General features: G+C 41.4%; 1 protein-coding gene and 1 non-coding gene across 3 annotated transcripts; both read left to right on the forward strand.

The window, feature by feature from the left end:
- The first annotated feature begins 9499 nt into the window (after positions 1 to 9499).
- On the forward strand, positions 9500 to 43985 carry pthlha (parathyroid hormone-like hormone a). Of its 2 annotated transcripts, none has more exons than XM_039791127.1 (4): positions 9500 to 9620; positions 32718 to 32828; positions 42277 to 42820; positions 43808 to 43985. In XM_039791127.1, the coding sequence occupies exons 2-3, from the start codon at positions 32722 to 32724 to the stop codon at positions 42797 to 42799; spliced, it is 630 nt and encodes a 209-aa protein (XP_039647061.1). In that variant the 5' UTR covers positions 9500 to 9620; positions 32718 to 32721; the 3' UTR covers positions 42800 to 42820; positions 43808 to 43985. The 2 variants fall into 2 exon arrangements, with proteins under 2 accessions (XP_039647061.1, XP_039647060.1); XM_039791126.1 differs by lacking the exon at positions 9500 to 9620 and adding an exon at positions 31560 to 31962.
- On the forward strand, positions 40394 to 40466 carry trnat-ugu. The gene has a single exon. It is a non-coding gene; the product is annotated as a tRNA-Thr (tRNA).
- Positions 43986 to 72089: the final 28104 nt, after the last annotated feature.

Consider the following 72089-nt stretch of genomic DNA (forward strand, 5'->3'; position numbering starts at 1 on the left):
GTGGAAGTGAGTGTATGGAAGAGACAACAGTGAGGGAGATGAGTATGGAGGGTGACAAAGTGAGAAGTGAAGGTATGGAGAAGATAAGTGAGAGGTAGTGGAGACAACGGTAGAAGTGAGTATGGAGAGGGACAGTAGAAGTGAGTATGGAGAGAAACAGTGGGTAGTGGAGTGAGGAATATGGTAGAAGTGAAGTATGGAGAAGGACAACGTGAAGGAGGTGAAGTATGGAAGACAACCAGTGGTGTGAGAGTATGGAGACAAACAGCAGTGAAAGTAAGGTATGGAGAGGACAACGAGAGTAGAGGTAAGAGTATGGAGACAACGACAGGAAGTAGAAGTGAAGTATGTGGAGAAGAGGACAACGGAGTAAGAGTGCTATGTGGGAGAAGGAAGAGGTAGTGTAGAAGAGACAACAGTGGAAGTGAAGTATGTAGAGGAATTGGTAGAAGTGAGTATGTGAGACAGTAGAAGTGGTATGTGAGAGACAACAGTAGAAGTTAGTATGGAAGAGACAGTGAGAGGTGGTATGGAAGAGACCAGTGAGGTGGTGTAGGGGTGGGAGTAGTATGGACGAGTGAAGTGGTATGTAGAGACAGCGAGTAGAGAAGTGGTATGTAGAGGGACAGCGTAGAAGTGAGTTGTGAAGAAGTGAAGTGGTATGTAGAGATTTGTGTAAGTGAAGTGGTATGTAGAGGGAGAGTGAGAGGTGGTATGTAGAGGGATTCGAGTAGAAGTGGAGTATGGAGGGAGATGAGGTGGAAGTATGTAGAGGCAGTGGTTGGAGTATGGAAGTATGTGGAGAGGAACGTGGGGAGAGTATGAGGATGAAGAGGTGAGAAGAGTGAAGTATGTAAGAATAAGGTGGGAGTAGTATGATTAGAGAGAAAGTATGGAGTGAAGTGAGTATGTAGGACAGGTAGAAGTGGTAGGTAGAAGTGAGGTATGTAGGGCTCGGTGGAGGGTGATGAATATGTAGAAGACAGTGGGTGAAGGTATGTAGGGTTTTCATCAGTAGAGGAGTAAGGTATGTAGAAGCAACAGTAGAGGGTGGTATGTAGAGACAACAGTGGAAGTGAAGCCGAGGATGGCGAAGTGAAGTGGTATGTAGAAGTAGAAAGTGAATTATCGAAGTAAAGTATGGGAGAAGCAGGAATTATAATGAAAAAAAAAGAGTCATGGTCCGTTTCTTTCAACCTCCACCCTCCTCCACTCCTCCTCCACCCTCCTCTCCTCCTCCACCTTCCTCCTCCTCCTCCTCCTCCTCCATTCCTCCTCCTCCTCCTCCTCCTCCTTCCTTCCTCCTTCCTCCTCCTCCTCCTCCTCCTCCTTCCTTCCTCCACTCCTCCTCCATCTCATCTCTCCATCTCATTTCATCTCCTGTCCATCATCTCCATCATCATCATCTCCATCTCATCATCTCATCATCTCCGTCTCATCTCGGCTCATCATCATCTCATCATCTCCTTTCATCATCTCGGGTCGTCGTCGTGGTCCGTCGTTTTCGTCATCGTCATCGTTTCGTCGTCTTTCGTCGGCGTTTCGTCGTCGTCTCGGGTTTCGTCGTCATCGTCGTCGTCGTCGTCGTTAGAGACAACCAGTAAGAGAGTAGTATGTAGAGAGACAGCAGTAGAGAGTAGTATGTAAGAGAAAACAGTAGAGAGTGAGGTATGTAGAGAGACAGGTGAGAGTAGTATGTAGAGACAGCAGTAGAGAGTAGTATGTAGAGACAGCAGTAGAGTAGTATGTAGAGAGACAACTGAGGAAGTGGTATGTAGAGACAACAGAGAGTGAGTATGTAGAGAGACAACGTAGAGAGTGAGTATGTAGAGAGACAAGCATAGAGAGTAGGTATGTAGAGAGGCGACAGTAAGAGTAGTATGTAGAGACAACGGTAAGAGAGTAGTATGTAGAGACAACGTAGAGAGTAGGTATGTAGAGGAACGGTAGAGTGAGTATGTAGAGAGACAACAGAGAGTAGTATGTAGAGACGACAGAGAGTAGTATGTAGAGAGACAACTGAGAGTAGTATGTAGAGAGACAACTGAGAGTAGTATGTAGAGAGACAACAGAGAGTAGTATGTAGAGAGACGACAGTAGAGAGTAGTATGTAGAGAGACGACAGAGAGTAGTATGTAGAGAGACAACTGAGAGTAGTATGTAGAGAGACAACAGAGAGTAGTATGTAGAGAGACGACAGTAGAGAGTAGTATGTAGAGAGACAATGGTAGAGAGTAGTATGTAGAGAGACAACGGTAGAGAGTGAGTATGTAGAGAGACAACGGTGAGAGTAGTATGTAGAGAGACAACAGAGAGTGAGTATGTAGAGAGCAACAGAGAGTAGTATGTAGAGAGAAAACAGTAGAGAGTAGTATGTAGAGAGACAACAGAGAGTAGTATGTAGAGAGACAGCAGTAGAGAGTAGTATGTAGAGAGAAAACAGAGTAGTATGTAGAGAGAAAACAGTAGAGAGTAGTATGTAGAGAGACAACAGAGAGTAGTATGTAGAGAGACAGCAGTAGAGAGTAGTATGTAGAGAGAAAACAGAGTAGTATGTAGAGAGAAAACAGTAGAGAGTAGTATGTAGAGAGACAACAGAGAGTAGTATGTAGAGAGACAGCAGTAGAGAGTAGTATGTAGAGAGACAACTGAGAGTAGTATGTAGAGAGACAACGGTAGAGAGTAGTATGTAGAGAGACGACAGTAGAGAGTAGTATGTAGAGAGACAACAGAGAGTAGTATGTAGAGAGACAACGGTAGAGAGTAGTATGTAGAGAGACGACAGTAGAGAGTAGTATGTAGAGAGTAGTATGTAGAGAGACAACAGTAGAGAGTAGTATGTAGAGAGACAGCAGTAGAGAGTAAAACAACTAAAACTACTTTTGAACGTCCACATGTTCCACCAAAACCAGTTCCTTCCTGAGACTATTTAGCAGAGGCACCGTGGCTCCGTCTGGAGCTTAGCCCCGCCCACGATGATTGTGATTGGTTTAAAGAAATGCCAATAAACCAGAGCAAGTTGTTCTTTCATCCAGGAAGGCTGTGTGGACTAGCCAGACCTTCCTCTGCAGCGCTCTGGAAGAAGGTCTTTCAAAGCGAGACTAAGGAGACATTTACGATATTGGGGGCGGGTTTTTTATTGGTAAATTGACTGGATGCTCTCGTCCTATAACATCCTGCCCAGCCTGTTGAGTGCCCCGTGGCTCGCATGAAAGACAAACCTTGTGCCTATTTTTAGGGGATGTTTGATAATGTGTGGCCTCGAATGATGTATACATTATTATTAGTATCATTATTATTATTATTATTATTATTACACTAATAGTCCCAGAGAAGGTTCTGGAGGAAGCAAACGAGGCCATACGAATGCACAAATGATAAATCCAATGGAACTAATTCAATAAATAAAACGGTTTCACGTTTAATTGAGGAAATAAAATTGATTCAGCAACTGGAGCGTACAAGTTCAGTATCATTTAGTTTTTATCAGAGCGGTGACCTTTTAGTCGACGTCAATCCTGCCGACTCATATTCCTCCTCATCTTCCTCCTCATCTTCCTCCCAGAAACAGAAGTCTGTAATCCCCAATACGCTTTAATCCTGCATGTTTACCCAGAATACCAGGCAGGACCGGCCTGTACAGCTGTACAAATTCCAAATTTTGCTGAACAATATAATTGTCTCTTTTAGTCAAATTTAAGTCTGTCCTGTTCTTCTTTACCTAAACCCATCTGTCCCGTTCTTCTTTTCCTAAACCCAACTGTCCCGTTCTTCTTTATCTAAACCCAACTGTCCTGTTCTTCTTTATCTAAACCCAGCCGTCCCGTTCTTCTTTACCTAAACCCAACTGTCCCGTTCTTCTTTATCTAAACCCAACTGTCCCGTTCTTCTTTATCTAAACCCAACTGTCCCATTCTTCTTTATCTAAACCCAGCCGTCCCGTTCTTCTTTATCTAAACCCAACTGTCCCGTTCTTCTTTACCTAAACCCAACTGTCCCGTTCTTCTTTATCTAAACCCAACTGTCCCATTCTTCTTTATCTAAACCCAACTGTCCCATTCTTCTTTACCTAAACCCAACTGTCCCGTTCTTCTTTACCTAAACCCAACCGTCCCATTCTTCTTTACCTAAACCCAACTGTCCCGTTCTTCTTTATCTAAACCCAACTGTCCAGTTCTTCTTTACCTAAACCCAACTGTCCCGTTCTTCTTTACCTAAACCCAACTGTCCCGTTCTTCTTTATCTAAACCCAACTGTCCCGTTCTTCTTTATCTAAACCCAACTGTCCCGTTCTTCTTTATCTAAACCCAACTGTCCCGTTCTTCTTTATCTAAACCCAACCGTCCCATTCTTCTTTATCTAAACCCAACTGTCCCGTTCTTGTCCCACGTGTCATGTAAACGTACCTTTTATAAGCCCACCCACCATCTTTTCCTAAACCTTTTCCACAGTTAGGTCCCGACCCATCACATTTTAGATAAAGTGTGTTTAGATCTGACGCTAAAGGAGACTTTTAGCGTCAATAACAAATGCCAAAGACACCTGACCAAACATTGTATTTTTTTCCGAGATGGGAGTGAGAATGTGTTGCCTGAACAGGTAAGCCTTAAGCTTCAGGCTAATTTATCACGGCTACTATTTTCAGTCATTTCAACATTCGTGTACTCACATTGAATTGTATAGAGCAATGGTCTTCAATGTTTTTTAAGCCAAGGACCCCTTAACTAAAAGAGAGAGAGAGCAGGGACCCCCTACTATAAATATTGTCTAAAACGAAATTGCATATTAAACTGGGCCTACAATAACGTGTAGGGTGTCCTAAAGCCTCTATACATACCTTTTTTTTGCAGAATGCTAAGCTATTACAGTAAAATAGCCTAATAATTGTTGGCATTATTTTATAAATCATGTTTTAATATTAAACATACATGTGGCTTAGGGTTAACTGTATCTGTGGATGGCTATCTCAGTGACTACCTTACATATAGCCAAGTAAGCAGTGGGGATTTGTATTTGCTAATAATATGTTAGATTCACATTAAGATTTTTTTAATAAAAAAAAAAATCTTCAATGCCCTGTTGAAGATCCCTGGTATAGAGTACTCAAGTTATTTACTCGCAAAAACAATTGAGACACATCCCTTTCAGTAGTCATTTTAAGCCAAGAAAGGATGGCTGTAATTCGGGTAGAGAGGACTGTGAGTTTGCGCTATTTTTAGCGGTTGTTGCCTAAATTTTAAAGTGCTCATATTATGCTAATTTTCTCTTTCATAATTGTATTTAGAGGTTGTACCAGAATAGGTTTACATGGTTTCATTTTCAACAAACACCATCTTTTTGTTGTACTGCACATTGCTGCAGCTCCTCTTACTGGGCGTGCCCTGACAGTAGCTAGGTAAGGACTACTAGCCAGTCAGAAGCAGACTATGAGGGCGTGCCCTGACAGTACCTAGGTAAGGACTACTAGCCAGTCAGAAGCAGAGTATGAGGGCGTGCCCTGACAGTACCTAGGTAAGGACTACTAGCCAGTCAGAAGCAGAGTATGAGGGCTTGCCATGCTAGCAGCTAGGTGAGCATTATAACGTGTGTTACAAAGTGACCCATGTTTGTCTCTGAAGTAAAGGCTGGACTACAATAGAGCAGTTTGGAGCAGTTGGTGAACAGTGTTTTATGTTGGAGATGGTAAGTCCCTTTGGGGGGGGGGGACTTTGGGCTTTTTCACTTTGTAAACCTATAACGTGCACAAAAAATGATATATAACACAATAAAGGAAAGGGAAAAAACCAAAAAGGGACTGTGGGCAGGGGCGTTGGATTGGGGCAAAAATAGGGGACAGAGTACCAAGGGCCCTCATGTGAGGAGGGCCCAAAAAGATGCTAAAATTAATAGCTGTGGATGCGGGAAGGGCCCCAAAGAAAATGCCTTTCTACAAGGCCCAGAATTTTGTGCTATGCCCCTGGCTGGGGGAGACAACTCTCTCCAGTATTTTGAATTTGGATTGCAGCAACTATTTTGAACGCTAGCTGTCAGTATTAAATATTGGACTTTTAATTTTTCTTTACTCATTTAGACTACTTGCGCCCCTATAGCATTTCCCTATGCCACTGGTGCTTTAAATTTCTCAGACGAAGTTGTTCTAAGGAACAGTAAGAGATGATGTCCAGGAAAACTGAAATGTCAGACAGAGGCAGCGTCTGGCTTCCACGCAATCCTAACTCATATGATGAGTGTTTGACCCACTGATCACCACCCCAAAAACCCAGATCCTCTGCTAAACATAGAGCCCTCAGACCAGATGGCCCGGCTGGAAACTGGAGCGTTTTGCTGTCATGGTACAGATCAGGAGAGAGCCGTGACGAACAAAACCACTACTACCATGTTTTGGAGGGAGGTTATGTTTCAGTCAAACACCCGTCTGGCAGCAGGGGGGTTATTACTTAATAAAGTAGAATTAAATTGAAACAAAAACACAGACAAGATAGACACAAACACAAAGCTAGACTATGTTTTCATATTCGGCTCTTAAATGATAACATTAATGTGCCTAAGTAAAGTTTAGGTCGGTGTAGAAACAACATTTTAAGGTTGTAGGTTTTTACTGCCGAGCCTCAGTGACGTGCGGCAGATTTAAAAAACACTGCGAGCAGGATTCATCTGTCACAGAGAGAGAAACAGAGAGGAAACTTACCACAATGACCACAACCAGCCCCAAGTTTTTTCTCCAAAACCCCGAATCTTTGAGGGTTTTAAAATAACTTCAACTTTTTGTCATTTCCCCTCAGTCTCTCTGACTGGACCTGCAGATTAACGCAGCAACCCTACCTATGTTTATGGGACTTATAGAAACAGAAATATCAGACAGTTTCTACCTATGTTTATGGGACTTATAGAAACAGAAATATCAGACAGTTTCTACCTATGTTTATGGGACTTATAGAAACAGAAATATCAGACAGTTTCTACCTATGTTTATGGGACTTATAGAAACAGAAATATCAGACAGTTTCTACCTGTTATGGGACTTATAGAAACAGAAATATCGGACAGTTTGTACCTATGTTGACAAAAAGGCGATGAAAAGGCAACGAAAAGTGCTGGTCTTACAGGGAGGTGTGTTCAGGTGCATTCTGGGCGTGCTGGTCTTACAGGGAGGTGTGTTCAGGTGCATTCTGGGCGTGCTGGTCTTACAGGGAGGTGTGTTCAGGTGCATTCTGGGCGTGCTGGTCTTACAGGGAGGTGTGTTCAGGTGCATTCTGGGCGTGCTGGTGTTACAGGGAGGTGTGTTCAGGTGCATTCTGGGCGTGCTGGTCTTACAGGGAGGTGTGTTCAGGTGCATTCTGGGCGTGCTGGTCTTACAGGGAGGTGTGTTCAGTGCATTCTGGGCGGCTGGTCTTACAGGGGAGGTGTGTTCAGGTGCATTCTGGGCGTGCTGGTCTTACAGGGAGGTGTGTTCAGGTGCATTCTGGGCATGCTGGTCTTACTGGGAGGTGTGTTCAGGTGCATTCTGGGAGTATTGCTATCTTGAGGCAGCGAGAAGTGATCGCCCCATTGACCAACACAAACCTGGTCTAAAGTCAATAACGCAGCATTTCATTGTTATTTTAACAGAGCGTTAGTAAAATGCTCCTAGGCTCGTGCACAGCGCACACACACTATGCTTGTTACACACACACACACACACACACACACATGCAGAAGATTACTAATAAAAATATTACGGTGTAAATCCTCCATCATAATAGCAATGCTCCAAGGTCCAAACGCGCCTGGCTTTTAAAGGGAATGGGAGATGATCTCTGATTGGTTGATGAATGGGAGATGATCTCTGATTGGTTGATTGCATGTTACGCCCAAAACACACCTCTGATTAATGAAGACATTAAGTACAACCCTTTAGGACCAGGCGCCCGGCGCACAGACCCTTTTTACCACTGTCAAACTAGCAAAAGTGGATTTGGACACGCCCTAAACACACCTGCACCAGGCGCTTCACGCTGTGCGCTTAGATCATTAAAAAGGGCCCAATGACTTTCCTCAAATTGTTGGTAATAAATTGGTACTTAGTAGAACTTCTTTAGCAAATAGGGCCCTAAGGTTTTCTGCATACAAAACAGATGAAGTTTATAAAATCTGATGTTTGATTATAAATTAAACTAGCCAACAATATAACAGCTACAAGTCATTTGAAATGAGTCTCATGGGGTCTCCAACAAGTAGCTGGCGAGCAGGTTTCTGGTAGCTCACCAATAGGTTGACAAACTGAGACCCAAAATGACCACGCTATTTAAAGTGTGGTAGCTAACTTTGTGGGCCATAGACGTTTAAAGTGGTCATGTTTTCTTGGACCCTGATGGGAATATTTTCAGTGCTGGAGCTACAGTATAACTATGTGGGCTAAAACACGCGTAAAATAGGCATGAACCTTAACATGAAGTTTTGGGTTTTGCAATTTCATACGTGTACACACAGTAGCTTCATAGTGTGTGTTATGTAAATAAATGTAAGCGCTGTGATGCAAGTAGCTCTTGGCCACTTTTTTAAAGTAGCCCCCAGATAAAGAAAGGTTGGAGACCCCCTGGATTAGACCATTAAAGACAGAACTGTTTGGATCCTTTACACCCCATGTGTCAAACCCGAGGCCTGGGGGCCAAATCCGGGCCCTCGCAGGTTTTGATCTGGTCCGCATTTCAATTTAGGTTCACAATAGATTTAGGCCCACCTAGTTTTTGTCGCTTTTTCCAAAGTTTATGTGCTTTTTTCAATGCTTTAGGCACTTTGTTTTAACGTTTTTGATGCTGTACTTAATGTTTTGCCACTTTTTCTGAAGTTTTTGGTGTTTTTTACGATGTTTTTGGCACTTTCTGGTGTTTTTGGCACTTTTGAAGCTTTTTTTGAAGGCCTTTTTCCAACTTTTTTGCCGCTTTATTCAACGTATTTGTGGCTGGCTGAAGAACTTTTTTGCCAAACTTTTGTGGGGCTTTATGAGGCCCAAAATGTATGTGAGAAGACTACAGTATATGAGACTGCAATAATACTGTGTGTGTGTGTGTGTGTGTGTGTGTGTGTGTGTGTGTGTGTGTGTGTTGTGTGTGTGTGTTTACTCTTTCTAAAATTGTGATTCTTCTTTACTTTTAATACTTTAACTACATGTTCCTGATGATACTTACAGACTTTTACTGAAGTAACATTTTCACTGCAGGACTTTAACTTGTAACTAACAGAGTATTTTCACAGTGTGGTATTAGTACTTTTACTGCAGTAAAGGATCTGAATACTTCTTCCAGCGCTGCCCTCACATGTGTCTCTAGTTTTTGTGAAGTCGTGTTTAGGGAGGAAGGGAAGAGGAAGTGGGAGGGCCAGATGGAGAGTGAGTAAGTTCATCCGTCTAATTACTATCCAGCTTCATGGATCCTTCTGCTACCGTGATGGTGATGATGATGATGACCACCGTGTGATGTCATCAGGGGGGCTGAACTGTATTTATAAAGCTGTTTGAAACGTCCAACGGCAGAGTAAAGAGAGTTCAGAGACTCTCTAGAGGACCACGACGTGTGACAAGATTGTATTTCTTCTTCAGTGGATTCCTAAAAGTCAGAAGAAGACGGGAACTTTTCATACAGGTGAGTGCATTCATGCATTCATTTATTCATTCATTCAAACCATTAAAGGAAAAAAAAAAAAAATTAAAATTTTGTTTTTTTTTTAGAATCAACATCAGTTAGATATAATGTGTGTAAAAAAAAAAAAAAAAAAAAAAAAAAAAAAAAAAAAAATATTATTTTCTTCCTCTGGGGGGGGTTTGGGGTTTTATTTTGGGGGGTTTTTTTTTTTAAAAAAAAACAAAAAATTTAAAAAAAAAAAGTTTTGTTTTGGGCAGAAATTTAATGTTAAAAATAACTAGTAACTAAAGTAACTAGTAACTAAAGCTGTAACAGATGAATGTAGCGGAGTAACTAAAGTAACTAGTAACTAAAGCTGTAACAGATGAATGTAGTGGAGTAACTAAAGTAACTAGTAACTAAAGCTGGAACAGATGAATGTAGTGGAGTAACTAAAGTAACTAGTAACTAAAGCTGTAACAGATTAATGTAGTGGAGTAACTAAAGTAACTAGTAACTAAAGCTGTAACAGATTAATGTAGTGGAGTAAAAAGTCCAATATTTCTCTCTGAAATGTAGCGGAGCAGAAGTAGAAAGTGGCATGAAAAGAAAAGACTCAAGTAAAGGTCAAGTACCTCAACATTTGGTACTGAAGTACAGTACTGGAGTAAATTTACTTAGTTACTTAGTTAGATTCTCAGAATTCCTCCCCCCCCCCTCCCCCTCGGTTTGTGGAAGACTAAGGTGCACATTTTTGGCGGAGGGTTTAGGTGAAAATGTTACGTTTTTCAACTAAAATAAAAATGCATTTTCCCATCATTTTGGACCATTATTATGTCCATATCTAGGTCTAAAACGTTGGAAAAGCTGGAGCCAACTGCAACCATTAGATTTGATGAAAGTAATTTGGTTTGGTTTACTTTTAGGGTTAGGTATTTTTCAACATTTGTACTGGAGTAAATGTACTTAGTTACATTCCACCATTCATTCATTGTGTGCACATATAAACTGTGAAGAAGAAGAAGGTTTATTCTACAATTTAGCAACAGTTATTATGGTCTGTATTAGGCCTGCACGATATTGGAAAATGTAGACGATGAAACAAAATATTGTGCAGGCCTAGTCTGTATAGTCTATTTACCTCATCAAATTGTCCTTGGGTCAAATTTGACCTGTTTTCAAAAAATGTCTATCAGAAATTTGGGTTTCTTTCAACCAAATTGCCAAAAATGAACATGGATGGTTCCATTTAACGATCTTCTCAAGAATAAAAATAAGGATCACTTCGCTACTTTCATTGAATTTGGGGTGTTTTATTAAATTTGATGGCATATTTCTGCTTTTTAAACTCAGAAATTAGGTTTAGTGTCAATGAATTCCAAGAATAAGTGTAAAACTGGTTTTATGAGTTGGTAGTAGTGGGGGGGGGGGGGAGCGTCAAATGTAAAAGTGACAAAAATGTCGAAAAAAAACTAAAAAAATATTAAAAAAACAACAACTTATGCAACAATAAGCGGAAAAAAACTTCAACAAAAAGTGCCGGAAGCCTAGGGGAAATAAATGTTGAAAAAGTGTCCAAATTTCTATAGCCGGGAGGACAACAAAAGGGTTAAATGTAATACTGGGTTTTGGTAAACAGTCTATTCTCAAACAGGAGAATATAGAATATAGGAATTGAAATGTAATCAGTCTTGTATAAAGTACTTGAAAGCAATACTTCACTTACTTACTTAACAGAAAAATCCTTTGGTAGAAGTTGGTCTCCTTTTTAGAATATTACTTGAGTAAAAGTCTCATGTAATAATGATAAAAGTATCTGATATTTACTGTACTTAATTATCAAAAGTAATTCTGTGATATTAAATGTACTTAATTATTTCATTTCATTTCATTCATATTTTTCTTGAACAATCAACGATGTTGCAAGACAAAACAAAAAATGAAAACCACAAAATAAAACACAATCAGAATTTAATAACAGCAAAAAACACCCCAGAAAAAAAAATAATATATATATATATGTATGTATGTATGTATGTATGTATGTGTATGTATATATATATATATATATATATATATATATATATATATATATATATATATATATATATATATATTGTATATATATATATATATATATATATATATATATATATACATATATATGTATATGTGTATATAAATAAATAAATAAAGGATTAGTTTGAGAAGGAGCAGGCGGAAGCAAATAGCTTATTTGGTCCTGCCCTTATTTCACAAAATCATTTTAATTATTAGAAGTAAAAGTAAAAAACACACCTTGATTCTGATCTTTATTGTGGCTTCCTTTTAGTGAAGTGCAATTTATTTGTTTTTTTTCTGTTATATGATATTGTGAAGTAGAAACTAATGATTTAATTCATAATATTCATAAATATTTTCACGTAAATATTTTTACAAAAAGTTTAATAAATGTCTTTTTGCGTTGTTTCCTTGTTGCTCGACCAAAAACAAGCTTGTTAGCTGTTGTCTCCCAGTGCTACTAAACATTTGCCATAGAATAGCTCAAACTCGAGCAGTAAATAAAGCACATTTTCAGTGTTGTTTCTTTAGATTATTCTAAAAAAGGTTGTCTGTTAGCTTGTTAGCTGTTGTCTCCCGGTGCTACGGGAGCGTGCCTATGTTCCCACAGCCCTATGTTCCCACAGCCCTATGGGTTAACCCTAACCCATGCCCAGGGTCGTTTTTGTTGGGTTACTCCAAAACAAGTTGTCTGTTAGCCTGTTAGCTGTTGTCTCCCGGTGCTACTAAACGCTTGCCATATTTCCGTGTGTTGTTTCTTTGGGTTACTCCAAAACAAGTTGTACATTAGCAAAAACTACTAAACACTTGCCGTAGAATAGCTCAACTTGTTCAAGTCAAACTCAAGCAGTAAATAAAGCACATTTTTGGTGTCATTTCTTTGGGTTACTCCAATACAAGTTGTCTGTTAGCTTGTTAGCTGTTGTCTTCTGGTGTAAACTACCATCATATGTTGGATTAATTCTTCTTCTATAATCTGAAGTTAAAGTTAAACTGTAGTTTTACACCTTCACTGATACTTACTCACTCATTAGCATGTTTTGCTACAAAATTGAACTGACACAGAGGTTATCTTGGTGCTGTTATAAGTTAACTCTAAAAACTTCAAGTCAGTGCTGAACGTCTCCAGTGTCTCTCTTTAAACACTAATCAAATCATAACCCTAAACCCCTAAAGACTGCTGCAGATGACAACTGTTTAGCAAGTCAAAACTGCTCTAAACCGCTTTCTGTCCCTCTCCATACTCTAATCCCGTTAGCTGGCAGTGCAGCGCTAACCATAATCAGGTCTAATTGAGCACAGGGACGTGATTGCCTCGGTGGGATCCAACAGTGACACACCAGCAGATTATGAACACACATCTGGTGACATCTGCAAAAGACGACAGGCGCCTTTCCCTTCTCTCTGAATGCTGTTGGTTGTTCTGTGCTGGAGCTTCATGCTGCGCTAACGTACAGCATGCAGAGAGCGAGTTCATCTGCCAAATGGCTGAAAGAGACACTTTTGCTTAGAGTTGCTGTTCCATTTTAGATATGCTGACGTAGGATATCTTATTTATGACTCACTGTGACTTCAGATCAATGAAAACAGACCTTAAGCTTCAACTGAAGATTTGTTTTTCCAATAGTTCAAAACTTACTTTAACTCAAATGAGCTGTGTTTACTTTGCTCTCTAGTATTAATCATGGACTATAAAATAACAGACGTAGCAGCAGTATCGGTAGCCAGTTAGCCTTCTAGAGAGCTAACTACAGTTACTAACTACCATTACTAGCGAGCTAACGGGGTCAGCCCAATGGTCCCATAGGCCTATGGTTCCACAGCCCTATGGTCCCACATTTCTAAGATTTTTCTTAAAATTAGGCCCTATGTTAGAGTTAGGGTTACATTCCATCTGTAGTCCATTGCTACTTGATAATAGGTTGGGTGTAATTGGCTACCAAATTGGGAGAAAGGGGATAAAATCTGATAAAAATTTATGAAAAAGGAAATGTGGGAACATGGGGCCTAATTTTGGAAAAACAAATCTTAAAAATGTGGGAACATAGGGCTCTGGGAACATAGGCACACTCCCACACTCTGCCAACTTGATTTTTCTTCTGGTTGACCTTTTGTCAAAATTACAACAACTTGGAAAGTGGGGAGAACATGGTCGACTTTTCAGCGCTGTACATTTCATTAACTCTCTGTGCTTTACTTCTCGTATTCAGTGTTTCCCCTATAACTGTACAGGCCACGTATCCGTCGTTTCGTTTGCCTGTTGCGCTCTGTTCTTCTATCTTCTTCCATCATATTAATTAGGATCATATTACGCTGGAGCCTTCGTCTTCTGTGTTTCTCTGTTAAGTACTCCAGCCTAATCTTTAAACGCCACCATTCAAACTCCGTTTATTCTTTATGACAACAATAGAGACCGTTGCCGTGCTTGCGTCACTCCCTTACTCCTCCTACCAGTCCCTATGGCCACTTGGCCAGTGCGAATGCAAATAGCAAAAACGATTTTGGGGGAGAGTAGTTAGTAGAACTGTTTAGAAGTGGACTGTTCCTATAACTACGTTCCTGTAACTACTTGGTCGGAAAGAGGCCTATGACACATTTAAAACTGGCATTTTTTTTTCTTTAAATCAAACAAATATAGGCCTATATGTCATGCTTACAAAACTCCCACGGAGTGTATGAAGTGTGTCTACGTGGGGATCAAACCCAAGCTTGTGCCTGTGTGTTTCTGTGGGCTGCACTCTTCATATTATGTCAGATGGTCACTGGGTCAGGCTGGGTAGCAAAAAATAAATAAAAAATCCGAAAATATGTCTGCTGCAGCTCTCAGCGTGCAGCGTAGAACTTGGGAGAATTACTATTTGTGGTTGCACAGCGGTGGTAGAGCATGTGTTCCTGCGGTGGGTGTGTGTTGTATAATGTGAACGAGAGTAAAACAAGAGGGGGGGAAAGGGGGGAGAGAAGGAGTTTTTCTCCATGGGGCTGAGAGTTAATGTACATTCCTGAATTCCTCCGTTTAAAATATGTCGCCACCGAGCGAAGTAGCAGGAGGAGGGTCGAAGGTAAGCCAGAGGTTAAAATGAGACAGGGGAAGGCCACCCCTGAGAGGAGACGTCTCACGGTCTCTTCATCATCCCTCAATCATCGTCATCCATCACCCTCCACTCCTCCCCTCGGCGAGCACTTTTCCATCGCCTCCTCACCCCGAGAACTCCTCCGTGATTTACTGCAAGTCACTCAGCTGCCGTACGAAACTGCCATCACAACTATTAAATGGAGTCTGAGCTCACTGGGGCGAATTAGTTTCACATTCAACGGGGAACAGAGCCACTTATTTTAAGCCCCTTAAACTTGTCGTATTCGTGTTGAAGTTGGAATGATCACGGAATAATGAACCCTAATGGGTCGAAAGATTCCTAAAGTAAAAACTTAAATGTTTCTGCTTCTAAATCTGCTCTTTTATATAAAATGACAGGATTAACACACACACACACACACACACACACACACACATTTTACAACATTTTGTCAGTGAAATGAAAACTAATGGACCATATTTTTAAGGGTTTTAGCTTTTTGCTTTGACGTGCATTGAACGTGGATTGTTTTTAAATGACTGAAATAAGTCCAACCTAACAATACGTGGTTATACTTGTGTAATTTAAATAATGGCAGTCTGTGAATATGCTACTGAGTGCAATTGATGTTCTAATTTTAATTTAAAGCTCCACTGTGTAATGTTTTGAGTTGATTCTTAGCAAAAACCTCTTTGTTCTTTCACAAATATGTTCTCATATTTGCGTCAGTCATACGAGCGAGTCGCTCGAATGACTGACGCCATTTAGCGCTTCAATATTTAAAATCCATTAGCCAAAGAAGGACATACCTCTGCCTTTCGCGCTTTTTACACACACTGGCACCGTGCACGGCGGGAAAAATGACATTACCTAGCACATGAAAACACAGCGGCACAATCGCGCAGAAGAGGCGCACACAGGCACACAGTAGACTTAACAGTAAACCCCACCCCCCCCCCAGACATTTTCAGTTGAACAACATAATAGGCCCAATGGATTAATAGCCCAATCATTTCAGCTCCCATGTAAAGATTTAGTGCACTTATTCCTGCATCTTCTGTGTGGCGAGTAAGGAGTAATGGGTCAGTGGAAGCTGTGATTTGACGGGGTTAATGTCCTATCAGTGGGGGCGTCAGGACGGAGCGGGTGGCAGTGATTTTTTTTTTTTGGGGGGGGTGGGGAGGGATGCTAACAGTACGAGCCTTTGTGAGGAGAATTGTTTTTAAAAGGAGAGGCAGGAGAGGCAGGGGGTGCGGTCGCTAAAGATTAAAAGCGGACATTTGTTTTGTGTATGTCGTGCTCTGCCAAGACACAGCAATTTTCTATGAATCTAAAACAGCTTTCCTGGCTCGGACCCCACATGCTGCCCGCTGCCAGGAAAAGACTTTTTTTTTTTCTCTCTCTCTCTCTCGCTCTCTCTTGTACCTGTTTACGTTCTCACAGGTATAGCAGCTTTCACAGAAGCACATGTGATCTTTCTTTCCAGCCGAGTCAAGGCTGCACAAAGACGAGCAGGGAGGGGACGACGACAGGTAGTCTTTTTTGTGCTGATCCCCAGAGTTCGTCACGCCTCCTTTTGTTCCAGCGTTTTTAGAAAATGAGCCTGGACTGTGTGTTCCTGAATCCACTCCAACCAGAGGAGCTCATAAACTGGAAGGAACTTGACTAATTTGCAGACAAACTGGGGGGAAAGTACTCCCATGATTCTCCCTGCATGGCAGCAATCATTCATCATCAGAAAGTAGGCCTAGAGTTTCTTTTTCTAAACGCTAAACGATGACTTGGAAAAGAAACAATGGATTCTGTTTATGATCACCAATAAATGAAAAGAGCAGCAGAAAGGTTTGTTGCATCACCGCACCCAGACCTCATGTTGGCAGCCTCCATATTTAACAAATAATGCATTCATTGTGTTGCTCTTCATGTTCATACGGTGAGCTTTTACAGTGGAGCTGCTATTTCTGGGTAGAAAAAAAAATAAATCAAGGACGCATCAATAGACCACAGTCGCCAGAGCCAAAGTTTTTGAGATAATTGAGTAAATTGAAAACACAGTGTGACTCGACTCAGCCAGTTGACTTAGCGTTGAGTCAGAGTACAAACTGTAGGGAAGCCCTGATAAATATCTTGATCCGCACTCTACGTTCAGGATTTTCCTCCACAGGGGAAAAGTCGTCACTGCTGCCCATCTAAACCCCCAGAGGCCTCCGCCAGTAACGTTAGCTAAACATTTAGGAAGTGCACGGTGGGCCTTTCATGCTGCTCGTTATGCTGTGTGTGTCCACACCGCTGATGGACGGAGGGTCGGGTTAGCTGCTACGCTGATTAAAGGGGAGCGTGCCTATGTTCCCACAGCCCTATGTTCCCACAGCCCTATGTTCCCACAGCCCTATGGTCCCACAGCCCTATGTTCCCACAGCCCTATGTTCCCACAGCCCTATGGTCCCACAGCCCTATGGTCCCACAGCCCTATGTTCCCACAGCCCTATGTTCCCACAGCCATATGTTCCCACAGCCCTATGGTCCCACAGCCCTATGGTCCCACAGCCCTATGGTCCCACAGCCCTATGTTCCCACACAAGATTTTTTTCAAAATTAGGCACAGTTCCCACATTTAGGCCCTAAATTCCCATATTTTAAGATTTCCATCCAAAATTAGGCCCTATGTTCCCACATTTCCTTTTTCATAAATTTGTATCAGATTGTATCCCCTTTTCTCCCAATTTGGTAGCCAATTACACCCAACCTATTATCCAGTAGCAATGGAGTACAGATGGAATGTAACCCTAACCCTAACATAGGATTCCTAATTTTAAGAAAAATCTTAGAAATGTAGGAACATATGGCTGTGGGACCATAGGGCTTGGGACAATGGGGCTGGTGGTAATGAGGCTATAGGGCTGTGCGGTGAAGCACAATGGGCTTTGGACATAGGGCTGTGGAAGAATACTATAGGGCTGTGGGAACATAGAGCTGTGGGAACATAGAGCTGTGGGACCATTGGGCTGTGGGAACATAGGGCTGTGGGAACATAGAGCTGTGGGACAATTGGGCTGTGGGAACATAGAGCTGTGGGACCATAGGGCTGTGGGACCATAGGGCTGTGGGACCTTAGTGCGGTGGGAACATAGGGCTGACCCCGATTAAAGTTGCCCCATGTTGTCAGACATTTAGAATATTAATCAGAGTCTGTCAGCGGCCAAACGAGCACTTTTGTGAAGGTAAATACAAGCTCGACAATTTCTTATTAGCTAGTTTGTTTGGCCGCTGCTGACTGCAGCAATCTCGCTAAATACTGGACCAATGTCAAAGATTGTTGTTCCCATCAGTCACTTAGACACAAAAACATAGGAACATAAGGTTGAAAAAAAACGGTAGTTACCCTTTAATAAGTGCAGAAAGTACCCGCTGGTACAAGTACCTTGGGTTGGAAATCTCTGCTGTAGACCAGTTTAAAAAAAACAAAATCAATCAGCTATTGTTTAACTTGCTCGCACTCCAAATGAGAAAGAAAAAAACTGACTTTGTGTAAATTCAACTGGCTAAAATGTAAGTAACATTAATCATACATACGTTGTTTCTAAACACGCTTCAACCCCAAAGTATTCACGCACACAAAAAACTTGAACTCTCCCAACATGTGAAATGTTGATGCCACATTTCTTTACCCACAAAATGATTTCCACACAGGATCTTTTGGGGGTCCTGCCTGAGATATAAGCCCATCCGAGCGAGCGAGCGTTGCTGGTTCTCTCTCTCTCTCTTTTTTTTTTTTTTTTTTTTCTCTCTCTCTGAAATCTGTTTTTTATTGTCGGAGGCGACAGCTGGAACACATTTCTGATATTTCAACACGTGTCAGTCATAGCGGCGGAGGGTGAATGGCGCTGCTGCCCGCAGTGTTTGTCTGAGTTACTGTTGTTTGCTCTTTCGAACGGACTGAAGGCTGTGGAGGTTAACTCAGGAAACTCAAAGCCACTGTGCAGATTTGGATGCTATTATTTAATAGTTTATGATAAGTTTTTCTGGGGGGGCTTTCGTGATGAAGATTGGTGCAGCCTGTGGGTTTGCTTTCAGCCCCTTTATCTGCATAGTGTATTGATGTAACAGCATGCATTGTTGCAGGCTGTTTTCATAAAGCATTCCTACATATATCTGTGAAAAGTAAAGCTCTGTAACTGATATGTATTCCACATATTTATTACTGTCAGCAGGACATTGACTGCTGCTGTAAAAGAGCGTGGAGATCATCGTAGGGAGGAGGTCGGGGGGGATGTTTGGCTCCTAAAACACAGTAGAGCTGTAATCGGGCATTAAAAGTTAGTACATTTTGACAGAACCCGTTTACAGCCCAACATTATTCAAATGTGTGCACGCACATGCGCGCACACACACACACACACACACACACACACACACACACACACACACACACACACACACACACACACACACACACACACACAGCTCTTTTGCCTTTTGTCAAGAATGAGTAATTTATACATTTTTTAACATCAGTTATTGATGTCTAACGGAGGCTATCGGCCACTTGGAAGTTGGAACAAAGAAATAAAAGAAGTCCTCCAGAGGCCAGCCTCCGTTTCACCTCCTCAGCATCCATTTCCACACTAATCGAAACGCAACCTGACCGCTCATTTACCGCGCAACCCGGAGCGCAAGCCCAAGTAAACCATTGAAAAGTAACACAAACTTTGGACAAAGCCCAGTTCTGATTATTGACTATTAAATTTTGTCTATAACAGTAGCTATAACATAATCTGTGTGTTGGAGGCTGGAGAGGTCACACACTTAGTTTTGCCTTTTGTCGTTTTTCACGTCAATATTTTTCCGAACTGTTGTTTTTGCTTGCACACAAAACGCAAATATTACGCAGCGATGAGTCCCCACAGCATTCCTTTAAACCAATCACAATCCGTCTTGGGCGGGGCTAAGCTCCGGACGGAGCCACGGTGCCTCTGCTAAATAGTCTCAGGAAGGAACTTGTTTTAGACTAATTGTTTCTGTTTCTTGTTTTTGTTTCTGTGTGTGTGTCTGTCTGTCTGTCTGTCTGTCTGTGTGTCTGTGTGTGTGTGTTAAATTAATTAAATTGTCGAGGAAGATTTTAGGCCGGCTGTGTTTGGGGCTTTTTGTATCGTGCGGTTAATAAACGCAGCAACAGTGTGAGAGCTTACGTAAGAGCACAGTGACAGCGTTGGTGGTCTGAAGCTGTTTGAGGAGTGTCCCCCCCACCCCCCCCAGAGTCACACTTAACATGATCACATCAGATCAGATTAGATTCCTGTCATCTGACGGGACAATCTGTGTGGGAACCGAGTGTTAAAGAGGCGAAGTTAGCGCTGATTGGGGGTCAGTTAACTGCAGTTAGAGAGCAGACTGAGATCACATTTACAGATCAGAAGAAGCTGACGTGGAAATGTGCATCATGAACGCTCCATTAGCATCATGTGATGGTAGAAATGTATTTATATTACATTTACATAATCTGTTTTGTGTTTTGAACACTGCAGAGGTCACGCACTCATCAAGCTTTTGTCACCTTTTTGTCGCTTTTTTGTCGCTATTTTTTTAAGGTTTTGTCACCTTACATAAAGTGTTAAAGAAGAGAAGTTAACTACAGTTAGAGAGCAGACTGAGATCAGATTTAGGGGGGGTTCTAGATCTACAACTATGTAGGGCGGTCCTGGCACATTTCTGCATGGATTGAGAAAAGGAACAAAAAGATCAAGAGGCAAAAAACCTTCCAAAAAAATCAACAAAGACATCCAAAAAAAAGCAACAAAACCATTGAAAAGGAACACAAACTTTGGACAAAGCCCAGTTCTGATTATTGACTATTAAATTTCGTCTATAACAGAAGCTGACGTGTAAATGTGTATTATGAACGCTCCATTAGCATCATGTGATGGTAGAAATGTATTTATAGCACATTTACATAATCTGTGTGTTGGCAGCAGAGGAGGTCACACAATTTAACAATAATCCGTCAAAGATTTTACACATTTGGTCTTGCAGTGCTTTTTTTTCTTATTTTATTTTAGTTTTTATTGTAAATTTTGCCTTTTGTCGTTTTTCACGTCAATATATTTTTCCGAACTGTTGTTTTTGCTTGAACACAAAACATGAATATTACGCTGCAATTAGTTTGGTTAGTCCACACAGCATTCTGGGATAGGAGGAAAACGTGCTCTGATTTATTGGCATTTCTCTAAACCAATCACAGTCGTCTTGGGCGGGGCTAAGCTCCGGACGGAGCCACGGTGCCTCTGCTAAATAGTCTCAGGCAGGAACTTGATTAAGACTAATTGTTTCTCTTTGTCATGACATTATCCCTGCCGTTGTTCTCGGGTCATTTGACCCATTTACAAAAACTTTCTATATCAGAACTATGACAAAAGAACGTTGAAAAAAGTGACAAATGTTGGAAAAAGCTACAAAAACACAGGAAAAAAGCATTGACAAAAACAAAAAGTTTTTTTAAATGCGGGAAAAAGTGACCAAAAAAATAACCAAAAAAATGGGAAAAAGTGACCAAAAAAACATCAAAACATCGCCATACAGGTGACCAAAACTAGTTTTAAAAAGTGACAAAAACTTGCACAAAAACATAATTAAAAAACGCCCAAAAAGTGAGAAAAAATTGGAATAAAATTGACTATAATGTCGGAAAAGTGTAGAAAAAGAACAATAAAATTTTGAAATTTCGACCAGAAAAACACACACGTTGCAGATCGACGGGGAGACAACTCAAGGGTTAAAATGTCCTGTGTGGATATTTTTAGTTATTTTCATGCGTGCGCTACAGGGTCCAGCCTGCCAGACCTCGTCAGCTCCGTGACCAGAGGCGCAGAGCGTCATACCTGAGACAGACCGAGACCTGGTCTTCTCCAGGTCTGCAGGTTCTACAGTGGGTGTATAAAGGCCAGCGTAAACGCCCGAGTCACTGATGTGACACCCACTCCAACCAGCTGTCACTGTGCATCACGCAGAAATAGTAGACCTTTTACACGCAGACATGTTGACATGTCATAGTAGGAAAAGCACAGGTGTATTCAAACCCATTACTGATGGCTGCATTCCACTTAGGAGGCCCTGGTATTAAACCATTACTGATGGCTGCATTCCACTTAGGAGAGGTCCTGGTAATAAACCATTACTGATGGCCGCATTCCACTTAGGAGAGGTCCTGGTATTAAACCATTACTGATGGATGCATTCCACTTAGGAGAGGTCCTGGTATTAAACCATTACTGATGGCTGCATTCCACTTAGGAGAGGTCCTGGTATTAAACCATTAATGATGGCTGCATTCCACTTAGGAGAGGTCCTGGTATTAAACCATTACTGATGGCTGCATTCCACTTAGGAGAGACCCTGGTATTAAACCATTACTGATGGCTGCATTCCACTTAGGAGAGGCCCTGGTATTAAACCATTACTGATGGCTGCATTCCACTTAGGAGAGACCGTATTAAACCATTAATGATGGCTGCATTCCACTTAGGAGAGGTCCTGGTATTAAACCATTAATGATGGCTGCATTCCACTTAGGAGAGGTCCTGGTATTAAACCATTACTGATGGCTACATTCCACTTAGGAGAGGTCCTGGTATTAAACCATTACTGATGGCTGCATTCCACTTAGGAGAGCCTGGTATTAAACCATTACTGATGGCTGCATTCCACTTAGGAGAGGTCCTGGTATTAAATCATTAATGATGGCTGCATTCCACTTAGGAGAGGTCCTGGTATTAAACCATTACTGATGGCTGCATTCCACTTTAGGAGGTCCTGGTATTAAACCATTACTGATGGCTGCAAGGTCATACCTCAGGACTGAGTAGTCCTGCAGTCAGCTCCGGTCATCACCTGAGTTCATGATTTTAATGATTTTTTATTTGTATTTTCGGGTTTACAAGACAGACTGTTGAGTTTCTGAATAAAAATAATAAATAATCTTGGTGCAGAGTTTTGAAATTCATGTTAAGTGCAGGCAGCCGACGAAGGAGTGATTGGATTTAACTGATGTTAAAACGCAGAAATGACAGACAGTTTGTCGGAGTTTTGAAATTCATGTTACACCCCCACCCCAGTCTCGTCCGTATTTTACCCTTTCTGTCAACTCCTCGTCGGAGGCTAAAACTATTGGTCCCGATACAGGCCTGGATTTTCTTGGCATCACTCTGGATTCTGTCCATATGGAAGCTTCTCTCCCACTTCGAGAAATTAGTAGGTGTATCCGTGGGATAGCGGAGTCCTTTTTATCTGCAGGTAACGTCACCAAACAGCAGTTGCTCTCTCACGGGCATTTCAATTCAGTTAAATTTTATTTATAGTATCAATTCATAACAAGAGTTCTCTCAAGACACTTTACAGATAGATTAGGTCTAAACCACACTCTATAATTTACAAAGACCCAACAATTCCAGTAATTCCCCCAAGAGCAAGCATTCAGTGCGACAGTGGCGAGGAAAAACTCCCTTTTAGGGAGAAACCTGGGACAGACCCAGGCTCTTAGTAGGGGGTGTCTGATGGGACAGATCCAGGCTCTTAGTAGGGGGTGTCTGACGGGACAGACCCAGGCTCTTGGTAGGGGGTGTCTGACGGGACAGACCCATGCTCTTGGTAGGCGGTGTCTCGGGGACAGACCCAGGCTCTTAGTAGGGGTGTCTGGGGACGGACCAACCCAGACTCTTGGTAGGCGGTGTCTGACGCGGACAGATCCAGGCTCTTGGTAGGCGGTGTCTGACGGTGCCGGTTGGGGGTGTGAAGCAATACATGGCGGGTGTTTCTGTGTGTAATCTGTCTGTCTGTCTGTCTGTTCGTGTGTCTGTGTGTGTGTTAAATTAATTTTGGAAATTCGTTTTGAGGAAGATTTTAGGCTTGGCCAGGTTTTGGGGCTTTGTATCAAAAAGCGTTAATAAACGCTATAACAGTGTGAGAGCTTTACGTGAAGAGCACAGCGATAGCGCTGGTGGTGGTCTGAAGCGTTTGAGGAGGTCCCCCACCCCCTGTTGGTGAGTCACACTTAACATGATCATATCAGATCAGATTAGATTCCTGTCATCTGACGGGATAATCTGTGTGGGAACCGAAAGTGTTAAAAAGAGGCTGGTTAGCTACTGATTGGGGGTCAGTTAACTGCAGTTAGAGAGCAGACTGAGACTACATTTACAGATCAGAAGAAGCTGACGCGGAAATGTACATCATGAACGCCCATTAATCATGTGATGGTAGAAATGTATTTATATTACATTTTACATAATCTGTTTTGTGTTTTGAACACTGCAGAGGTCGCTTTATCGCTTTTGTCACCTTTTGTCGCTTTTTGTCGCTATTTTTAGGTTTTTGTCACCTTACATAAAGTGTTAAAGAAGAGAAGTTAACTACAGTTAGAGAGCAGACTGAGATCAGATTTAGGGGGGGTTCTAGATCTACAACTATGTAGGGCGGTCCTGGCACATTTCTGCATGGATTGAGAAAAGGAACAAAAAGATCAAGAGGCAAAAAACCTTCCAAAAAAATCAACAAAGACATCCAAAAAAAAGCAACAAAAACCATTGAAAAGGAACACAAACTTTGGACAAAGCCCAGTTCTGATTATTGACTATTAAATTTCGTCTATAACAGAAGCTGACGTGTAAATGTGTATTATGAACGCTCCATTAGCATCATGTGATGGTAGAAATGTATTTATAGCACATTTACATAATCTGTGTGTTGGCAGCAGAGGAGGTCACACAATTTAACAATAATCCGTCAAAGATTTTACACATTTGGTCTTGCAGTGCTTTTTTTTCTTATTTTATTTTAGTTTTTATTGTAAATTTTGCCTTTTGTCGTTTTTCACGTCAATATATTTTTCCGAACTGTTGTTTTTGCTTGAACACAAAACATGAATATTACGCTGCAATTAGTTTGGTTAGTCCACACAGCATTCTGGGATAGGAGGAAAACGTGCTCTGATTTATTGGCATTTCTCTAAACCAATCACAGTCGTCTTGGGCGGGGCTAAGCTCCGGACGGAGCCACGGTGCCTCTGCTAAATAGTCTCAGGCAGGAACTTGATTAAGACTAATTGTTTCTCTTTGTCATGACATTATCCCTGCCGTTGTTCTCGGGTCATTTGACCCATTTACAAAAACTTTCTATATCAGAACTATGACAAAAGAACGTTGAAAAAAGTGACAAATGTTGGAAAAAGCTACAAAAACACAGGAAAAAAGCATTGACAAAAACAAAAAGTTTTTTTAAATGCGGAAAAAAGTGACCAAAAAAATAACCAAAAAAATGGGAAAAAGTGACCAAAAAAACATCAAAACATCGCCACAGGTGACAAAAACTAGTTTAAAAAAAGTGACAAAAAACTTGCACAAAAACATAATTAAAAAAACGCCCAAAAAGTGAGAAAAAAATTGGAATAAAATTGACTATAATGTCGAGAAAAGTGTAGAAAAAGAACAATAAAATTTTGAAATTTCGACCCAGAAAAACACACAGTTGCAGATCGACGGGGAGACAACTCAAGGGTTAAAATGTCCTGTGTGGATATTTTTAGTTATTTTCATGCTGCGTGACGCTACAGGGTCCAGCCTGCCAGACCTCGTCAGCTCCGTGACCAGAGGCCGAGCGTCATACCTGAGACAGACCGAGACCTGGCTGTCTCCAGGTCTGCAGGTCTACAGTGGGTGTATAAAGGCCAGCGAACGCCCCGAGTCACTGATGTGACACCCACTCCAACCAGCTGTCACTGTGCATCACGCAGGAAATAGACCTTTTACACGGCAGACATGTTGACATGTCATAGTAGGAAAAGCACAGGTGTATTCAAACCCATTACTGATGGCTGCATTCCACTTAGGAGAGGCCCTGGTATTAAACCATTACTGATGGCTGCATTCCACTTAGGAGAGGTCCTGGTAATAAACCATTACTGATGGCTGCATTCCACTTAGGAGAGGTCCTGGTATTAAACCATTACTGATGGCTGCATTCCACTTAGGAGAGGTCCTGGTATTAAACCATTACTGATGGCTGCATTCCACTTAGGAGAGGTCCTGGTATTAAACCATTAATGATGGCTGCATTCCACTTAGGAGAGGTCCTGGTATTAAACCATTACTGATGGCTGCATTCCACTTAGGAGAGACCCTGGTATTAAACCATTACTGATGGCTGCATTCCACTTAGGAGAGGCCCTGGTATTAAACCATTACTGATGGCTGCATTCCACTTAGGAGAGACCCTGGTATTAAACCATTAATGATGGCTGCATTCCACTTAGGAGAGGTCCTGGTATTAAACCATTAATGATGGCTGCATTCCACTTAGGAGAGGTCCTGGTATTAAACCATTACTGATGGCTACATTCCACTTTAGGAGAGGTCCTGGTATTAAACCATTACTGATGGCTGCATTCCACTTAGGAGAGGCCCTGGTATTAAACCATTACTGATGGCTGCATTCCACTTAGGAGAGGTCCTGGTATTAAATCATTAATGATGGCTGCATTCCACTTAGGAGAGGTCCTGGTATTAAACCATTACTGATGGCTGCATTCCACTTAGGAGAGGTCCTGGTATTAAACCATTACTGATGGCTGCAAGGTCATACCTCAGGACTGAGTCGTCCTGCAGTCAGCTCCCGTCATCACCTGAGTTCATGATTTTAATGATTTTTTATTTGTATTTTCGGGTTTACAAGACAGACTGTTGAGTTTCTGAATAAAAATAATAAATAATCTTGGTGCAGAGTTTTGAAATTCATGTTAAGTGCAGGCAGCCACGAGAAGGAGTGATTGGATTTAACTGATGTTAAAGCGCAGAAATGACAGACAGTTTGTCGGAGTTTTGAAATTCATGTTACACCCCCCCACCCCCAGTCTCGTCCCGAATTTTACCCATTCTCAACTGGTCACCCTAGTCGGAGGCTAAAACTATTGGTCCCGATACAGGCCTGGATTTTCTTGGCATCACTCTGGATTCTGTCCATATGGAAGCTTCTCTCCCACTCGAGAAATTGGAGTGTATCCGTGGGATAGCGGAGTCCTTTTTATCTGCAGGTAACGTCACCAAACAGCAGTTGCTCTCTCTACTCGGGCATTTCAATTCAGTTAAATTTTATTTATAGTATCAATTCATAACAAGAGTTCTCTCAAGACACTTTACAGATAGATTAGGTCTAGACCACACTCTATAATTTACAAAGACCCAACAATTCCAGTAATTCCCCCAAGAGCAAGCATTCAGTGCGACAGTGGCGAGGAAAAACTCCCTTTTAGGGAGAAACCTGGGACAGACCCAGGCTCTTAGTAGGGGGTGTCTGATGGGACAGATCCAGGCTCTTAGTAGGGGGTGTCTGACGGGACAGACCCAGGCTCTTGGTAGGGGGTGTCTGACGGGACAGACCCATGCTCTTGGTAGGCGGTGTCTGACGGGACAGACCCAGGCTCTTAGTAGGGGGTGTCTGACGGGACAGACCCAGACTCTTGGTAGGCGGTGTCTGACGGGACAGATCCAGGCTCTTGGTAGGCGGTGTCTGACGGTGCCGGTTGGGGGTGTGATGAACAGTGGCAATAATAGTCATAATAAAGATAATGGATCAGTGACTAGAAATAGTAGTTGTAGTAGTTTGTGGCATAACAGGGCACTGCAGGACGTAGCAGGTGTAAACAGGGCACTGCAGGACGTAGCAGCAGGACCACGACGACATGCTGCAACCATGATTTAGGGGCCACCCTAGTCCAAGGAAACATGCTGGGGGAAAAGATTTGAATTTTGCAATGCGCGTTATTCTGCAGGAACGCTCCTTCATATCCAGGTTACTGGATATGGCTTCTTCTGTGCCGGATCTGCATGATATTCTGTCCTTGGATGACTGGTGCCACTCTGATTTGAGTTTCTGGTCTCGTCTTCTGGGTGAATGAAATGGGGTTTCTTTTTTCTATGATGACGTGGTGTATTCCTCTGACTCATTGCAGTTGTTTACAGATGCTGCCCCTTCTGCGGGGTTTTTTTTGTTTCCTCGGCCAGTGGTTTGCAGGCCACTGGCCTCCCAGGTTCTCCCTGTCTGATTCTTCTGCGTTGTACGAGATATACCCCATTGCTGTCGCATGTCACATCTGGGGCGTTCATTGGAAGCGGAAACACATCTCCGTACTTTGCGACAATCAGGCTGTGGTCAGCATCATAAATAGAGGGCACTCTTCATGTAGTAAAATCATGCCTTTTATGAGACGCATCACTTGGTCAGCTGTCATTAACAACTTCATAATCACTGCCAGTCATGTCCCTGGTCGCTATAATACAGCGGCTGATGCTCTTTCTCACTTTCACTTTCAGACCTTTCGGAGCCTCTGCCCTGCAGCCAGCCCTGTACCAGTAGTACTTCCCTCTATGATAGATGTAGTGCTTTATTGAATCAAATACCCCTACAGGCTTATTTAGATTCTGCTAGGTTTTATATGAGGAAGGGTTTAGCTGAGTCAACTTTAAGAACGTATGATTTTGCTTGGTGTACTTTCAATTTCCATTGATATACCACTAAAACTTGTTCTCGTCAACAGTATTTGTGCTTTTATTTGCTATTGCACTGATACGCGCCAATTTAAATCTCAGTATACTCACAGGTCGCTTGCTGGCATTCAGTTCAATCTCAGATGTTATGATCCCTCATTTCCAAGCTTATTTTCGAATTTTGCAATTAAACTTATTCTGAAAGGTATATCTAAAGAGCATCCGTCTTCCCCTGACCTTAGACAGGCGATTACCCTCAGGATTTTGCTTACATTGATATCAACACTTCGTATTGGGGTTTTTTCCTCTTATGTTGATTCATTATTGGAATCTGTGTTCTTTTTGCCATTTTATGCTTTTTTTGAGATGTAGTGAATTCACTACACCTTCTAAATCATTTAATCCCAGCAGAGATATAATGTTTTCTGATCTAACCTTTCATACTCAAGATTACAGTTTAAAACTCAGACATTCTAAACGTGGAGGGGCTTGTTCAATCATTGTTGCCCGCACTGACACACTGTTTTGCCCATTTAAATCTATGATTAAGTATCTATCTTACAGGTCTCATGGTAGTTCCCTGTCACCATTATTTGTGATTCCTGGAGAATTCCCTATGTCGAAATATTGGTTTAACCAGCATTTGAAACACGTTCTTATCAAAACTGACATTTCACCCAAGCGTTATACGAGTCATTCATTTAGAATAGGGGCTGCTACTACTGCTGCAAGTCAAGGTGTCTCCAGTACTTTTCTACAACAACTTGGACCGTGGGCTTCCTCTGCATACTCATCATATATTCGCCCTGATGTCGAAGACATCCTCAATAACCAGAGATCTCTTAAACCATGATTGTGATAAGCTTGCATATAACTGGTGGTGGTATAATGGATGTGTTATGTTCTCAATTTACTGAGTAATTGTCTTGGCGGTATTAATCATTTAATATTCTCTTTTATTACAATTAGGTGAGCCTTCATTTAACTGTCTTTAATTCCTGCTGGCTGGTGTGCCTTAAATATTTTAGCAACGTCTATTCAATATTATTTATTTTTATTAATTTGCAACCGGCCTGAATTGCCACCAGCTTGGATCGCCAACGTTTTGTTTTGCTTTCGGCCTGAATTGCTGAAATTTATTTTGCCCTTATTATTTTTGTACTAGCATAACTGCAGAGGTCTGTCTTTGTTCTGGCCTGACTTGACAAGCTTTTGTTTAGCTTTCGGCCTGAATTGCTGATATCTCTTTTGCCTTTATTATTTTTGTACTTGCATGACTTGCCGAGTTTTGTTCTTATTTTATTCTCAAAATGTATCAGCTTTGCATCTTTTTGCCACCAGCCTAAATGCCTAGTTTTATTGTGTCATATGCCTTTGGGGGCATGATTGATTATCAAGTTGTGGTTCAGATTTGTTTAATTACTCTAATTATTCACCTGCATATTTAATACATTCCTGTTTTGTATCACTATACATATTTGTTGCTGCTATAAGGTATGTATATTCATGTCATTCAATCACTAAATTCTTTTCAAGTTTTGAGGGATATATTTTTTTTCTAAACCTCTAAAATATTGATATACCCCTTTTACGATGGAGTCTAATCTCCTTTGAGATTTGTACGTTTTCGCTGTCACATGATAAACTCCCAGCTGCTGCTAATGCTGCTAATGGGTATCCTAGCTTCTCGGCCCCGGTGGCAAGTTCTAAGAAGGAAACATGGAGGACCACACGTATTCAAAATCCAAATTTCAGGAACAGGAATCTTCTTCTTCGTCTTCTCCCAGAAAAAGAAAAAGGAGATTGAAAAGAGCAAGAGACCGGCTTTTTGAAGCGTGAAGGCTACCGTAGCTGTAATACCTAGTTTGAACTGCGTGGTGCGAGAGAGATGATTGATATATGATCTCAACGCTAGACGGGAGAAATTCCCACACATTGGACCTTTAACTTGTAACAGAGTATTGTTACTGTGTGGTATTAGTACTTTTACTGAAGTAAATGATCTGAATACTTCTTCCAGCGCTTGTTTTTGGCACTAACAGACTCCCGTAGTTCCAGCTGTTGTTAAAGAATAAGGTATTAGCAGTATTTGTTTTCTTTTTAGTTTCTAACTTTATGCTGCCTTTTGTTTTTCTTTTCTTTTGGGATTTTTGGTAGTTTTTTGTAGTCTCATCTTCCGAATATTAATAAATATTCTTGACACTGAAATATTCAACACCAGCAGACTCATCTAATAAACAAACTTGCAGTTTATTGCAGCCGACTAGCATTGTTTGTTTTTAGTTTTAAACTTTATGTCGCCTTTATTTGGGTTTTCTTTTGAGTTTTCTGGTAGTTTTTGTGGCAGTGTTTTTGGCACTAACTGCCCCCCGTAGTTAGTTTTCAACTTTCACTTTACAGATAGATGGTGCACAGACTTCTACTTGTAACAGAGTATTTTTTACAGTATGGTATTAGTACTTTTACTGCAGTAAAGGATCTGAATACTTCTTCCACTGCTTCTTTGACTGTTGATTTGTGTCTATCCTACTGTTTACTTCATTCCCTTATAATGCCCATATTTAATGCGGTCTTTTTATAAACTTTATCTTTGCACTGCTATAGTTTTTATATTCCTATGTCTACATTATTCAATTATATTGTCCATATTTAATGCTGGTCTCTAGACTTTATCCTTGCACTATTGGACTTATTTGCACTAGACCACCATGACTCACACTCTCATACAGCACCTTCCCACCACACACACACACACACACACACACACACACACCCTCTCATCTGCACCTTACCATGCAGACTGAACCACAGGGTCAGTCCCTGTCCTGTCACTGCAAGCCTCTCATGCTTATACATCTCTTATAGTACATTCATGGGGAGTTTTTAATTTAGTATCTTTTCTTTTATTGTCCATATTTTTCATGTGGATTTGTTATTTTATCATCCTGTTTAGGATGTATGTGTATGTTGTATGTTGCTACTGGGACCTTGGATTTCCCCTTGGGGATTAATAAAGTATCTATCCATCTATCTATCTATCTTTCTATCTTTCTTTCTTTCTTGCACTAACAATCCCCCGTAGCTCCAGCTGTTTTCAGTCCGACTCTGCACTGTGTGCTGCTCGAGTGCCACCTTCCTGCCGTTCCTTCTCCTCCCTCCCTCTCTCTCTCTCTCTCTCTCTCTCTCTCTCTCTCCGAGTCGTCCACAGTGAGTGGGCAGAGACGGAGATGGAGAGCCCCTCCTCTTTGTTAATAAGTCCTCCCCCCTCCCGTCGCCTCTGACCTTCTGCAGCACTCAGGCAGCATGCAGAAAACGTTCCCATCAGAGTGTCCCGCAGCAGCCGCAGCCTCCGCTTGTCCCACCGCTGCCTGCCTGCCTGCCCGGCCATCCCTCTAACTCACACTCACCTGGGGGGCCACGCTGCACTGCTGCCGCTGGACTTTCTGTAAACTGAGGAACATTAATGAAAAACTGAAACTCTCAACTGGATTTTTGACTTGTGGAGGGTATTATTTTTCTTCCGTTCCCCCTCCCGAGGTGTCATCACCTGGATTGTCTGTGTCTCGTTTTTATTTTATTTTTTTTTATTTTGTGGCTTTGGAAAGTTTGAGAAAAGAGAAAAGGACATAGCCTAAGTGAATTATTTTTGTTGCTTTTCTTTTTTTTCCGTGTGGGACAGACAGACGCTGTTGTGGGAAAGTAAGTTTCCTGTAAACTTGCCTCCTCTTCTTCTTCTCCTTTTTCTCTTCTCCCCCGCTCTGATTTAATTCCAGCTTTGTTGTGGCTTCATTAGGAATTTGCTCTGAAACGTGCTGGCCGGGTTTCTGCACAGACTCGTCTGCAGAGTGTCAAGTGAAGTTTAATCATTTGAGCAACAGGAGCTCACAGTTTACAGCTCCATGGTGCACGGATGCATTTTTAAGTTAAACGTGTTCAGGTACGAAGAGAAAGAGATGCACTTTCAGAGTTTCTGAATGAATGTAAAATCAGCGTGAGCATCAGAACTAAAAGACTTCCCTCAGGTCTAATGACTGCAGTTGGAACTTCTTCAGCTTTAAGTTTTGTCTTTAAGCTTTCTGAATGTTATTTATGTCTCATCTGCTCTAACTTTTCCAACGTTTCAGACACAGATATGGAGATAATGCACCACCTGTCTATACCTGTCTATACTTTGTATATCACATTGCACTTTTCTGCTCTTTTTGCACTTCTGGTTGGACGCAAACTGCATTTCGCTGTCTTTGTACTTGTACTCTGCACAATGACAATAAAGTTGAATCTAATTTAATAATAACGGTCCAAAAACATGCAAAAAAAGCAATTTTGTTTTAAAAAATGTCACCTTTTCTTGAGGGACTAGCCCTAAACCCCCTGCCCAAATATGTGCGCCCAAGTCTTCCTCGACCCTCGGGATATGTCCTCCGGGTGTTAATGATGTGTTTGTGTCTCTGCAGCGAGATGTTCTGCTCCAGGAGAGTCCTGCAGCAGTGGTGCTTCGCTCTGTTCCTGCTCTGCTCTCCGGTCCCGCACTACGGCCGGCCCATCGATGCCCTCAGCAACAGAATGTAAGTTTCTTTTTTCTTTTTTTCATCCCTGCACTTTTTCAACCCTTTTTTGTCAACTCTCTTTCCTCTACCCGTCTGTGCTCGTCAAACAGAATCCAAATGTGGATTCAACTTCCACGGGATCTTTATTTTCTCCGTTTGCACATTTCTTTGCATCAAAAACACAATCCAGAATCCGAAAAATTAAGAATAAAGTGGATTATACATCCAGATATTCTTTATTTTAACCGATATTTTCACGTCTCTTTGCATCTGTGTTTCTCAAACTGAATCCAAATAAGAGAAAGTGGAATAAAGTCCCAGATAGTCTTTTTTTTTCCCCCCAAATATTGTCACGTATCTTTGCATCTGTGTTCCTCAAACACAATGCAAGAACAGTGCATTAAACTTCCAGATAATCTTATAATTTCAAGTGATATTTGAACTTTTTTTTCGCATCTGTGTCTGTCACATAAAATCCAAAATGACAAAGTGTAATAACCTTCCAGATACTCTTTATATCAACCGATATTTTCACATTTCTTTTGCGTCTGTGTTCCTCACACAAAATCCCCAAAATGAGAACTTGTAATATACATCCAGATAGTCTTCCCCCCCCCCCTCCCCAATATTTACACGTTTCTTTGCATTTATTTCCACCCCCCGCCCTGACACGGTGGGCGAGCACAGGCTGGAAAATGTGTTCATTTGTGAAACGTGCCGGCAGCTGTTTGGTTAGCCCTCGCCCACCTGTGTGTTTACCTAAAGCAGTTCAGCGTCTCGGGGGGGTGATGAACTCCCAGCAGGCCCCCCTGTCGAAAACTCTGAAACCGTCCAGGACTTCTTTTAGTATCTCACTGACTCTAAAAAAAAGCTTCAGACTATTTTTTTTGCGCTTTTCCGTCTTTAGTGGACAGGACAGCTAGGTGAGAAAGGGGGGAGAGAGGGGGAGAGAGAGAGAGAGAGAGAGAGAGAGAGAGAGAGATAGGGGAAGACATGCAGGAAATCGTCTCAGGTCGGAGTCGGACCCTGGACCTCTGCATCGAGGCATAAACCTCTAAATATATGTGCGCCTGCTCTTCCCACTGAGCCAACCCGGTCACTGCCCCAGACTTGTTCCAGCACCCTGGGCCGGTCGCTGTCCATCCCCACACTGACTTCTGGGAGTCTTTTTTTGGGGAAGAAAGCAGGGGAATGAATAATGCTGATGCTGGACTCGGCCGGCGACCAAACCAAACCTGCTGCTCCCGCTGAGCTCGTTGGATGCCAAACAGAAATAAATGTGCTTTCAAGTTGTGCAGCCAGAATGCTTAACGCACGGCGAGGGCTTTTTGGGAAAGATAATATCTCTGAGGGAGAGTTTGGATGTGATCAGCTTTGAATGGAACAGAGGGAGGGGGGGGGGTGCTCTCCACTGGTGGAGTCTACGTCAGGGGTCTTCAACGTTTTTTAAGCCAAGGACCCCTTAACTGAAAGAGAGACGGAGCAGGGACCCCCTACTACATACAGCATATTGTATAAAATGAAGATGCATATTAAACTGGGCCTGTTTTCGTTTTTTTTGCATAGAATACCAAGCTATTCAATTAATAATTGTTGCCATGATTTTATAAATCTAAAATAATTGACAATAATTTGGTGGCCCCCCTGCAGTGACTCTGAGGACCCCCTAGGGGTCCCGGACCCCCTGTTGAAGATCTATGGTCTACGTGATACGCAGTATACCCACTAAGAAAGCTCCAGGATTTCCATATACCCACCTAAAAATGCCCAATGGCGCAACAACATACTTTCCATTATAATTTTGATATATTTAGAATTGTCATCTGCTATTTCTTCTTCACATATAGGCTAAATAAAGGGATTTCCACTGTAAATTGGTGCATAAAAGTGTATCCGAATGCAGGAAATGAAGTCGTTAATACTCAAAACTTCCCTGGGGGAGGACACCCAGACCCCCCAGGCTAATATATACATACAGTACAATATACCCACAACAATACCTTAGACTACACCACTGATGCTCTCTGTAACGCTGACACAATCTGGTTTAGGGGACATTTCGGTGGCATTTCTGTTGACCTCAGGGATCAAATTTGACCTGTTTTCAAAGTTTCTAGATCAGAAATTTGGGTTTCTTTCAACGAATTGCTCCGAAATAACACGGATGGTTCCATTTGACGCTCTTCACAAGTGAAATTAAGGATCAGATCTCTACTTTCATTGAATTGTGGGTGTTGTATTTCAATTTCCTAGCATTATCCTGACTAAACTTTGACGGATCTGTGGTTATCTCTTACCTTCATTGCTCTGATCTTAACCGTTAGTCCAAATCATCATTTCTGCCTTTTTCTTACACAAAAAGTAGGTATAATTTCATATAAATGAGGTTTATTGACCATTAATTCCTAAAAAAAATTAGGGTAAAACTAAATGAGTTTGTTCTAGTGGTGAAGATACTGGTGGTAGGCTAATGGGAAAAAATAGGGCCAAAAAACGTTGAAATAAGCAAAGAAAACGTGAAATAAGCATTAAAAAGGTAAAATAAAATAAAATAATAAACATGTCTAAAAGAGTGCCCTCTGAGAATCAGAATCAGCTTTATTGGCCAGGTTTGCGTAGACAAACAAGGAATTTGACTCAGTTAATCTTTGCTCTCAAAGTACAACACATAACATATAAAGAATAAAATCAGACATGACGGTAAGAATATAAAAACTAGTGTACAGTACAACAATACAACAGAATTTACAATTTTACAAAAAATATACAAAAGAGAGGGAAGGAATAGTGCAATATCGGTCAATAGTCAGAGATTTTAGGATTTAAATATGAGTACAGTGCAAGGCAGATCAGTACATTCCACGCGTGGGGGTGTAATGTCTCTCTGAATATTTGAGCCATAACACATGTGGTTAAGATATGGCGAGAATCGGCAGAATCTCTGCTTCCGCGCCTTTTTAATCGCGACCTTATACGTCACTCATGCGCTGTGGCTGCTACGTCACCCAGATCGTTGCTCTGATTGGTTGAAGGACTATCCACTGGCGCCCAGAGGCATTTGAGTGGTGTCTCTTGATGACGCCCCTTTGGAAATGGGCTGTGAATGAAGCTTCCCCCCCAGACCCCCCCACTCTCAGTTACACCTGAGAAGGCTCTGGTGTCAGCCAGGCTCCAGTTTGTGCCTGACTTTACAGAAAGCTGAGTTTGTTGTCAACATTTTGATATCCAACACATGGGGATCAATATGCAAATACACTTTAAAAGGTGAATTTTAGAAGTTTCCAGTTTCCGCCGCGGCGGGAGTTGCACCGACAAACATTTTGAGGGGGGAAAGGACACACCGCTGCTTTTTCAGGAAACACACTCTCTGTCTTTGATTCGCCTCCCACGGAGAGAGACAATTAACATCGGGGCATGGCGCTGGAGAGCTGCCACCACCGGATGCATCAGGGCCATTTCTTTCCTTTTCTCGTCTTTCCTCTCTCTCTCTCTCTCTCTCTCTCTCTCTCTCTCTCTCTCTCTCTCTCTCTCTGGGAAGAAGTGTTTGATGTCTTTATGAAAGGTGAAAACAGAGCCTGATCGCCTTTCAAAGACGGGGCTTTCTTCTCTCTTTTAGGGGAAATATCTGTATGCATATAAACACCGGCTGCTCTCTGGGGCTCCCTCTGTGTTCTGGGCAGGATATTCTCATTAGTCAGCAGAAAAATGCACTTTCACTTTGGGAAGAGGAGGGGGGGAGTGTGTTTTTTATCAGTGGTGGGATATAACTAAGTACATGTACTCCAGTACTGTACTTCAGTACCACGTGTTGAGGTACTTGTACTTTACTTGAGTCTTTTCTTTTCATGTCACTTTCTACTTCTACTCTGCTACATTTCAGAGAGAGAGAAAGTGTGTGTGTGTGTGTGTGTGTGTGTGTGTGTGCGTGTGTGTGTGTGTGTGGTGTGTGTGTGTGGTAGCGCTGTTCGCTCGAGTACTGTAAATGTTGAGGTACTTGTACTTTTACTTGGTTTTTCTTTTCATGCCACTTTCTACTTACTAAATATTGGACTTTTTACTCCACTACATTCATCTGTTACAGCTTTAGTTACTAGTTACTTTAGTTACTCCACTACATTCATCTGTTACAGCTTTAGTTACTAGTTACTTTAGTTACTCCACTACATTCATCTGTTCCAGCTTTAGTTACTAGTTACTTTAGTTACTCCTCTACATTCATCTGTTCCAGCTTTAGTTACTAGTTACTTTAGTTACTCCGCTACATTCATCTGTTCCAGCTTTAGTTACTAGTTACTTTAGTTACTCCGCTACATTCATCTGTTCCAGCTTTAGTTACTAGTTACTTTAGTTACTAGTTACTTTACACATTAAGATTCCTGCACACAGAACACATGTAGTTTATAACATCTAAAGGATGCAGTAAAGGATCTGAATACTTCTTCCAATCAGCGAGTCGTCTCTGCCCTTGGAGCATCCCGCCCTCCAGATACTGTAGAAAGGCATCATGGGAAACTCTGACAGCTGTAATCGGCCGCCGGTGTCTCTCCCATCGAAGGCGTGGCGCCGTGTTTGTGTGCTCAGACACCTGAGGTGTTTGGCCAGCGGTGCAGCTCGCCGGTTCCCAGGCTCGGAGCCGTAGCCTCGGCCTCTCTGTTTGGGTAAGAGTTAAGACTCGGAGTAACGGGACACCGCGGCAAAGCAAAGGCCCCGATCCCCCCGTATCTGGAAAGATAACAGGTCAGCCCATCTGGTCAGCAGCCAGCTCTGGAACAAGTATTCAGATCCTTTACTGCAGTAAAAGTACTAATACCACACTGTAGAAATACCCTGTTACAAGTTAAAATCCTGCAGTGAAAATGTTACTTAAGTAAAAGTCTGGAAGTATCATCAGGAAAATGTAGTTAAAGTATTAAAAGTAAAGAACAATCCTCCCGTTTTAGAAAGTGTAAACACACACACAGACACACTCTCTCTGAAATGTAGCGGAGTAGAAGTAGAAAGTGGCATGAAAAGAAAAGACTCAAGTAAAGTACAAGTACCTCAACATTTGGTACTGGAGTACAGTACTGAGTACAGAGTAAATGTACTTAGTTACTTTCCACCACTGAATGCAGGTCCATGTTGTGAGTCCCGTTTGCTTAACTAATGTTGTGTAATCCTGCCACCATAGAAAACAGACCCTTTAGTCCGAAGACACATCAGGGCGTCGGTGACGTCTCAAAAACGCCACAAATATCAATGAAGTTTGGTGTAAAGTTCAGCCAAGGCATGGAGTGTGTGTTATGTAGTTTTCTGATGATTCCTCAGGTAAATAATGAGCCGATGAATCTGTTGTCACTGTTTGTGCAGCCCCACTCTATCTGAAACAGTTCTACGGTCGCAGCTTTCCTCTCGGTCTGCTCTGAGGTCAGTTTCATTTGTAGTTGAGAAATCATAGCAGCTTATTTTCTGTTATTTGGAGAATTTGTGGCACTATTTCTTCCATCCGTCCTGGCGCTCTGAGTGCCATAAATCAGTCAGTTAACGTCCATATTAATGAACAGCAAAGTGCCAAAGGTTTCAAGGAATTAATGGACAATCAAAAGGGATAACTGCAGGCGCCTGGGTAGCTCACCTGGTAGAGCGTGCGCCCCTATATAGAGGTTAACTCCTCGACTCAACGGCTGCAGATTCGACTCCGACCTGCAGCCCTTTGCTGCATGTCATTGCCCTTCTCTCTCCTCCCTTCATGTCTTCATCTGTCCTATCAATATAAAATGCCCCAAAAAATATCTTGGTATAACATTAACATTTTCCTGTGGACAGAAAAAGAGGGCAGACGTCTTTTGGTATCAGTTTAAACAACCGTGGAAACAGACGATGAATCATTTCACTGTTTGGATGCAACAGGACGCCTCTCATTCTTTGTCTAATGCTGCTCTCTGCTGGTGAACCAAGGGAACTCCCCAAATCCAGATATTTCCTCTTGTTATGTGCACCAGACAGTCATCTGTTCTAAGTAATTTATAATGAATCACAACATCCTAAAATCCTAAAAACTTCCAGTGAAGTTTGGTGTAAAGTTCAGCCAAGCGCTGAGTGTTTTCCACAGAAAAAGTTTAAAGTCTAAAATTATAAACACAAGCAGCTGCACAAGAACTCTTTATGCACAATCTACATTACAGGTGTCAAACTCGAGGCCCGTGGGCTGAATCGGGCCCCTCGCAGACTTTGTTCTGGCCACAAATCAATGTAGGCTCACAGCAGATTTCAGCCCACTTAGTGTTTGTCACTTTTTCTGAAGTTTTTGTCACTTTCTTCTTTGATGGCTAAGTTACTTTTTTAGGACTTTATGTCGACCAAACTGTAAGTGAGACATGCAGTAATCCAGTCAGAGATATTTGACTTTTCACTTAAATAAAAGCATGTTAATAAACTCTACATGTCTGGCCCTGAATGTGATTCTTATTTTCCAGTCTGGCTCTGAGTGAAGTTGAGTCTGAGCCCCATGGGCTACATTATGGGATGGCTGTGGTGTTGGAAAAAACACCAAAAAGGTTGAAAAAAAAACAATTAAAATGTCAACAACAAAATAGCATAAAAAACATGGTAAAAAAAGCAACAATCATTGAATGTTTTTTGAAAAAGGGGCAGAAAAAGTGTCAAATGTCAATAATAAAACTCACACACACACATAAATACACACACACACAGCATTGTAGCCGCTATGTCGTCCTGTTTGCTAAACTTATGTCGTGTAATCCTGCAACCAGAAAACAAGCGGACTGTCCGAAAAGCAATCAGGACATTTTCATAACAGCTCAAAAAACGCAACAAATTTCAGTGAAGTTTGGTGTGAAGTTGAGCCAAGGGGCTGAGTGTTCTCAGGGTTAGGGGGGGTTCAGTTTTCTGAGCAGACAGCTCCACCTGGTGGCCTCTTTGTGTCAGGGCCAGTCAGTCAGGAGTTAGAGGTTGTGAGTTTGAATTTTTCTACGGCTTTTAGATGCTTTCAGAAGATTTTCCTTCAACGTATTCTTCATCTATCTTCAGAGAATCTCTATGTCGTGTTAACTCCTGCTGCCAGAAGATGAGGAATGCAATAATATAGTCTAATATGTGCAATAATACAACGCGTGCAATACTGTTTCAATGCTTTTAAATTCCTTGTTCATATATTTATTGGCTGGGTATAGTATTTATTTTTGTATTTATTACTTTGTGTGTGTGTGTGTGTGTGTGTGTGTGTGTGTGTGTGTGTGTGTGTGTGTGTGTGTGTGTGTGTGTGTGTGTGTGTGTGTGTGTGTGTGCGTGTGTGTGTGTGTGTGTGTGTGTGTGTGTGCAACGACAACATAGTCTATTCTGTTCTATTCTATGAGACATAAATTCAGACGTGAGTGACATCTAAAAAATGCAGGAAGTTTCCATGGAGTTTGGTGCCGTTAGTGTTGTTAATGGTTTTTGCGCCACCGTGTGGACATTTTGTGTAGTTCTCTTTCACCTGAACAGGTTTCTCCACCTTTTTTCTTTTTTCTATTGAGACTGAAACTGTCCTTTGTTATGCTAGAGTGGTTTGTAAACTGTGAGTCAAAGAATTGGAGCACCACGGCTCCATAGCTCAGGGGTTAGAGCACTGGTCTTGTAAACCAGGGGTCGCGAGTTCAAATCTCGCTGGGGCCTGGTCACATTTTCAAACTTTAAAGTTCAACTCTCAAACAGACTTTGTTAAAGTTGTAAACACACGTAGATGTCTCGTTCACCCTGCATGTTTACCTGTAGGTGGCGCTACTGCAACATGATAAAATGTATCTCAAAACGGGTAAAAATCACAGTGGAGTTTGGTGTAGAGCTAAGCTGAGGACCAATGAGTTCTATGTTTTTAAGTGCAGATTATTTAACTATCCTTCCAGAAGTCATTATAGATGATATTTCTTTTTTCTTTTTTGCAAAACTTGAAAGCTTTTCCAGCATTTCTCCAAAGTTTTTCCACCCAATTTTTCACCAGATTTGGCACATTCATATTACATACTGTACATGATTATGTACAATAAGTCGGAACAGTTCTCTGGTTAGAAATCTATTTTTTTGGAATTTTTTGCCATCTCTTTTGAGTGTGTTTAAAGCAGGGATATTTTTTATCTGACTGAATGAAAGTCTTGTACAACAACATTAAATCACACATTAACTCAAAGTGGCAGCAACATGATATATATTTATAGATTTTTAAGGATCAGAACCTCTTTGAAATTATGCAGAATAACTCTGAGGTCAGTTTCATTTGTAGTTCAGAAATCATAGCAGGTTATTTTCTGTCTTTTGGAGTATTTGTGGCACTATTTCTTCCATCCCTCCTCGCACTCTGAGTGCCATAAATCAGTCAGTTAACGTCCATATTAATGAACAGCAAAGCGCCAAAGGTTTCAAGGAATTAATGAACAATCAAAAGGGAAAACTGGTCTTTTCCTGTGGACAGAAAAAGGGGGCAGACATCTTTTGGTATCAGTTTAAACAACCGTGGAAACAGACGATGAATCATTTCACTGTTTGGATGCAACAGGACGCCTCTCATTCTTTGTCTAATGCTGCTCTCTGCTGGTGAACCAAGGCAACTCCCCAAATCCAAATATTTCCTTCTTGTTATGTGCACGAGACAGCCATCTGTTCTAAGTAATGTATAATAAATCACAACATCTTAAAATCCTAAAATCTTCCAATGAATGTTTGGTGTAAAGTTCAGCCAAGCGCTGAGTGTTTCCCATAGTTTTCTGATGCTTTTTGTTTTAAATATGTTTTATTGAAAGCATTTGTGTGTAAGTCTTGACATTTGTATGCAATATGGAACTGCTTAAATTTTTCCTTTTTTTTACAAATACACTGAACAAAATCAAAAAGGCAATACTTTTGTCTTTGCCCCCATTTTTCATGAGCTGAACTCAAAGATCTGAGACTTTTTCTACGTACACAAAAGGCCTATTTCTCTTTCTATTGTTGACAAATGTGTCTAAATCTGTTAGTGAGCACTTCTCCTTTGTTGAGATAATCCATCCACCTCACAGGTGTGGCATGTCAAGATGCTGATTAGACAGCAGGATTACTGCACAGGTGTGACTTAGGCTGGACACAATAAAAGACCTCTCTAAAATGTGCAGTTTTACTGTATTGGGGTTAAAAAACCTGTTAGGTGGATGGATTATCTCGGCAAAGGAGAAGTGCTCACTATTTAGACACATTTGTGAACAATATTTGAGAGAAATAGGCCTTTTGTGTACATACAAACAGTCTTAGATCTTTGAGTTAAGCTCATGAAAAATGGGAGCAAAAACAAAAAGTGTTGCTTTTACAATTTTGTTCAGTATATTTTACATGCAAAGTATAAAGTAAAGAAGAAGGGACATGAAGAGAAAACAAGAAAGGGAGAAGGGAAACAAGATGTGTGAAAAATGAAAGAAAAGTCTAATTTAAAGAAATATTCGGTGTGTTTTCTCTGCAGAAAGCGGTCTGTGACTCACGCCCAGCTGATGCACGACAAAGGCCGGACGCTGCAGGACTTTAAGCGCCGCATGTGGCTGCAGGAGCTTCTGGACGAAGTCCACACGGCGGAGATCCGCGACCTGCCGGCCCAGAGCGCCGCCGTTGGCGGCGGAGGAGGAAGCAGCGGCGCCGGCACGGGCGTCGGGCTGCCGGCCGGCGGCATCAACCTGAGCACCACCGGCAGCACCTTGCACTCCAAACCGCCCGGCGGCACCAAGAACCTCCCCGTCAGCTTCCGGCCGGAGGAAGAGGAGGGAACCAACCTGCCGCAGGAGACCAACAAGTCTCAGACGTACAAGGACGGCGCTCTGAAGGCGCCGGGGAAGAAGAAGAAGAAAGGGCGGGCCGGGAAGCGGCGCGAGGGCGAGAAGAGGAAGAGGAGGGCGCGCTCGCTGGCGTGGCGGCTGGACGACGAAGCCGGTAGCGGTCTCCGCCTGGAGTGGAGGTCTCTGCTCGGCCTGCGGAGGGCGCTGCTGTACTAACGCTGTCAGTCTCTGACAAAGGTGAGTCGGCCACACCGGTATTACCGGAAAGCAAAATTACTAATCCCACTATGGCCACGCCAAGTCCCGCCCTACGAAGCAGCTCGATTGGTTGGGGTTGGGCATTTGACCTCGAGTGGTTAAGGTTAGGATAGCCGATTGGTCAGGAGATAGGACCTGAACACATGGGGTTACGTTGCCTTGCGTAAGCATGGACGCCTGACCAATAAATGCTTCTGAAGGGCGGGTCTTGGCGTTGCCATAGTGGGATTCGTAATATCACTACCGGGAGCTGAATAAAAACTAAAGTTACGTTGCCTTCACACTGGCACTGGAAATCAGCTCCGTAACACGCAATGTGCCCCCAATGGACGTCGTACTAGACTAGAGGTGTGAATCGTCACTGATCTCCCGATTCGATTACGATTATCATCGATGTGATGTGAAATAGATTTTTCTATTAAAGTCATGTAGGATATTTAATTCATAGCTTCAAAAACCAAACATTCTGCAGTGCTCTAATACTAAATAAACTGGATACATAAAACTATACAGCACTGAGCAAATGGCACTTCCTGAATGTTCAAAACATACCAAAATATGTAAACAGAAATGTTGTTAGGCCTACATTACATTATAAACAGAAATAATCGATTATGGCCCGGCCGATTATTGATTATTTGGTTTACATAAAGACCCAAAAGAAGTCAGCAACAAAGTAACTTAGCTATCAAAGAAAAAGCGACAAAACATTGAAAAAAGCTACAAAACCTAGGCGGGCCAAAATTGATTGTGAACCTAAATTCTCTAATCTAATCTGCTAAATCTAATATGCGGGCCGGATCAAAATCTTTGAGGGCCTGGATTTGGCCTGCGGGCCTTGAGTTTCCTAAATACTTTTAATGTGAAATGTGAATGCTGATGGTTCGGACATTTTGAGATCTGTCTTCAAACATACAAACATAAACGGCTGAACTAACGTTTACGTTTCTTCTTTGTGTGTTTCAGAAACCTTCGGACAGTCGGAGTGGACTCCTAAACGCTCACGTTACACTCGTCTGTAACCGTGATTGTTTTGACAGAAAGTGGAAAATATTTATTGTCTGTAAATATTCTAAATATAGCAGAATAGATAGCACAATATGATAATAAAAAAAAAACTTATTTGATGCCCTGTGAGGCAACAGATTTTAATCTTTGTGAATCCTTGCTTTTATTCTTTTTATTCCAATTATGTCAGATTTTTTTTTTTTGCGGTAATTTATTTCGTCTGAATGGTGTATTTATTTTGTAAATGTATCGAGGTGCTGCTGACCTTCTATATTTTTGTACCATAATGCACTTTAGATATATAAATATATATACCATTAATTTTGTTAATATTGTTTGAAATGAAGAAAAAAACGACGGTCGTCATTATGTGTTGTTGTTTCAGTTTTTATTCTTGACTTCTCGCTTTGATCAGATGTCCAGTTTCTTTGCTGCTGGGTTTTGTTTTCGACACACACACACACACACATACACGCACACACACACACATGTGGCACTAGCTTCGTGGGGACCCGTCATTGACATAATGTATTCTCTAGCCCCTTACCCTAACCTTAACCCCACAAGTATACTGAACTCCTGGTTTTTGGACCCCACGAATGTAGTTAAACAAGACCACACACACATACACACACACACACACACACACACAAAACCCACATACACACAGACACACACACACATACACACACAGAGACACAGAAACACACACAGACACACGTCTCACTATCTTTGTGGGGACCCGTCATTGACATAATGCATTCCCTAGCCTTACCCCTTACCCTAACCTTAACCATCACAACTAAATGCCTAACCTTAACCCTTACCCTAACCTTAACCCTTACCCTAACCTTAACCATCACAACTAAATGCCTAACCTTAACCCTTACCCTAACCTTAACCATCACAACTAAATGCCTAACCTTAACCCTTACCCTCACTCTAACCGTAACCTAATTCTATCCCTAATCCTAAAACCAAGTCTTAACCCTCAAACAGCCCTTTAAACTTGTGGGGTCCAGCATTTTGGCCCCACAAAGCTGTCTGGACCCCACAAGTATACTGGACTCTCAGTTTATGGACCCCACGAATATAGTTAAACAAGAACAGACACACACACACACGCACGCACGCACGCACGCACACACACACACACACACACACACACACACACACACACACACACGCACACATTAACATGTTTTCGACTCTGATGTCGAAGCCGTTTGTTGTCTCACTTTTTGTGTCCGTCCCTTCTGCTGCCTTCAGTGTCTCCGTTTCTTCCTCGCCACCCCCCCCGCTCTGCTTCTCAATGCCAAAGTTCATATTTGTACATAAACCAAAACACAGCCTCGATATTGTTGTTTTTTTGGCACTTGCACTGAGATAAACACCCTGTACTGAACGGATTAAACATTTGACAGTATCCTTCTCTCAGTCTCCTGTGTCTGTGTTTCTGTCTTTGTCCTGTTATTGGTATGAATACATTCACAGTAGTACTCACAGTAGTACTCACAGTAGTACTTACAGTAGTACTCATTTTTACATCAGAAACTTCATGTAAAGCCAGAGATAATGGCTTCAGTTCCGCGTTGGATACCTTAAACCTTTTTAAAACTGTTTATATTTACTTGCCATGTGATAAAAATACAATTTCAAAAGTGGGTTTACGTTGTCTTCTGTTAACAAAGCAGACAAACTGTCCTACCTAAAGTTTATATGGTTAAAAACTTACTGATTGGTCCTTTAAAGCTCTGCGTCTTATGCATATATAAAGAATTAGAATCAAAAAAGGTTTTATTGTTTTATAACTAAATAACAAAGAATTTGGATGGTGCATAAATTAACCTAAACACATTAAAAAGAAATAAACAATCAATGTAAAAGAAACAATTTTAAAATATATATGGGTGGCTCAAAGATATGTATGTGTTGGAGCCATTACACCACTTTGTTTTGTTTATATAGGCTACCATGTTGGTTATGCCAATTAATATGCAGTTTTATGTTTGAACACTGGGTGGAGCACTGCGTTTGGGAAGGCATGAAGGTAATCAGCCACAGGTACACAGGTGGGTGGAAAACGGGGAAAGCAGACAGATTTTCACCATGTTTGTTGTGTTTGTTGTGTCAGTGTTTGATGTGTTTGACAAGGAAAATGAATGGAACTAAACCAGAAATGAAATGAAATGGACGGTAATGTTTGTGTTACATTAAGCAGGCCATTAAGGAAAATAAATGGGTCACAGCACCGAAATGCAGACAAATTGTGGACATTAATTATTGACACACAGAACACGCGTCCAAGCAAGTTCTCCCCTGATCCCACCGTATTGGCCTAATGTAGGAGTTGATAAAAGACTATACAGTATGGATATTTTGACTTTGCATCAATGATACTGGATTGTTAATTATTCAATCGATGTATCGATCTTTTTTTATGATTGTTGAATTTTTCTGTTTAATTTGATTTGTATGTTTATGCTTTTGTAAAGCACGTTGAACTGCCTTTGTGTCTGAGTTGTGCTATATGAATGCATTGCCCTGCCTTGATCCAGATTGATGTAGGCCTATGGTTTTATCCCTACATGTTTAGCAAATTCTCTTCAAATCAAAGAGCTTTTTTTAAACCCAAAAGTCTCTCAGCACTCAGAGCAAACTCCAGCCCACCACCACATGATCTTCTGCCGTATTTCTGCAGGCTTTCATCACTCCTTCAGTCCATCCATTTAAGTCTAATCAACACCAACATCAGCTTTTTTCTGCAACTTCTGCACGTACAGCAGGAAAGAACATTACAACGTTCCACTCAGCGGAGTAAAAGTGTTAACAAATTGCCGTCCGTCATCAGAAATTCCATCCAGGATTAAATTAGGGATGATCAACAGCTCCAGGCTGTAGAACGAGGCCATTAAAATAATTCCCACCGCTGCGGCTTCACAACATGACAGGTTTGGTTTGGCAGCCGCTCGGCGAGCGGAGAGACACCGAGCAGAAAGAGCCGAGTCGCTGCTCGGTGTTGATGTTGTGCAGAGTCGGCCCGAACCAGTTTGGTGCCCTTTAGGCATGATTTCAGCTGTTTCTGGTGGTTATTTCAGTAGTTTTGAGTTTTTTTCGAATTTTTTTTTCTCTTTTACGACATTTCTTTTTGACGCTTTTCAAGTGTTTTTCTGATGGTTTTGTTGCTTTTTTAAATCCATGCAGAAATGTCCCAGGACCTCCCCAGATAGTTGGAGATCTCAGACGGGGGGCCCCAATGTTGAACCCTGTTTGTTTGTTTTTTCGATATATATTTTTTCTGATAGTTTTTTTTTTCCCCAATTTTTGTCGACGTGTTTTGTCTTTGTTCTCAACATTTTTGTAATTTTTTACTTTTGTCATTTTTTTCAATGTTTTTGTCATTTATTTCAACATTTTTCTAGTTTAAACTTTTGTCATTTTTAAAAAAATGTTTCTTCAAAAATAATGTGCCTTTTGGAATTTGGGGATGTTGGCTTCTCTGTACCAGCCATTAAAATAATTGCCAACGCTGCGGCTTCACAACATGACTTTGGTTTGGCATAGGTATGCACCGAATCCAGGATTCGGCTTCAGATTCGGCTGAATATTGGGCTTTTTGACGGGGTTCTGGTTTCTGCCGACCTTAGATTTTCAGGGAACGAACCCCACGCTGCTACGCTGCGCTTACGCCGCCGAGGACGTCGTGATTACGGGAAGGTGTTTACGAGGTGGAGCGTTCAATGCAGCAGGCTTGGGGTGGACATGTTTAGCAGACAGTGTGTTTGGCAGAACTTTCAGTAAAGAGGCCATTCAAGTAGTATGTTTTGTTAATGTTTGGTGGTGGCGAGGACCCTAAACTATACACAACATGGCCGCTGTTACAACATCTGGTCTGAAACATCCGAAAGAATACGAGTTGTGCACGAAGGAATCTCCAGACAGCAGCCAGAATGCAGCAACTTCAGGTACAGCAAAGGAAGGCCAGTCCCTGTTTACTTCATTCATGTGTTTACTGTGTTCATTCAATTCAATTCAATTTTATTTATAGTATCAAATCATAACATAAGTTATCTCGAGACACTTTACAGATAGAGTAGGTCTAGACCACACTCTATAATTTACAAAGCCCCAACAATTCCAACAGTTCCAGTAATTCCCTCAAGAGCAAGCAGTGCGACAGTGGCGAGGAAAAACTCCCTCTTGGGAAGAAACCTCGGACAGACCCAGGCTCTTGGTAGGGTGTCTGACGAGCCGGTTGGGGGTGTGATGAACAGTGGCGATAGTAGCAGTGCGACAGTGGCGAGGAAAAACTCCCTCTTGGGAAGAAACCTCGGACAGACCCAGGCTCTTGGTAGGCGGTGTCTGACGAGCCGGTTGGGGTGTGATGAACAGTGGAGATAGTAGTCACATTAATAATGGAACAGTGACTGGATGTAGCGGAAGAGCTGCAGGGTTCAGCAGGACGCAGCATGACATTGCAGGGCATCGCTGAGTTCAGCAGGGAGTGCAGCAGGACCACGGTGACAGCTGCAACCAGGGATCTTGGTGCCAACGTTCTCCAAGGAAATACGCTGGGGAAAAAGCATAAGGACTCGGGGAGTAAACTCCCCAGAAGCTAGGATTAGTAACAAGCGAATTTCTGGGACGGGCTGCACACAAATAGTAATAGTAATAGTAACAGTAATAGAAAGGGAGAGGAGAGCAGCTCAGTGTGTCAAAGGAAGGAAGTCCCCCGGCAGTCTAGGACTATAACAGCGTAACTATAACAGGTAACTAAGAGAGACAGGTCATAAGGAGAGGTAGCTTTTTCGGCTTAGAACTCTCCCCGGCGGATCTGGCTTGGCTGGCCTGCCTCCCTCTACTTTGTTATGTATTATTAATCTAACAATTATGAAGAGAAGCAGTTGGGCCAGTTAGGTGAACACTGCAACTCCTCACTCCCTAACTATAAGCTTTATTAAATAGGAGAGTTTTAAGTTCATTCTTGAATGAGGTGACAGTTTCTGCCCCCCGAACCCAGATCGGGAGCTGGTTCCATAGGAGAGGAGCCTGATAACTGAAGGCTCTAGCTCCCATTCTACTTTTAGAGACTCTAGGTACCACCAGTAACTCTGCATTCTGGGAGCGCAGTGCTCTAGTGGGACAATAGGGTATTAGGAGCTCTTCTAGATATGATGGTGCTAGACCATTTAGAGCTTTGTAGGTCAAGAGAAGGACTTTAAACTCAATCCTGGATTCAACAGGAAGCCAATGCAGAGAAGCTAATACAGGAGAAATATGATCTCTTTTCTTAGTTCTTGTGAGAACACGCGCTGCAGCATTCTGGATCAGCTGGAGAGTCTTAAGAGACTTATTTGAGCAACCTGACAGTAGGGAATTACAATAGTCCAGCCTGGAAGTAACAAATGCATGGACTAGTTTTTCAGCGTCGTTTTGAGACAGGATATTCCTAATTTTGGCAATGTTACGAAGATGAAAAAAGGCTGTTTTTGAGGTTTGTTTTAGATTGGCATTAAAGGATATATCCTGATCAAAGATAACTCCTAAATTTCTAACAGTGGTGCTGGAGGCCAGGGCAACACCATCCAGAGTAGAAAAAAAAAAGGCTGTTCTTGAGGTTTGTTTTAGATTGGCATTAAAGGATATATCCTGATCAAAGATAACTCCTAAATTTCTAACAGTGGTGCTGGAGGCCAGGGCAACACCATCCAGAGTAGCTATATCTTTAGATAATGAAGTTCGGAGGTGTTTAGGGCCCAGCACAATAACTTCAGTTTTGTTAGGGTTTAACATCAGAAAATTATAGGTCATCCAGGATTTTATATCCTTAATGCACGCTTGAAATTTAGCTAGCTGACTGGTTTTGTCTGGTTTGATTGACAAGTATAATTGGGTGTCATCCGCATAACAGTGAAAGTTAATTGAGTGTTTTCTAATAATATTGCCTAGAGGAAGCATATATAAGGAGAATAGAATTGGTCCAAGCACTGAGCCTTGAGGAACCCCATGGCTTACTTTAGCGTACTTGGAGGATTTATCATTAACATTCACAAATTGAGATCGATCAGAGAAATAGGACCTAAACCAACTCAGAGCAATTCCTTTAATGCCAACCAAGTGTTCCAATCTCTGTAACAGGATTGAATGGTCAATAGTGTCAAATGCAGCACTAAGATCTAGTAAAACAAGAATGGAGACAGGACCTCTGTCTGCAGCAGTTAAAAGGTCGTTAGTAATTTTCACCAGTGCCGTCTCTGTGCTATGATTCTTTCTAAATCCTGATTGAAAGTCATCAAATAAACTATTGCTATGTAGAAAATCACATAACTGATTAGCAACCACCTTCTCAAGGATCTTGGATAGAAAGGGAAGGTTAGATATAGGTCTATAGTTTGCTAAGACCTCAGGATCCAGGGTGGGTTTTTTCAGAAGAGGTTTTATCACAGTTACTTTAAATGACTGTGGTACATAACCTGTTAATAGAGACATATTGATCATATCTAGTAATGAGGTGTTAACCACAGGTAATGCTTCTTTGAGTAGTCTCGTTGGGATGGGGTCCAAGAGACAGGTAGATGGCTTAGCTGAGGATATCTTTAACATTAATTGTTGAAGATCTATAGGATAAAAGCAGTCTAAGTATATGTCGAGACTAGTCTTTATTTCTAACGACTCTGCGTTTAAAGGTGAACCGTTAGAAGTTGAGTGTAAAAGGTGATGAATTTTATCTCTAATTGTTGTAATTTTATCATTGAAGAAGCTCATGAAGTCATCACTACTCAGAGCTAGAGGAATAGATGGCTCAGTAGAGCTGTGGCTATCTGTCAGCCTGGCGACAGTGCTGAAAAGAAACCTTGGGTTGTTCTTGTTTTCTTCTATTAGTGATGAGTAAGGGACTGAGGATGGGAGGAGGAGTCAGCACCATCTCAACCAGGGGATTTGCTGCTCGGTGTTGAAGTTGTGCAGAGTCACCCGAACCAGTTTGGTGCCCTTTAGGAACGCTTCTCATTTCTTTAAAAGAAAGGTGTTTCTTCAAATTTTTTGTGCTTTTTTTTATGTTGGCCCTGTTTTTGGCATTTTTGACACTCTTTCTTTCTGCTTTTGTTTTTACATTTTTTTTTCAACATTTTTGTTGTTTTCAACTGTTTTTTTTCTGGAAATAAGAAAATGAAATCATCAGTCTCTCAGAGACACAGAGTTTTTGTTGAAAAGTGTTTTTTTATTTACCCAAAAACTGCAAAAAGAAATATAAACCAAGAACTTAATATCTAGGCCTATAAAAGAGGTAAACACAATATAAATTAACCCAAAATTAGCAACCACAAAACAAGATATGAACTCAACAAACTGACCTCTTTTGAAAGGGACATATATACCGACTTGGCCAAACCAAATTACACACACGGGGAAAACCAAGATGGACATAATTGCAACTAATGAAAATAAACCTAAATCCCCCCTCCAGCATGGTATCTGATGGTATGGCCCAATTGGCAGGCCATAGTATATAGCAGTCCTTCACCATGCCTTTTCTGCACTGGGAAGGACCTCACCACCAGCATGGTAACAAAGCCAGAAAATAATGATTAATATAACAGAAACCTTTACTATGTAGAAAAGAGTGCACTCCATTTAAACCATGTAAAGCTAAAGGAAATAAACGTGGATTATGAATTAACCAAACAGTGTAATGTGTTTGTTTTGATGCCTGAATTGTTTGGGGTGTGGCTGACTGCCCAATACTTTGTGTACTAAACGGCATGGGGTGAAATTGTGGACCATACTACCATTGCTGGCTGTGTTAACCTGTGTGGCCTAGACCGTCACACAGTCTGACTCTGGATGCTGACTCCAAAGCTGGTTAGTTTGATTCTCCGCACAAATTTAACCGAAATCAGCATCAGAAACAGCCAATCTAACATGCTGCTTTAAAGACAGTGACAACAACCTTTCTTAAATTTTTTAATATTTACTTCATAATGAATCCAGATTGTCTAGCAGGGATAAATCCCAGAAACTCTTCTCTTTGAGATGACAAAGAAGCTTAAAAGAAACAAGAAAACATTCAGCCTAATGTCCGACTGGCTTTAAATCAAAGGAAATGTAGGAACTCTTCTAAACCTAAAATAAAAGACCTTGAATAATTAAAATAAAAGTGGGAAAAGTGAAGCGTTGACTACTTTCCGTGTGCAATGTAAAGTCACGTTTGCCATTTCACAACACTGCCTTTCAAAATGACACTATACAAGCCAATATATGTGCCACCTGGCCAAACACCTCAATCAGGAAGTAAGCACTATGAAAAGACCACAGGTGAGCACCTTTTTTTTTTCTTATATATTTTGTCTGCAATTTTCATTTTCAGTTTACCGTTTTTTGTGAGCATGTTTTTGTTCAGTCCAATATAAATATATATGTTATGCATACGTTGCATCGACTTGTTTAGTTAAAAATAAATTTATTTAAAAATATTTCTGTAGAATTTTAGAAGAGTTTGATTTTGATAATGCTATATGTAGTTTTGGTTGCAGTGCTCAATTTTGCAGGATATTTGAGGTATTTTGCAGTTTGGGTGTGTGGTTTTGTGAATTATGTTAAGTATTTTGATTAAAAAACAGCCTAGTTTGAAAAATTGTGTTCAAGCAATTCAATTGCACCTGACTGCAGTACGCAGATCGGGGTTGGGCCAAATGTGGGCGGAGCTAAACGTTTGACTCCTTGGGCACGCCATCTGGTGGCGGAGATCAGGCAGCACATTCTCAAACGTCAATGCAACACCTATATATTATAGATATATAGATTATAATAAATAATGATATTTGAATTATAGATATATAGATTATAATAAACGATATTTGAATTGTAAAAAGGAAAAAAGAACGGGGTTGGGTTTAGGAAAAGAAGAACGGGGAAAGCAAACATGACTCCCGGGAAATGAGCCCTGGTCTCTGGGGAACGCCAGACAACAACTGACGGTTGTTAAGGCAGAGGCGGAGTGGCATTCGGGAAAGTCTGGACGGACTAACCAGCCGGCTGCCTGCCCGCGGACGGACGCTGGCTGCCGGCTGCCTGCCCGCGGACGGACGCTACCTGCCCGCGGACGGACACTGCCTGCCGGCCGGTGGTCTACATAATACATAACACGTTAGTCTTTGGTCTCTTCAGGGTTAGTTTCTGGCTCTGTAATGTTAAATATAATGTTTCTACTTCTCTTCTTATTTCCTGAGAAAGCGTTAAGGACAACAACTCTAATGTTTCTGCTACAAGGTTCAATGTTCAGCTTTATTGCCATTATACAACAGAATTGTCCAATGAAATGCAATCGTCATTTACAGCTGGCTCTGATGAAGTTAAGTTACCAACCGGGCTGCGTTTGGACTTATCGGGGAAAAAAGTCAAAAATTGTCAAAATATATTCCAAAAAGATGACGAAAGCTCTTAAAAAAGCAACAAAACCATCAAAAAAAGCAGCAAAAATGTCTGAAAACATGACAAAAACCTGAAAAAAGGATTAAAAACATCTAACAAGCCCCCCATGAATCCTGCCTATGTGTACATAGTTTTCTCTCCACGTTAGTTATCTGGGCATTAGGGCTCAACGATGTGGGGAAAAAATCTGATTGTGATTTTTCTGCCAGATATTGTGATTACAATTGCGAATATAAAAAAAAGAAGTTTAGTTTAAGTTCAATATTGATTAAAGATGTCATGGAGCATTATAACATGAGACAAGGATGAGAACATAGACATGAACTGGCAGCAATAAGTGTGTTTATTTTAATAAGCGAGGAAAATTGAACAGCCCAACATAACTATGAGCTGTAAGAGTCTTGTAATCTGCCAGTAGAGACATAAGAAATGGGCGCACAGACCACAAATAGTGAAAAAGTGCCTGCCTCAACTGTTCTACATTGTCTTTTGCACCAAATTGTAACTATTTAGACACTAAAAAAGTTAATCTTAGACACTTTAGGTGTCTGTAGTGTGCAGTGAGGCCAGTTTTTTGTCATCTTAACTGCTGTTTGTGATTTATTTTGTAAACATCGTCATAATTTATTCACCTCACCTTTTGAAAAATGTGTAGCTATCTTAAATTTGTTGTGCTAGAAATTTGAATTGTATTTATGAGAGTGTGTTAATCTGAAACAACAAATGTGCATTCATTGGAAAGAGAAACAGCGAGGTCATTATTTTGTCATCTTAATTGCCCAATCTGACTATGACTATGGAACTGCGTCACTATGAGCTGGCACTCCTCCAACAGGAACTAGTGTCTCTTCTTCACTTTGTGTTCAAATTCAATAACATGTTATGTAGCTCGACACTCTTCTAAATCTCCTCGTCTTAATCCACATTAAAACATCCAAAGGACCACACAGGTGAAAGTTGAACTATTTAGAAAAAATTAGACCACTGACCTACATTCAGAAACAGCTTCTCTGAGCTGGTGAGTGACGCAATGGCACCCTCTGGTGACATCAGCAGGAACTACAAGCAGAGCGCCACCAAACATATTCACACATTAAAACATCTTTACAGCTTTTAGTTTCATTTCTCTGTTTTTATCTTAAACACTCAACCCATTTTTTAAATTACATTTGATTACATTTTATGTATTTATGTTGTAATACTTAACCAATAAACACTTTTTTTTTAACACAATGTATTATTTACTTTAGTAGCCTATATATTTGTAAAAATGATATATTTTATTTTCATTTAGTGTATGTGTTATGTGAGTATAAAGGCGCGAGATGATCCGTTGGTACAGTGAATATCAACTTTCCACTGAAGAACAGCCCACGGAAATATTGATATTTGGAGATAACGTGGAGTTAAATAGGCCTACTGAATATTATTATTATTATTAAATATTGTATATTGTTCCAACTACTGCAGTCTGAATGAATGTTGGAGTAAATGGTCTCATTCTTTTTAAATTAATTCAGGACAAACATGTTTAAACACCCTGGAGTCTGAGTGTACTCATCACGCCATCCTCTGTTATAATATAAACATATTTTAGATTTAAAAAAAACTCTATTGCATGTGTTATTACATGTTAACTGTTAGAAGTTCCGTTTATTTGCAAGATTTGGTAATGCTGCGTCTCTCTGGGCGGTTCCTCTTGTTTCCTGTTTAAATTTTACTTTCACTTTCCAGAGGCTGGTGTGACGCAGTTTTTTCTCTCCGTGTGGAGCTCCATCTGAAGGTAATTTAACTCGTCTGTCTGTAACGTTTGACTGGTCAACTCAACTCTGTGGTTAGTTTAGTTTAGTTGGAGAGCAGAAAGCTGCAGAGAAACCAACACAACAGGACTTGTGATTAATTAAAAGCAGCGTCTTCACAAAGATATATCCGCCGCCATGTTGTGTGGATATCTGGGAGTGTTAGCCTGTCTTATGAAGATCCTTTATTTCTTAAATAAACACATCGGACATTTCCAGCGGCGTTTAGCAGCAAAACACTAAAGAAGAGAAGCGCTTAATTTTTCCTTCTGTACCACGGGGAGTTTAAAATATACTTTAATTTAAACTCTTCAAACATCATCTGGCACCGTTTGAATTCCGTTTAGTTTTTTTTTTAGTGGCCGTTTTTACTTCCTTTTTACTAGCCAATCAGTGAAAAACACATTAACCTACATTGACGTGTGGAAAGTCCCTGGTGTTGCATTCACGTGACAAAGGAAGAATAACTACACACTGACAACAACAACCACAGTTACACAGAGAGAAGAAACAAAGTTCTTATGGGGAAAATCTCCATGTTGTAGCAGAACTACTACAGAGGAGGTTTTAAATACTTTGCCAGGTGTTTCTACGTCTGTCTGTCCCAACCGTGAGGCTACAGTCAGAAAACTTTACAGCTGTGTAATTGAGATCTAAATGAAGGCTGAGTTTGAAGATTGTGGAGGAGGGGGGGGGGGTCTGAGCCTTTCTCCTGCTGTCAGAAAACACACCGTCGTCTCCACCAACGTAAAGTCAGACACAACAGGACTCTACTGTTTCCTCTGGAACCTTTCAGAATAAAATGTAGTGACCTAAATGCTTCTGATACTGTTATAGTGATGTGTGTAGGAGGATGCACAGGACAGAAAGGTGAGATTGATTGTCATAATGGAGTCTTGTCTCCATTAGAGGACAGAAAGATGACATTAGTCCTGGAGTCTTTACAATGTTCCTGTTCTCCCAGAAAGAGAAGCAGGATGAGCAGAGAGCAGAAATCTTTCAGTGAAGAGCTTCAGACTTTATTTTCTGCTTGATCGCTTCTAGTTTCTCCAGCAGCTTCTGTTTCTGGAGATTAAAAAGTGGTCTTCCTCTCTTTCTAACAGGAGCCATCAGAGACCAGACCCTGCTGAACCTGAACCTGAACCCAGCTGTGTGTCCATGAAGAGTCACCGGTCCATGGAGCCACCCCTACTTTAAAAAACAAGCCAACCTGTAATCAAATAGAAATGGAGGAGAGGCTACTTGAAATGGAGGAGAGAGGAGTGATGGAGAGCCTTGAAAGGAAGAAGGAGCAAATAGAAAGGGAAATTGAAATGTTAAGAAGAAGATTGAGGTGAGTTGTGAACATCCAGCAAACTGGAACGAGTCTCATTGGATGGAACTACATCCTGTCTGGGTTGTTTTGTGTCATGTCAGTCTCATGCACACTCCTTCAAATAAAATGTTTTTTGTGGAAAGGAATTATTGTAGTTGATGACTGAAATTTGAATATTTTTTGAAACATAATTTCCTGTCTCACTCAAAATATCTTTCTGTTTAGACAAAATTTTTAAATATTGAAATAATAGTTTTTAATTTTTTTTATTCTGATTTCAAAAGATATTTTTATTGAGTTTTGGACAGAATGTAAAGCATTATTGGCATTTAATTGTTAATAATTAGGCCTACAGACATATTCATATTATATTATATGCTGGGAGACTGAACATGTGACCCTCAATAAATGTGTTTTTCTATCAGGACCCAGCAGAGACCAGAGTCACCTGAACCTGGACCCAGCTGTGTGTCCTTTAAGAGTGACCAGTCAAAACAAGGCATCCTTGACTTTAAAGGAGACGAGCCCTCTGCTGAAAAGAGGTAAACTGTTAATATTATAGTATTACTGATTCATGTTTTAACTTTTATGTATCCAGAGAAGCTTCACATCCATTTATATTCTCACATCTGAAAGTTGTCCAGTTAAACCAGTCTTCAACTCTTGACTTTAGGGAAATATTGGTCCAATATATTCTCTGGTGTTTTAGCTTTTTAACCCAGTTTTTTGTATAGATTATTGAACTTCTTTGTGTGAACCTTGTTTTAGTTGCTGCTTGTATATCCAGCAGTTTTTGTGTCTGAATATTAAAAAATGAATTTCCATCCCTTGTTGGTCTTACTCTCTGTGTAACAGGATCCATCAAAGAACAGACTCTGCTGAACCTGAACCCAGCTGTGTGTCCTTCAACAGCGACTGTTCAAAACAAGATTTTAAAGGTCAACAACCCTCTGATGAAAATAGGTAAGCTGTTGATAATATTATAATATTACTGATTCATTTTTCAATTTGTATGTATCCAGAGAAGTTTTGAAATTTATTTTCAGTTCACTTCACATACTGTATATTTATTTTGTCACATCTGAAAGCTGTCAAGTAAGACCAGTCTTCAACTGTAGATCTCAATTTAATATTGGGCCTAGCTTGGACCAATATTATCTGGTGTTTTAGCCCCATTAAAAAGCATTTTAAATCTCCCATAGGGTAGGCAAAGGCTGAATCTCATTTCTCATCTTAACCCTACCCCTTTGTCTTACTCCTAGCCCTTGTTCCTCGAAACAAGGGGTAAGGGGTAGGGGTGAAAACATAGCCCTATGAAATGAGACGCCACTTGGTTACATCATCATACGTACTTAGGTCTGTTTGCAATGAATATTTCTATACACACTGCATGGCGTGTTGTATATCTGTTTCAGTTATCACCGTTTTGAATGTCATTGATGTTCAGAAACACTTTTTGTTAACAAAAAAGTAAAAAAGTAAACATAACAGGCAAAAACATATAAAAATATATTATATTACAGAACCATTATCTATTAGAACCATAAATTACATGTCACACACATAAAAAAGGCACTCAAATGTATAAAACTAAAAAAGACACACAAGACCACAAACAAACAAAAAACTACAGCTATTCTGAAATTCCAGACCCCAGTCTGGTGCCTGTTGGCCAGTAACCTTTCCCTCCAACCCCATTGCTTTCATTAGTGTCCTGTATCATAACCAACAACAATGTACACGTACATGAACAAGAATTAATTACAAATGATTACTGCTCGTTTTCAACCCGAAAGTGGATCAGCTGCTGGGTTTCCTCCAGCGTCTCTGTGTGAGATAATACATCTGATTTCATATACTGCTTTAGTAAAAATAATATTTTTTCAGGGCTCTGCCTCTCACCTGAGACCATTGTCGACGCATATGCAGGACGCAAAAAACAATAATTTGTTGCACTAGTCGGGACATCTTACCGTGCCAACGTTACAATAAAGGTTGCCTAAATGCCATGTATATAAATTTGCTGTCAGTTTACTAATTGAATGCGCGTTTTGTGTAGATTTTGACTTTGATACGTTTTATTCCACTTTGTTTAAACGGCGAAGTTCACCTCGTTCACCTGTTTGGAGCTGACTGGTGAATGTGACGCGCGATAGGGCCCCCTTGCCTGGCTACACCGGGACTCTGTTTGTGAATCTACTACGACGCTGTGGATGACTTGTTTTCATGTGATTGGATTACGGCAAAATACGGATCTTTTTCTTAACGGTGTTTTAACGTTTTATGGTGCGATGCGCTTGGTTTCTGCGTTTGGAGAGGCATCTCAACAGACTAGAGGTCCAACACTGATTGTTCACTGTTAACCTACATGTTAGTTGAATTTAAGTGTCTGGGCATTCTGCCACCGTCTGTCTATTGTGCTCCAACACAGCCGTGCCACGGGCGTCAGTTTGGTTTGAAATGTGCTGGGGACAGAGAAGCATTCGGGAGGTACATACATTCCCAGAAGTGCTGGGTACAATGAACGGAAAAATTTTTTTCTCTTTGCGCAGGTCAGGTTTAATGTACGTAAACAATGACCAATGATTACCATATTTCTCTCATAATATTTGCTCCTCATAACCACGGAAAACTGTCAAAAATAGAACCCAAAGTCCAATTATTATGGACGTTATCTGACATTTAGCGTTTCTGCTTCACATTTTCAGCAGGGCGCGCAGCGGCTGCAGTTGGTTACTCCCCAACGGTTCTCATGGGCTTTATAAGTCCAAACGCAGAAAAAGCTTAACGTGGTTTAATATACTTAAACAACGATCAATCATCACCACATTTCTGGTTAGATTTTTTGACAGTTTTCAGTGGTTATGAGGAGCAATATGAGCGAAATTTGGTAATCATTGTTTAGGTACAAGCTTTTTCCTCGCCATAGCCTGTCAGGTTCTTTTGACAGGCATAAGTGTTCATTTCAAGATATGGCCATGATAAATTTGGTGATCGTTGTTGAGGTACATTAAACCACGTTAAGCTTTTTCACGTTAAGCAGAACAGACAGCGTTATGAACAGAGCAGCGTGAGCCCGCGCAGCAGCAGAGCGGTTGTGTCGGACCACCCCTGTGGGGACAGAGATTGTTGTGGATTTTTTGCATCTGTCGCTCAAGAATTATATGTGTTATGGACTTCTTTTTTTTAACTAAATTGAGCTCGAGGTTTTAAATTGTTACAATGTAAATTCAAATCTGCTTAAAAAAATAAACATATGTTTATTTAGCATGTTTGTTTTGTCCATATGTGATCGTGCTGTGTTCCCCAGGTCTCAGTTGCTACAATGATTTTTTTTTTTTTTTTTTTTGCCCCCCCTGGCTCGAATGTCAAACTCCGCCTATGGTCCTGAGTCAGCTGACTCAACCTTTAAAACACTCCGATGCGTTTCGTCATACAAGCCTTCGTCAGGGAGTCAATCATTTTCAAACAGGAAAATACTTTCTTATAAGCTTTCAAACCACCAATCAGAGGCCTCCATTTGGCAGAAGGGAGGTTCAGGGTTGTAGTATTATACAAAGACCACTGGATGTCCTCCTTTGCACTTAAGAGACCAAAATTGTCATGACTACACACAAAGGTTATGTACAATATAACCAAAATTAATACAATCTTTACTATATTCCAAAGAGAGTTTAAGGCGAGACACTACAGGTGAATAGGGTAAATATTTTAACTTACAGATATCACCATGGAACTTTACCAGTTGATTACTCACATGAATAGGAGAAAAATATGTATTGCAAGTTTTCTGTAATTTTATGTTTAAATATGCTAATCAGGCTATATCTAATTAAATATGTGCTAATTTGACCACTGAAAAAAAAACAAGGTTCAAAATAATTTTTGCATTTTGTTGATATATTCAGTGAAAAGACATTACCAGAGGGGATTATGAATATCTCCTAAATAAATATCTCAATAAATAAGAAAATACTGCCAATAGCCTTAAAAAATTGATTTCCGCCCTATTTTTAGGCATAAAATGTCACATAAATCAGGCCAAGAATGACATATCAACTAATCCCTCTGGACAAACCTTCACAATATAGTTAGGCATACGACTGTACAGTTTGGTGTATATAGGTGCTACAGAAGTGGAAAATCGTCACACGGAGTGTGAGAAAAAAATAATTTTGCGAAAATAGCCTTTAAAGATTTTTATGGCAGAATTCCACTAATTTCTATTGAAAGCCATGAATTACAGAGAGGTCCAAGTACAATCCATGTATCACACTGTTTAACATCCAAAACTCATTATTGCTTCATCCATCACTGATCATAAAATCCAAAACCACACATCAACATGGCCTTCAACTGAAGACCATTACATCACAAACTTCGAACTGACAGAACACAACCATTACACAGCCTAGTTCCCCCAAGTTAGTTTACAGTCTACATATCCATCCCAGTACCATATGTAGGGCCCTCCTCCATCTCCTGCTGCTGTCGTCTCACTTTTTTGGCTGTGCTTACACTTTAACGGCTCCGCTTTGCACTGGCGGAATGGACACTATTGGCTTTTGAGATCCTAACCATGGGGTCTGTGCTCTGAAGCCACAATTTCTCCAACACAGCCAGCATGGCAGATGCCCCTCATTGAATGTAGAAATAGCCATACTGGTTGCAGCCTCAACCCTGTTTTTCCCCACAAAGACTGTTTTTGGACATTGGGCCCATATGACCAAGTTGAGGCATGCTTTGGCATTATCAGAAATTGGCATCAGCCAATGAGATTGCTCATTTAGAGTTAAATCCCCCCTTTTACTTTCACGATTGGTTGCTGATGAAAAGGAAATGACCATATTAGGATCCGACTGCATTGTACAGGAGAGAGAGCTTTCTAACGGTATATGTGATGACTGGGTGCGGACAGCGATCGCGAAGCAGTGGGATGATTTAGAACGCCAACTTTTGTTGAATTTAGGAGAAATCTAAAGACGCAAACAGACAAAGTGTAGTAAAATAAAGACCTAAATGTGTAATTTTTACTTTTTTTCACCACAATTCTGAAAGCATGGCCTACATGTTATTGAAGACAAATAGCCCAAAATCTCAAAATTGACCAGTGAAAAAAAAACGGTTTTTGCCTGCCGTGTCTCGCCTTAATTTTGGGAGTAATGCTATTCAAAAAAGCATGGAACTTTTAGTGCTAGCCTTATCTCTATGATAAAGTTATTGTATATTAATCCCTCTGCAGTTGTTATAACGGGCAATAACTGTTCGGCTAGGTTCCCTGTAACAAGATCGTCCCGTCAGGGTTGTCCTTTATCTTCACTTTAATTAGGGCCCGAGCGCCGACAGCGGCGAAGGCCCTATTGAAACTGAAGAAATTATTGTTTCTTTCTATTATTATTGTTTCTATTATTTTCCCGTCAAATGAATTGCCTTTTTGAGGGGCTTAACATATTCAAAAACTCACCAAATTTGGCGGTCGCATCAAGTCTGGTGAAAATGTACGTATTTTAAGGGTTTCGGGAATAGGCGCACAAAAATGGCTCGCTAGCGCCCTAGAAAGTTAAGAAAATTGAGCCCCTGCAGTGTGCTTAACGTGGAATCCGAAACTTAGTACACATATGTAACATATCAAGATGTACAAAAACTTCATTAGAGCCATACCCTAAACCCAACAGGAAGTCCGCCATTTTGATTTCAAAGTTCGAAATTAGTGCGATTTTGGCCATTTCCACATGTCGTACTTTAACGAACTCCTCCTAGAGATTTCATCCAATCAACTTCAAACTCGGTCTGTGCCATCTTAAGATGTAAAAGATGAAAAGTTGTTAACTTTTCGTCGCATAGGGCCCATGGCAGGGCGGCCATTTTGTGCGGCCCCCGCCCCAAACAGGAAGTGGGTGTAACTCGAGTGTACGTTGTCCGATTACCTCGAAACTTTTCAGGATTCATAAGAGTCCAACCCTGAGGACAAATAACGGCCGATATTTACTTAAAGTCATAGCGCCCCCTGGTGGCAACAGGAAGTAGGCCTAAAAGTCAAGGTGCTATACTTTAACGAACTCCTCCTATAGATTTCATCCGATGGACTTCAAACTTGGTCTGTATCATCCCAACACCTTAACGATGAAAAGTTATTAAAAGAAAAACTTTTCGTCAGACGGTGTGGGCGTGGCGTGGCAGCCATTTTGAGTGTTTAGCGATGAACAAAGAAGTTGTTGTAACTTGAGTGTACGTTGTCGTATCTGCCCGAAATTTCTCACAATTGACAAGGGTCCAGGCCTGAGGACACGTACAGGCCAAAATTGACTTTTGGTCATAGCGCCCCCCGCTGGCAACAGGAAATGCGCCTTATATGACAAACATCATCCGATTTTCATGAAACTCAGAATGTGTGGTCTACGTGTGATACTGAGCCGCCCCCTATAATATGGCCACGCCCACTTACTCAGGCCACGCCCCCTTTCATAACATTTGAACCGTTTAAGGTAGAGTCTTGTGTGAGGTGTCATTGAACTCAGCAGAGAGTTCCTTCTTTATTGGTGATGGTTTGGCCCGCCCCCATGCATAAGCCACGCCCCTTTTCATAACATTTGAACCGTCGTTAAGAATACCCTTGTGTGAGGTATCATTGAACTCAGCAGAGACTTCCTTCTTCATTGGTGATGGTTTGGCCCGCCCCTATGTTCAGCCACCGCCCCTTTTATTACTAATGGCCCGATTGACGCAAACACTTGTGTGAGGTATCATTGAACCCAGCAGAGAGACTTCCTTCTTCATCGGTGATGGTTTGGGGCCTACGTTTCTATGTTTTACCCCCCCCCCCCTTTCATACATGCTGACCCATTTAAGGTAGAGTCTTGTGTGAGGTATCATTCATCTCAGCAGAGGCTTCATTTTTAATTGGTGATGGTTGGACCCGCCCCCTATGCTTTAGCCACGCCCCCTTTCACAGCTAATGAACCGTATGACGTAGAGTCTTGTGTGAGCTATCGTTGAACTCGGCGGGGAGTACCCTTTTCATTGGTGACGGTTTGCGGCATCTGAGTGGCGCGCAAATGCACGGTCGCAAGGAGCGGAGTCCGCCGGTAACCCCGACGCGCGCAGAGGCGCGAGGGCCTGTCCATCGCTGCTCGCAGCTTTAATTCTCTTTATCTTTGGAACCTGTGGCCCAGGCAATACGGCAGTCAGATGCCTTAGAACCAATCATTATTCAAGATACACTGCATTGCATCTCTCTGAATGCAGATGACATTTTATTTTTTACAAAAAATCCTTCTAAATCCCTTCCACATCTTCTTAAAATATTTGAGAACTTCAGCAGTATTTCAGGCAACAAAATAAATTGGACAAAATCGGCTTTAATGTTGTTGGGGGTACCGGATGACCAGATACCACTTTTCAGTATTCCAGTTGTTAATAGTTTTACATATCTAGGAGTGTTCATCAGTCCCTCACTTAACTTGTTAACTGCTGACAACTATAATAAAGTTCTAAAAAATGTAGAGGGTGATTTGAATAGATGGGGGATGCTCCCTACTTCTTTCCAGTCTAGACTTTCAGTTAACAAGATGAATATATTGCCTCGAGTTAATTTTGTGAGTAGTATGATCCCTTTAGCTCCACCGGGTGGTTACTGGAAGAGGTAAAGGGTAAAATTAATGGTATTGTCTCAGAGTTATACAAGTTTATAACTAAAGTCTCATATAAGCCCTTATCATTTATCAGAATCTGGAAGACTGATATTAACATCTCTCAGGAACCAGACTGGTGCGTGGTTTGGTCAAATATATCTTTATCATCTAGAAATCCTGATCATGAAATGATACACTACAGATTTATCCAAAGGTCTTATTTAACCCCGCGAAGATTACAGCAAATGAATCTCAGAGACAATCCATACTGTGATTTCTGCTCAGACAATACCATTGCTACTTTTTACCATATGGTGTGGCAGTGTCCAGAGGTCAATAGATTTTGGCATAGTGTTTCAACCATCATGTCTAGTATCATTAAACGACCCATCCCTTTCTTACCATATTTGCTTCTGCTCAATGACACATTGTCTCTAAAGCTAACTATTAACAATAGGCGTCTTCTTTTGGCTGGTTTGACAGCCGCCAAAAGAATGATAGCTTGTCGCTGGAAACCACCACATACAGTGCCTTGCGAAAGTATTCGGCCCCCTTGAACTTTTCGACCTTTTGCCACATTTCAGGCCTCAAACATAAAGATATAAAACTGTAATTTTTTGTGAAGAATCAACAACAAGTGGGACACAATCATGAAGTGGAACGAAATTTATTGGATATTTCAAACCTTTTAAACAAATAAAAAACTGAAATATTGGGCGTGCAAAATTATTCAGCCCCCTGTAAGTTAATACTTTGTACGCCACCTTTCGCTGCGATTACGACGGTTAAGTCGCTGGGTATGTCTCTATCAGTTTTGCACATCGAGACACGACATTTTTGCCCATTCCTCCTTGCAAAACAGCTAGAGCTCAGTGAGGTTGGATGGAGACGCTTTGTGAACAGCAGTTTTCAGTTCTTTCCACAGATTCTCGATTGGATTCAGGTCTGGACTTTGACTTGGCCATTCTAACACCTGGATATGTTTATTTGTGAACCATTCCATTGTAGATTTTGCTTTATGTTTTGGATCATTGTCTTGTTGGAAGACAAATCTCCGTCCCAGTCTCAGGTCTTTTGCAGACTCCATCAGGTTTTCTTCCAGAATGGTCCTGTATTTGGCTCCATCCATCTTCCCATCAATTTTAACCATCTTCCCTGTCCCTGCTGAAGAAAAGCAGGCCCAAACCATGATGCTGCCACCACCATGTTTGACAGTGGGGATGGTGTGTTCAGGGTGATGAGCTGTGTTGCTTTTACGCCAAACATAACGTTTTGCATTGTTGCCAAAAAGTTAGATTTTGGTTTCATCTGACCACAGCACCTTCTTCCACATGTTTGGTGTGTCTCCCAGGTGGCTTTTGGCAAACTTTAAACGACACTTTATATGGATATCTTTAAGAAATGTCTTTCTTCTTGCCACTCTTCCATAAAGGCCAGATTTGTGCAGTATACGACTGATTGTTGTCCTATGGACAGAGTCTCCCACCTCAGCTGTAGGTCTCTGCAGTTCATCCAGAGTGATCATGGGCCTCTTGGCTGCATCTCTGATCAGTCTTCTCATTGTATGAGCTGAAAGTTTAGAGGGACGGCCGGGTCTTCGTAGATTTGTAGTGGTCTGATACTCCTTCCATTTCAATATTATCGCTTGCACAGTGCTCCTTGGGATGTTTAAAGCTTGGGAAATCTTTTTGTATCCAAATCCGGCTTTAAACTTCTCCACAACAGTATCTCGGACCTGCCTGGTGTGTTCCTTGTTCTTCATGATGCTCTCTGCGCTTTACACGGACCTCTGAGACTATCACAGAACAGATGCATTTATACGGAGACTTGATTACACACAGCTGGATTCTATTTATCATCATTAGTCATTTAGGTCAACATCGGATCATTCAGAGATCCTCACTGAACTTCTGGAGAGAGTTTGCTGCACTGAAAGTAAAGGGGCTGAATAATTTTGCACGCCCACTTTTTCAGTTTTGTATTTGTTAAAAAAGTTTGAAATAGCCAATGAATTTTGTTCCACTTCATAATTGGGACCCACTTGTTGTTGATTCTTCACAAAAAATTACAGTTTTATATCTTTATGTTTGAGGCCTGAAATGTGGCAAAAGGTCGAAACGTTTAAGGGGGCCGAATACTTTCGCAAGGCACTGTACATTGTTAGTAAAGAAATGGCTCTCTTCTTACCGGGATATTGCTCAGCTAGAGCTCTCTACAGCATGTTTACATTATGCCAAATCCTCGAATATTGATTGCTGGTCAGAGCTATTGGAGAAAATAAATGAAATAATGTAGATAAGGTCAGACTCTTTCTACTGTTTACATTCTGATTTGCTTCATATATTTGCTTTATTTATATTTTATTTTTTATTTTTTTGGAAATGTGCATCTAATGTATACAATGTATAATGTTTAAATGTTGTGCATATACCTCACTCAGTTTTTTTATTATCTAGAATGTTGTATGGACCTCTGTGGATTTTATAATATGAAGGAGGAAATCAGGATTTGTTTGATATTCTCAAGTATGAGATATTTATACAATATATACAATGCTCAATGTCCTGCTTTGGGTTCTATGATGGAGGAAGGATGGACGGGTGGCAATGGGAAAAGGTGTGTGTGTGTGTGTGTGTGTGTGTGTGTGTGTGTGTGTGTGTGTGTGTGTGTGTGTGTGTGTGTGTGTGTGTGTGTGTGTGTGTGTGTGTGTGTGTGTGTGTGTGTGTGTGTGTGTTTCCTCTCCAGTGTATGAATGATTGTAAGAAAATAAATAAATAATTGATCACAAAAAAAAAGCATGGAACTCTTTCAACTCTACCTCTGACCCAGACCAAAATAAACAAACATCATCAATGAAACGTCCCCTCCAGAAAATGTATTTGAAGTAGGCGTTCTTTTCCTGATTTAAGACAAAATCTTTTTCCTATTTTCCCAGAAGACCAGACTCTCCTGAACCTGAACCCAGCTGTGTGTCCTTTAAGAGCGACCGGTCAGATCATGGCCTCCTTAACTTTAAAGGAGAGCAACCCTCTGCTGCAAAGAGGTAAGCTGTTAATATTATAATATTACTGATTCATGTTTTAACTTTTATGTATTCAGAGAAGTTTTTGGAGTTTATTTTCAGCATCTTTCTTCTTCACATCCATTTATATTCTCACATCTGAAAGTTGTCCAGTTAAGCCAGTCTTCAACTCTTGACTTTAGGTAAATATTGGATCTGGTTTAGTTCAATATATTCTCTGGTGTTTTAGCTCTTTAACCCATTTTTTTGTATAGTTTATTGAAATTATTTGTGTTAATATTGTTTTAGTTGCTGCTTGTATCTCCAGCAGTTTTTGTGTCTGAATACTAAAATGTAAATTTCCATCCCTATTGGTCTTACTCTCTGTGTAACAGGATCCATCAAAGACCAGACTCTGCTGAACCTGAACCCAGCTGTGTGTCCTTTAAGAGTAACCAGTCAAAACAAGGCCTCCTTGATTTTAAAGGAGAGAAACCCTCTGCTGAAAAGAGGTAAGCTGTTAATAATATTATAACATTACTGATTCATTCGAGAAGTTTTGGGACTTTATTTTCAGCATCTTTCTTCTTCACATATATTTATATTCTCACATCTGAAAGCTGTCCAGTCTTCAATTGTAGATCTCAATTTAATATTGGACCTGGTTCGGTCCAATATTATCTGGTGTTTTAGCCCCATTAAAAAGCATTTTAAATCCCCCATAGCCATAGGGTAGGTTAAAAATCATGAATGGCAAAATTCTTCCCAAATGTTCTTCTCCAACTGGGAATACCAGGGGGATGGATGGGATGTATGCACCTCAGAGTGCCCCTTCCAGGGTCACTTCATCTGCACATCCCCCCCTGGAGAACCAGCGACCCTTGGTAAGTGTTTGTGTCACCTGGGTCAGGACACTATTTATCATGAGAAGACTTCTGCCATCTGAGTCTGGACACTTAAAGCCAAGTTTCACTGAGTGGATTCATGACCAGATTTCCCAAGTCTCCTGACCCAAATTGGTCAAAACGCTAAATTCTTCCCAAATGTTGGATGTGGGTTTGCCAGTCGGATGTCAGATCAGAAGTTAATGAGGGGAAGCAAGAAAGGGGAACCACCATCCAACAGTATCCTCAGTCCAGGTCAGCAGTTTTCCCCGACTACAAACAGGCCATCTAAGCTCTGCTTCCCCCTTAGTGGGCTGATGGTTTGCCAAAATCATTTTGAGGCCAACAGAAGGATTTTCACCGTTGACTCCCCAATCTTCTTCTACCTACGAATGTTTGTTTTCGGGTTGTGCAAAAAAAATTATTCACAAACATCAACTTGTCAACCGTAACTCTAAATGCTATGTTGAGGGGCTGGAGGCCAAAACTCATCTATGAAAAACCAGAATGAAATGCTTTTGTTCACTCTGAGCCTCGCTGTTACATCCCTAATCCGTCTAGGGGTCAGAGGACGCAAACAATATAAAATAATAACCCGGTAGAGAAACAAGATATCCGGCAATGCTTTCAACAAGAACTTAAAGGATTTATTGTACAAACTAAACACAAAACGATCTTCAAAAAAGAAGACGAATCACAACCAAATAAAACAGAACACGACTGGCCCACTGGCTCTGGTAGTCTGCAGACTTCTCTCTGTCCTCTGGCTTCCACTGCGCCTTCACTCTTTGTCTTCCACCCCCCAGCACCACACACTCTGTCTGGTACCTTTAACACCTTTTGCTGATTAGCAGATCAGCTGCAGCTGCAGCTCACACCTGAAGGGAATCACACACACACACACACACACACACACACAGAGAGAGACAACACCGCAAAACAAGGCGCGTAACACCCCCTCCCATAAGAAGAAACCCCTCCTCTCTTACGCACGCTTATACAACATCACAAAACAACGCATCACTAACAAGGTTCACCATCATTTTCACGTCACCATCACTGACCCACCGGTCTAGCTGGAATCCCACTCATGTTCGTCCAAGTAGTCTCACCCACGGGACAGCGCATCAGCCACGATGTTGTCAGATCCCATCTTGTGTTTGATGCATATGTTATAGCCCTGAGCCAGGAGGGCCCAGCGCATCAAACGCTGGTTGCTGTTATACATCTGGGCTAAGAACACAAGCGGGTTATGGTCAGTGAATACTATAACAGGAAAGGAACTGCATCCCACGTATACTTCGAAATGCTGTAGGGCAAGGAGCATGGCTAAGGTCTCCTTCTCGATAGTGGAGTAGTTCAGCTGATGGCGCTTGAACTTTGTTGAGAAGAAACAAACAGGATGACACACATCCCCATCACCTTCCTGTAACAACACCGCACCAGCTCCAGTGGCACTGGCATCCACCTCAAGCTGGAAAGGTCGAGTAATGTCAGGCGCAGCCAGCACAGGAGCATACAGAGGAGAGACTTAGCAGAGTTATAAGCATGGTCGCACTCATCATTCCACACAAAAGGAACCACAGGACTACACAATCTGGTCAGAGGAGCGACTACTACCGAGAAGTTCCTACAGAAACAGCGATAGTAACCTTCCATGCCCAAGAAACGCTGCAGTTTTCGCCTAGTGCTGGGCACTGGTAGCGACACAACAGAAGCTACCTTAGCGTCCACTGGCCGGACCTGCCCCTGACCAACCTGCTTACCAAGGTAGGTAACGGTAGCCTTACCAAACTCACACTTGGCCAAGTGAAGGGTGAGAGAGGCGTCCGCCAGCCGCTGGAATACGGTTTTCAGACTGGACATGTGACTCTCCCACTCACTGGAGTAGACCACCACATCGTCAAGATACACACTGCAGGTGGGTACATCTCCTAATACACGCTGCATTAGGCACTGAAAGGTGGCAGGTGCGTTCTTCATGCCGAAAGGCATCACGGTGTACTGCATAAATGCATCAGGAGTGACAAAGGCTGATACTTCTGCAGCTCGCTGCGTCAAAGGAACCTGCCAGTATCCTTTAAGTAGATCAAGCTTTGTGATACACACTGCTGGTCCAACCCTGTCAACACAGTCATCCATTCGGGGCAAAGGGAAAGAGTCTGACACAGTAACTGCATTCACTTTGCGAAAATCAGTACAGAAGCGAGGACTACCATCAGACTTCAGTGCCAACAAGCAAGGAGAACTCCATGGACTATAGCTGGGCTTGGCAAGGCCATTCTCTACCAGATAGCTAATCTCTTTTCTCATGGCTTCCCTTTTAGCTAGCGGACAGCGATAGGCATGCTGTTTAATGGGAGCGGCATCGCCCACATCAATGTCGTGCTCTAGCACACTTGTACGTGATGGTACATCTTGTAAAACACCAGGATACCTGCCAAGCAAGCTAATCACATCCTGTTTGTGAGGCACGGGAAGATAGGACAGCTGCTGGTCGATTGTAGACAAGAACTCAGAGTTAGCTAGCCTACCACACAGATAACCCTCACGGGGTGTCAACAAGTCGACCTCCAACTCAGGCTGAGTACCGACGAGAGAAGAAACCCCTACCACAGCAATGTCTGAGGTCTTCTCTGGCCCTCTCAGGTCTGCGTCCCTGGGATGAAAAGATTTCAGCATATTGATATGACACAAACGTGTCTTCCATCTACGCTCAGGCGTACGGATAACATAGTCTGTGTCTGAGACTTTACCTTCCACCACGTACGGACCTGGTAACCTGGTGGCAAGAGCAGAGCCAGGTGTGGGCAGCAAGACCAGCACTTTCTCGTCTGCGTCAAACTGCCGCACAACTGCCTTCTTGTCAAAACGTCTCTTCATGTTGACCTGAGATGAAGACAGTGACTCCTTGGCCAACCGTGTAGCATGGTGCAGACACTCCCTACAGCGGGATACAAAGTCCAACACATTATTTTCACAGGAGGTATCACCCAATAGTTTCTCCTTCAACACTTTCGAGATGTTTATACTGGAGAATTACAAAAAACTCATTTCGAGAAAACGGCATTTAAAGATTTTAAAAGGGGAATTTAATATATTTCTATTGGAAAAAAATGCTCAAAAACCAAGGCTCCAGACTGCGACCAAATGGTCGCATTTTGCGACCAAAATTTGAGAGTGTGCGACTGAATTTTACATCCAGTCGCACATGTGCGACCAGCAAATTTGCCCCCGTTTTTTACACGTTAAATGTCGAAATGTAGGTACCTGAGCGCGTAAGCGCAAGCTTATCTGTCCTTTCTGAAAATTGACAGAGAGCGCTGCTCCGACACAAACACACACACACGCAGAGGTGCGATCGGTGCAAACTACGTCGGCTGTTTTGTTGAAGTCAAAGTGAGTGATGCCGATAACGTGGTTTCAAGTATGGTTACAGTTTTTAAAAACTTCACACAGACAGCGTTTGCTGCCATATGATATTAAAAACAGTCTGCTGTTGACGTTACACTTCCTCTGAGACAAGCACCAGGCTCAACAGTGTGCAACTGTGCCCTGGTGACTGACTGACAGGCTGAGGTTGTAAGGCAAGGCAACTTTATTTCTACAGCTCCTTTCACCTTTCAGCAACAAGGCAACTCAAAGTGCTTTACATGAAACATTAAAGAGCAATTGAAAACTGTCATGATGAAAATACAACAGGCTAAACAAGTTACAGTGAGTAAGAAATTAATAATTATTCAATTTAATAGGTTGTAGGGATGGGTTTGGGAGGAGAGAGGGAGGGGTTTTATTTTTATTTTTGTTTAATTTCTTTAGAGTGTAACATATTCTAATAAAATAACAATGTTCTAAGTACATAGGATAAATAGGTTTGGAATTATTTTTACAACTGAAATAATTGTTTTGTAATTACAGAGGGACCGAAAAAATTTACCATAATTTCAGGTATCTGTACGAATATTGGTTCAGATGCGACAGGTACCCAACCCTAAGGGTAGTAGCCTAAACAATACATGTTTAATTTTAAGGTGAATTCATTGTAGTTGTACACCAGAGTTGGTATGTTATTTAAATATTTTGTTTATTGTCATGACAGCGATGGTGCCTTCTATGTTGAATCTTCAAAAGTGACACTGAATTTGAAACAGCACATTGTAATTTCTGCATCTATTATCAAA

This window comes from Perca fluviatilis, chromosome 23 (assembly GCF_010015445.1).
Source record: "Perca fluviatilis chromosome 23, GENO_Pfluv_1.0, whole genome shotgun sequence".
Lineage (NCBI taxonomy): Eukaryota > Metazoa > Chordata > Actinopteri > Perciformes > Percidae > Perca > Perca fluviatilis.

What these genes read in the sequence shown, in the direction of transcription:
- pthlha (XM_039791127.1), top strand. Translation starts at nt 32,722, where the DNA reads ATGTTCTGCTCCAGGAGAGTCCTGCAGCAGTGGTGCTTCGCTCTGTTC. An exon ending in GATGCCCTCAGCAACAGAAT is followed by an intron (nt 32,829 to 42,276) that starts GTAAGTTTCTTT and finishes TTTTCTCTGCAG; the next exon opens with AAAGCGGTCTGTGACTCACG.